Below are 70,979 nucleotides of genomic sequence, written 5' to 3' on the forward strand. Positions count from 1 at the left end.
TGGCCCAAGGAAGTACTAGTGGAGGCGCAATCCATGGTTGATGTGAAACAAGCCACATAACACAATTTGGTAGATCGCTCTAGAACCAGAATATTCTAGAAGTGCTCCAAATTTTCACATATTATTTGTAGTTCGAAAGAAACACACATTTACACATTTAGGAGACAAATCCGATCGTATATCTAATCCGAACAATCAAACAGGCGCCGATATCTTATTGACATAGCACCTGCAAACGTATACAAGGTGGAAAAATAAGTGTATAAAAAAGACGATTCTTATTTGAACTACCGAGTCTTTAGGGTACCTAATGATTGAAACTGGAATTCGATCATCATAAAGGTAAAATGGAGGAAGCAATTTCAAACGGCATAATAAACATATTGAATGCTATGCTGATAATTATTGTAGGGGAATTTGAAGTTAGCGCCTGCTTGAGAGCCAAATTACTGTTGTGCTTCACCCACGTTGGATAAATTTCCTATGGTTTGGAAGATGTATTCACGTGATTTTGGCTGTGAGCAAGGAATTGTTATTGGCATGGAAATCTACCAAGGGTGGTGTTTGATTTGGGAGTGGTTTCCTTAAAGATTGGAATCTTGGTGAAGCTTGGAGACCAAGTCCAAGTCTAATTAGGAAAAGAGAATCAGAGAAATACCAAATTGGTTAGCCATGCAATATATTGGTTTCCTTCCATACGGCTGTTATGGTTTGCATGTATATATACCTTGGTTTGGTACGAGATATATGTAATGTGTGTGAGAGATACACAATTGGTGAGAGCAAGAGAGAAAGTATATTGTGAGAGTGAGGGAGAGATAAAAATATTAGTGAGCATGGGCTTGGGGATTACTATTTTTCTATCTCATTGTACTCGATTAATATAGTGAAATTTCTCTTTTGTTTGTGGAGTAGGTATTGAGACCGAACCACGGAAATCTTGTATTCTTTATTTTTTTTGTGCTTGTTTAATTTTGTGGCGTGCTTCCGTTGCAGCAAGGGACTAAAAATCTCAACAATTAACATAACAGATTTGAATTTTTTATGCTAACTTCTGTGGTATCTGATAAAGATAAAAAGAAAAAAAAAAGGAGCCGAATTTTGCCTTCTCAGATATAACTGATTCTCATTCCTCTTGGCATTTACAGAATGTGTACCTTAGTCTAGAAGAGCACGTTTAGTACCAGCAATTTCTTTACTTGTCCAATTACATTCGGGACCTTAATGTGAAGTTGTCGTTTGGGGAGATTTTAATGATAGTTTATCTCCGGAGGAAAAGCGGGGAGGTATGTAGCATAGTCGAGGAAGCTGTGGGCGTTTCCAAACTTTACTCAACGATTGTGGTTTGGTGGATTTGGGCTTTCGGGGCTATCCGTTTACCTGGCGTACTAACTGTAGTGGAACTGATTTCATTGAATCCCATTTGGACAGAGTATTTGTTTCTTCCTCCTGGAATACCCAACATCACCAGGCTGTGGTGGAACATCTAGAATGTGTGGGATCCGATCATATGGCTTTGCTTTTGTGCACTAAGCCTAACACCAGGCAATATGCTACCCCGTTCCGCTTCGTCACCCGGTAGTTTGAATAGGACGAATTAAGTTAAGCAAATTGTGAAGACTCGGTGGAGAGATGACATTGTGGGGTCTCGGCTGTTCTGTATTAGCCAAAAAATCAAGAAGTGCAGGTTGGCTTTGAATTCTTGGAGGTCATCCAAAAGTTTGAATTCTAGAAAGGAGATTGATGGCATTAAGGAGGAAGTTGATTGACTGGAAGCACGTGGGCGCGAATTTCACTTGAAGGAGATTGCAGGTTCGGAGGATGATTTGGCCAAAGCATGGGAAAAGGAAGAATTGTATTGGAAGCAAAAGCCGCATCAGAAGTGGCTTCAGTTTGGAGATCGTAACACTTCCTTTTTTCATGCAAGCACGGTTGGCAAGACGTAGGCGTATTCACATTTCGGGAATTGAAAATTCAGCAGGGGTTTGGACTGCTTTTTTATGCTAACTTCTCAGATATGACTGCTTTTTCTCCTTTTTGTTCTAAAGAGAACCTACTACTAGAGATTTTTACATGACTATAAAATCACCTTTTTGTATCTGATCGCGGGGGAAATTGACATGATGCCAATTTCCTGGCCTACCATGATCATCATCCCAATTGCTAGCTACAAGGAAAGAGTTTACATGTGATTCATACGACACTCTTTTAGTCAAAATCATTGTTCCTAGTTCACTTAAGTTCAAAAGCACGTTAAACTAGTAGATTCAACATGTGTAATTAATTAATTGTGTAACTGGTTCTCAGAGGATTCACACAGTTTTAATTTTGGGTACGATTGTTGAAAGCGTGGAAAATTTGATGTATTGAGCGAACCCTCTCCTGGGTTGCATGCGATTATGTCTAATATGAAGAAAGACCATCAACACTATCTTCAAAATGTAATACCAGATGAACTACGCTATAGGAGTTCCATTTCTAAAATACCAACTAGATTGCAAGAAAATAAATACTAAACCAATATAGTTGTAACCTGGCTAATTCGTTAACAATTGTGAGATGTAAGCTTTTAGGAGATCATACCTGAAAATGCTATCAATGTTTGTTACTTTCTTCTTGCCACTGTGTCAGTAACCATTCTCCTCAATCTTATCACCTTTTTAGGCATTTCTCTTTCAGCAAGTCTTACAAAGAATTTAGGTCTACCAATTAAGAACATCAGAGATCCCAGAAAGAGTCGAAGTGTCATTCCACACCCATAACCTATCACCACAACTTTTCAAAAAAATGCATCAATATCTGAATCATCTTCCTCCTGTTCTAACACCGCTGGCTATACTTTTGTTCGATTATTGTCTTCACATTCCTTCGACAATGGCAACCCACATAATCCTGAGTTCCCAACATATGAAACATTCTCAAATGCATTAAATTGTTTACCCCGGGGTATGGGTCCATGGAGAAGGTTCCACGAAAGATTCAAGAATGCAAGAAACGTCAAACTTGTTAATTGGCTTGGAATTCTTTCGGTGAGCTGGTTAGAGGAAATGTCTAATGATTCAAGGCTTTCCATATCTCCCAAAGACGATGGAATATGGCCAGTGAGGCTATTATGAGAAAAATTAAGCACTATGAGAGAATTAAGCTTTCCAATGACATTTGGAATCTCTCCACTGAAATTGTTTGATGAAAAATCAATTGTTGTGAAGATAGTCAAAATTCTCAGTAGTTCTCTCTCAAGCACCTTTATTGTCACTATGACAGAGTCGTGATAATAACTATTCACATCACTCTCGTAGCTTTTCCCCGGCATAGTTTTGTTCTGCATAGCTTGGAAATATTCGAAATATCTCACTGGCAAATCGCCAGTGAACTCATTGTAGGACAAGTCACAAATTCGAAGCTTAGGAAAAGGAAATTTACTCTTCGAAGCGTTTATGGGACCATGAAATCGGTTGGATCGTACGACAAGAACTTGCAGCTCAAGAAGAGTCTCCAACCAATATGGAAATGTGTCATTAATCTTGTTGTTTCCGACCTTTAGAACTTCCAAGCTTGTACAATCTGCCAATGATCTTGGCAGTGGTCCTTCAAGTTGATTTCCACTCAAATCAAGACTTCGTAATTGGTTTGGCTTTGAAAATGCCAAGGGAAGGGTTCCCGTAAATTCATTGGAGCGCAGATTCAACACCGAGAGTACACTACTAAAATTCTCCAAACATTGTGGAACCGCACCGCTCAATTTGTTGTGAGACAAATCAAGAATCCGAAGGGAACTCGCATTGCAAATTAAGGAAGGAATTTGTCCACTAAGATTGTTCTTTGAGATGAAAAAGATTTGTATGAAGGTGGGTGGAATGGGAAGTGGTCCTTGAAGTAAATTGGAACGAAGATCAAGTGTTTTTAGTCCCTCCCAGGGAAGTTGCTTTATGTTGGTGAGAAGTGAAAACTCTCATTTTTGGCAAAGGCGTGAATGCGTTGAGCGCGGGCGTGCCAAGACTTGTAACGCCTAACTTTTGATGAAGATTCCTGTGAATCTTGACTTCTAACGTGAGAGCGAATACGTGTGACCCAAAGGTTAAAGATACAATGAGGTTCGTGGTTTGCCACACAGTTGTGGACTTAAAATCTCCTAGTCGTATAGGAAATGGAACGTAAAATGTGAACTTTATTACTCCGGGATAATAAAGTTTGTACAAGAAAAGTAAAAGATCCAAACTACTTGATGAAGTAAGTTTGAATGGGGTTTGAGCACGAAGTACTCTATAGGCTACTTTGTTGAAGGTAGGAAAGTATGCTTCGATGGAAAGGCTTTGGTTGTAAGTGTTGAGCTTTGATTGGTGTTGGACCCCTTTTTCATCTTCTGAACTTGCATTTATAGGCACAGCAGTAAGCTGATTCAGGCCTGAATCCGAATTATGCTTTGCTCCATAAGCTGACATGTGTCCCATGATGCTCCACTTTTCATGCATATTTGATCATGGGCAGTTTTTATGGCAGTTTAAGGGTTCATGGGTGACATGGCAGTAACTTCCCACTACTCCCTCTTTGTAAGCATTTGACACATGGCTAATTGACATTGACTAAGTCAATTGGCCTTTTGAACTTTGGAAAATAACCGCCAGCAATAGCAACCGAATCCCTAAATCTGTGGGCTGCTCCATGCGGACCAAATCAACGTTCCTTTAGTGGGCCCAACCGTACGTTCCTTTAGTGGGCCCAACCGTGGGCTTGCTTCTTGGGTCAAACTGTGACCGTGGGCTGCGTGTTTTTTGGACCCAAATGACAAATCCTCATGGCCCAATATTTATTCCATGCTCAATTACTCAGCTTCGGCCCAAATTAATTAACGAATCCAATAAAAGCCCAATCACGACAAGCCCGACCCGCGGTGCCAAAAACAGGTATAAACATTGCCCCCCCTACGCCTTGATTCTGTTAAGATTAAGGCGTTTAGAGACGTCTAGTTTTTGGCATCCAAACAGATCTTGATGTAGGCAATATTTTATCAAGCCCAAACATGGCCTAATATTTTTCCTATGTAGAGACTTTAAACACAAAATTGAGCTAAAGTGCCATTCTGCATTAATAAGCACAACTAAATCAACCCGCGCTTAAGGATTTTCATATGGATCTTTTATCAAACACGTGGTGGGGTATAAAAAATGCACAAACACAGTTCAAATGGTACTCGAAAATGTAGCTTTCTATTTCGTTGTAAAAACCAGAGCAAATTAAAATAGAAGAAGAAGAAAGCAACAGTACTTATGCAAACGCCTACGCTGGTGAATACTCTCAAATTCCTTTGATGTTTACGTAAACTCTCTCTTGGTGCAAAATCTGAAAGTACTACGATTCCTGAAGATGATATTCCCCTCCAACGATTTAGCCTCACATTGAATGGAGTCAATTAAACGCTACAAGATGGAATCAACTCGAAGAGAAAGAGACTTACCGTCACACTAGCAAGGACGTCGGAGTGAGTCGTCACCGGAATGAGGTCGTCGAACTAGAACAAGCAGGGGGGAGAGAGAGTTAGACGAGAGAACTTCGGTATTTGCAGAATTGCTTGACATGGAGAGGGAGAGAGATGGGTAATTGGTTAATTGATAGACTAGATTATTCAGTTTCAAACCAACCGTTTAAAATCATGGTGCATACGGTACACAACCTAATAACTGGTGAGTACCATAGGTCTCCCTATATGTTTTTTTTTTTTGGTCAAAACTTAAAGGTGCTTTCATTGATACGAAATCATACATCGATAATGGGTGGCTGCCCCAAGGAGGGAGGAAAGCAACCATAAAGGATGTCTAAACTCATAAACGAACATTCAAGACCTCACACAAGACTCGGCTCCGACCTACCATCAAAACGACGTAGAAAACCCACCACAAAAATGCCCATAACGAATAAGAGAAAGTCCCACATGGGAGAAGAAAACCAACAAAAACAGCAAACAAAAACTAAAGGAAAACTTGTAAGAAAACAATAGATCCATGTGCCTAAGTCCAACCACCCAAAAACGAAGATCAAGTCGACCCTCACTGATGCTGCCACCACTACCACAAGGGCGGCCGAGATATAGCAAATACCACGGATCACCACAGCCCACCGTACAACACCATTCTACCTCCGTCCCTTTATGTTGATGAGGTCTCATTTTCTTGATTTATAGAAAGACAAGTTGATATTGAGAGGAAAATTTAGAGTTGTCTATCTACTTCAATAAGACTAGGCTTTCTAAAGTCTCAACACGCTTTTAGGTAGACATCTTCATACATTTCAAATGCACTTTCACATATTCCACAATATCCACACACTTCAACAAATACAACCCAAAGAAAATGTTTGAAACCAAATCATTACTAGATGAAAATGAAGCAAAAAAAAAACCACAAACAACATCAGACGAGAAGGGTGTACCACAATCAAAGCAAAATAACGATTAACAAACAGTAACATGAAATGCAGCCCAAACTCGTCATTTTCTTGCCCATATATATATCTTCCCATCCTATATTCCAACGATATGTCATGTAGCAACAAAGCTTCCTTCCTAGCTTGTACCTGCAATGGGAATTTACGAGGGTGAAAAAAACACATAAGCACGAATGCCGGTTAACCTTGATGACACGTACATGACGAGCCTATTTGATTGGGCCGGCTTATGATGAGGGTAATTACTGATACCACTTGTCCTAGTTTTGTAAACACAAATTTTGTGGGTTTGGGTTTGATTCCTCTACCAATTGCAGCAATCCAAGTCACGGTCGAAGGAAATTTTAACCAAAGCAATCAAACATGATCTAACGTCTTATTGACATAATACCTACCAGGTGAAAATAAGTTGACAAGTACGGTTTATTCGTTGTATGCTGCTGTAAGTCTTGTTTTTCACTAGCAAGCAATAATAAATGGACTTGAATCAATATGAAGATGAAATGGATGAACCAAATTCAATCCACATATTGGAATGGGATAGCAACAGATTTCCTAATTGAGAAGTCATGAAATGAAAGAGCGTTAACATGCAGCTCATACCTGACAATGCGATCGATGTTTGCTAGTTTCTTCCCGCCACTGTGTCTGCAACCGTTCTCCTCAATCTTATCACCTTCTTAGGCAACTTTCTTTCAGCAAGTTTGACAAAGAATCTAGGTCTACCAATTAAGAACATGAGAGATCCTATAAAGAGTCCCAGTGTCATTCCACACCCATACCCTATCACCACAATTTTCCAAGTAAATCCATCAAAATTTGAATCATCTTCCTCATGTTGTAACACCGGTGGCTGTACTTTTTTTTGATTAACTCCACATTCCTTCGACAATGGAAACCCACATAATCCAAAGTTCCCAGCATATGAATCATTCTCAAATGTATTAAACTGTCGACCATTGGGTATGGCTCCATGGAGACGGTTGCACGAAAGGTTCAAGACCGCAAGAAATGTCAAACTTGTTAATTGGCTTGGAATTATGCCGGTGAGGTGGTTAGAAGAGATGTCTAATGATTCAAGGCTCATCAAGTCTCCCAAAGATTCAGGAATATGGCCTGTAAGACGGTTATGAGAAAAATTAAGCACTTTGAGGGTATAGAGCTTTCCAACGGCATTTGGAATTTCTCCACTGAAATTGTTGGATGAAAGGTCGATTGTTGTGAAGATAGTCAAAATTCTCACCAGTTCGATCTCAAGGCCCTTCATTGTTATTATCAGAGAATCGTGATAACTGCCAGTCGCACCACTCATGTATTTTTCGTTCGGCATGGTACTGTTCTTCATTGCTTGGAAATGTTCGAAATACCCCGCAGGCAAATAGCCGGTGAACGCGTTGTAGGAGAGGTCAACAATTCGAAGCTTAGGAAAGGAAAAATTACTCTTGGAAGTGTTCATAGGACCATGAAATTGATTGGATCGAATAACAAGAATCTGCAACTCAGGAAGAGTTCCCAACCAATATGGAAATGTGTCATCAATCTTGTTGTTTCCAACGTTTAGAACTTCCAAGCTTGTACAATTCACTAAAGATCTTGGCAGTTGTCCTTCAAATTGATTTCCACTCAAATCAAGACTTCGTAATTTGTTGGGCTTCGCAAACTCCAAAGGAAAGGTTCCCTTAAATCCATTGGAGCGCAGATTTAACACCGTGAGAATACTACTAGAATTACCCAAACATTGTGGAACCGCACCGCTCAAATTGTTGTGAGACAAATCAAGAATCTGAAGGAAACTCGCATTGCAAAGCAATGAAGGAATCTCTCCGGTAAGACTATTGTTTGACATCAAAAAGTACTGTATGAAGGGGGGTGGAATGGGAAGTGGTCCTTGAAGCAAATTGGAACGAAGATCAAGAATCTCTAGTTGCTCCCAGGAAAATTGCTTTACGTCTGTGAGAAAGTTGTGAGAAAGATTCAAATACCTCAGAGAAGCCTTCCCGATGAACTCAACCCAGTTCAGAATCTGCCCGTGAATTCTATTGGTAGAAAGATCTAGGACTTCAAGATTCTCTGAGGATCTTAAGAAATCAGGGAACACCTCAATGTTGCAAGACGACATATAGACATTGCTAAGGTTGGGAAGGGTATTGTTGACATTGCTTCCAATGACCACCGAAAGATTAGTGTTGGAAATATCAAGGTACTCAACATTTTTTAGTATATGCAGATCCACAACACCACTCAGATCATTTGATGCAAGAGATAGCCAGGTTAGATTTACAAGAGTTGAAATTGACTGTGGAATGGGGCCACGAAGTTTATTGTCACTCAAGGAAATGGATCTCAATGGTAAATGATGCTGGAACTCAGGGATTTCGCCAGTTAAATTATTGGAACTCAAGTCTAAATCAATCAATGACGGAAGAGTAAACAACGATGGAGGTATTACCCCACTAAAAGAGTTATAAGATGAGTAGAGCGCTCGCAGGTTTTGAAAACCACTTAAATTGAAAGGGATGGGACCTGTGAGTTGATTGTAAGATATATATAGAAGACTAAGTTGTTTCAAGTTCGCAAGCCAGAGTGGAAATCCACCAATCAAATTGTTATCCCCTAGATATAAAGTCTCCAGCTTTGTGAACTCGGCAAAAAGAGGAATTCTGCCTTCGAGGTTGATGGAGGAAAGTCCTAACAGAGTGAGTTGCTTGAGATTTGAGAGAGTAGATAGGACTTCACCGTCAAAACCATTTCCCGACAAATCTAGTTCACGGATCTGCGTAAGGTTCTCCAGAGATTTAGGAATGGAACCCCGTAATTTGCACAAAGCAAGATTCAAGTAATTCAAAGACTTGAGAAAACCAATGGAATTAGGTAGTTTTCTAGATAAACTCGTCCGATGGAGATCCAAGGATTTCAAAGACTTGAGATTGCCAATTGAATTAGGTAGTTTTCCAGATAAACTCGTCTCATAGAGATGCAAGGATTTCAAAGACTTGAGATTGCCAATTGAATCAGGTAGTTCTCCGGACAAATTAGTATAAGAAAGATCCAACTCCTTTAGAGAACTACCACTACCCCAAGTTGATTTTGGTAAATTGACAATAAGATCTTCGTTGTTTTGTAACAAGAGCCTCTGCAAGTTTGGAAGGTGGAAAATGCTATCAGGGAAGTTCCCTAACAATTCGGTCCATGACAGGTCTAGAGCTGTTAAAGAAGACAAATTCGTCAAGGACTCGGGTAAACTAGAAGATATATTTACCTCAATTAGGATGAGTTCTTGTAACTGGGTTAGGTTTCTTACGAGAATTTTGAAATGGAGCGGTTCAAGTTTCAGCCAATAAGAAGAAAGATCAAGTGAAATCAGTTTGGACAGGAGGGAGAGTTCAGATGGGATTGAACCTGAAAAAGTAGACCAGGATAGGTTGAGGTGCGTCAAACTTGCAAAGCTGCCAAATGCATGTGAAATGCGAGAGAAATTGAAGTGATTGTTTGCCAGATTGAGCCGTTGGAGGTGAGAAAGCTGGAAAAGGCTGCTATTGGGTTGGATTGTACCATAGAGCTGGCTACAACTGAGATCAAGCCCAATCACGTGACCAGTCAACCCATTGCACGTGACCCCATCCCACTCACAACAATCATGAGCTGCGTTCTCATCCCAAGACAGGGTCTTTGGATATGAAGGAATACCAATATAATCACAATAGTAAGAAGCACTGCTATTTATAGTAAACATATGCTTAAATTGCAGCAGCGCAGACCTCTGATCATGACGACACAAGGGGTTGTTTGCAGAAGAAGCAAAAGACGGCCGGAGAGACAATGAGGAAAAAGCGACCTGATATTGCGAGAAACAGAGAAGGATTTGAAATAGCCAAGTTAATGCCCCCATCATTTGTTAAAATGAAAAGAAATACGCCTAACAGGTTGAGAAGAAAGAGAAAAGATGAGAAGGGGCTTTGGGTGATTATGGGAGTACTCACTAGCTTGCCCTTTATAACGGCCGGAGTACTGATTGCATAAGCAAATACTCACTCATTAAAATATTTTCTCTTAATTTTTGTTAGAATTGGGTAGAATATTTACATCACATTGTTCGCCTCGATGAAAACAATTAGAAAAGCATAAAAAGTATAACTAAAGTAGGAAAAAGTTCATTTAAGATGACGAAAATGACTAAAAAAAGACTGTGGCTTTATATGGATTTTTTTAGACTTCGGTGCATATTTTTATTCTTTTCAATTTCTCTCATTGAAACTAATGATGTAATGTAAAAATTGACCGAAACTGTTGACTAGGCTAAGGGACGGAGTTCTTTCTTTTTTGTCAATATTGTACATAACAGCGGGAGTTAGTGGGAGTGTTAGAAGTTAGTATTATGGGCCGGCCCAGGGGTGAGTCCAGTAAGCCCTTGGGCTTGGGCAACCCTGGGCTAGGGCAACAAAAATAGAAAAATTTGATGATATATAAGAAAAGAATTTGTATACCATAGATGCACTCGTGGATTATGGCATTGGTGGGATTATGGCATTGTCTCATACTTCCAAGTCAAGTCAATATGTTGATCAAAACTCTTGGCCACGGGAAAAGATATTTTCGTCAATTCCATCGGGGATCAGCTCCCCTCCGTACTCCATCTCTCCGTACTCCTCTAAACTTCCAATTTTTAACCATATCTCGAGCCCAAAACTATGATCTAAACTATTTATCTAGTAGAACACGCAAAAATATGAGTTTACAAAAAATATTAGTGTGGCTTGAGTTTTATAGACGCACAGACATATGGAAATATTGTCATGCAAAATGAACGGTAAATATTTTCCACAGTTTAACCTTACAATTAACAAGATGAATAGTTCGGATCATAATTTTGCTCTTAACATGTGGTACTCCACTTGTGTTGTACGTGATTGGTAAATACTGTATACCCATAACTTTTGAATTGATAAACTAGGAAACAAAATGGCATTGCTCCAAAAGCACTCAATAATCCCTATGCATTTTGGTTTTTTCGTTTTGTCCATGTAATGTAATTTTGGCAAAAAGATTTCAAATTGTGTCTACAAATTAAAGAACTCGTCAACTCTACTAATAGAAAGTTTCAACATTAGTCTGCGTTATTGTTTGTGAAACTTTACAGATTTCATGGATGTAACAATCATTTGTATTTTAAACATTTGTAACACCATCCATTTTTTCATGATTACAGTTTTCAATGATTCAGATTTCAATGATTACAGTTTTTTTTTTTTTGGGCTATCAATTAAACAGTTGATTACGTTGTGAAAAAAATGCAGCTTGACTCGCCAGATAAGGTTTTGCAATTGCAGACCACTTCTCATTTTAAAGTTTAGTTGAGAACCTATCCCAAAGCAAGCATAAGTGGTAATCCCCCTTTCATTATTGCTATTACTTCATAGTACAGATTATGACATTTACCATTTAAGACATGTCTTCTGCAGTATATTTACCTTTTCACTTGAATTTTGATTACATTCACCAACCAAATATTAATTGGTACTACTCTACTAGTTTTGTTCCATTTTGCTTGCTTACCCTTGTTCTTCATTTCAAACAAAAGAGCTGCAATTGAAGAAATAGAATGGAGAACACCAAATTTGTTAACGTCTCGCAAAATTTCAACTTCCAAATTCCAAATTTCCGCCCCCCCGCCCCCCGATTGTTTGGTCGGAGTATGCGTTTCAATTTGGGCCATTGTGGTGGTAGTTTACCTGCATTCTCTCTTTATATGTACTCTGTTTTTTTTTTTACTTTCCAATGGCATGTGCTCTGTTTTTTCCCCAATGAACTTCGGTTCTTTGTTTCTTTCAAGACCAAGTTTGCATTCAAAGGCAGATAGAAGAAAATGAAATAAATAGGCGAGTGAGATGTAAAGAAGACGCTTCTGGATTAACACACTAGAAGGAAACATAGGTAGTAGAAACAGAGTTCAGTAGCAATGAAGATTGAAGGCTAATACAATTGCAGGGTGTAATCTCTTTCCTTCAAAATTGGTTGGGGCTTTCGTACCAGAGGGATGGCGAGACACTGGCTGCGATGGTGTGACGGCGGCGATGGTTGTGTGTCGGACCGGCGGCGGTGAGGTGGGGGAGGGCGTCGATTTTGTGTGACACCCTGCTAATCCTCGTTAATGTATATACAATATTGGCAATTGGTCGAAGCTTGCACTGACCTGGGTTCGAAATGCAGCAAGAGCTAGAAACTAGGATTTTTTTCCCGTATGAAAATGTCTATTGTGACGAAAAAATTCGTCACCGATTCCTTATATTGGCAACATAAATTTTTTCAGTGATGGATCACCTTTGGCGATGAATTTTGTCGTGGCTAGAAGTATTAATTGGTGACAAAAAATTTCGTAGTCGAAAAGCATTAATAGGCGAGGGAAAAAATTTCGTCACCAATTATTCATTTTTTGCAATGAAATATTTCGTCATCAAAAGCCACTATTGGTGACGAAAAATAGATTTCGTCACTAGGTGGAAATCATTGACAACCTTTAGTCGATAAATAATTTTTCCTCACTCATATAATTTGTGACGAAAAAACAGGTTTCTTAATAATATTAATAAAATATTAATATTTTGCTCTTTATAACGAAGTGCTCTAGCATTACCACTCATTGACTCAGACTTCCAAGTCAAGTCAATATGTGGAAAATTCTTGGCCATGGAAAAAGATGTTTTCGTCACTTCCATCAAGGACCAGCTCCCCTCCACACTACATTGCTCCGTATTCCTCAAAACTCTCTATTTTTGACCTAATCTTGAGCCCAGAACTATGATCTGAACTATTCATCTAGTAGAATACACAAAAATATATGACTTTACCAAATATGAGTGTGATTTAATTTGATGTTTATAGACGCACAAACACATGGAAATTAAGTTGTCATGCAAAATGAACTGTAAATATATTCTAAAGTTTAACCTTACATTTTACAAGATTAACGGTTCGGATCATAATTTTGGTCTTGAAGCAATTACTAGTGATATGCCACATGTGTTGTGATTGATAATATATTGCATACCCATAACTATTATATTGATAAACTAGGAAACAAAATGACATCTAGTTTGTTATTATTAACGTGGAACATTGCTTCCAAAGCACTCAATATATAATCCCTCCACGTTTAGGGTCTTTCCCAACAGTACATCCAAAGTATGGTGGTTGTCCATGTCATGATTGGTTCTTTTCTGGAGGGGTACGTCTAATTGATTGTCTATGTCTATTACTGGCAAATTTATGACTAATAAATAATGTGCGTTGGCAAAAAAAGACTTCAAATTTTATCTACAAATTAAAAGAATTCGGTATTATCTACTAACGTGTGGAAAAAAGTTCCAATTTAGTTTCTTACCCAACTTAATGCATCACATAGCAATGCGTTTTGCGAAGCAGACAAGTATAAATTGTACCCCTTCTATCCAATTTTCTTGTTGGATAACTCTTCTTTTTATTGACAATTAGGTATTCCAATCAACTTTTTTGCCCACCAGGTGTTCGGAAAATATATTTTTTTAAGGAAACAAACAATTAAATACAATGAAATTATTCTCATAATATGCAATATTGTTGAAAATGTTACACTAGCTTTTTCATTGAGGAAAATGGATTGTGAAACTATATATTCTAAGAAAATTAAGGCCACAAATTAGTTTGACAAGAAAAAGGTATATTTTTTCCCCTCTTGCATGGAAAGAGAGAAATGCATACCGTGTTGTTTGGGATGGACTCAGTCTTACAATTGAACTTCTATATCATGCATTTATATTCTAAGATAAGAAAATAGAGACCACAAATTAGTATGACAAGAAAGAGATATTTTTTTCCCTCATGGAAGAGAGAAATGCATACCGTATCGTTTGGGGTGGACTTAGTCTTACAATTGAACTTCTATATCATGCATTTATATTCTAAGATAAGAAAATGGAGACCATAAATTAGTCCGACAAGAAAGAGATATTTTTCCCCTCCTGGAAAGAGAGAAATGCATACCGTGTAGTTTGGGGTGGGCTTAGTCTTACAATTGAACTTGTATATCACACATTTATATTCTAAGATAAGAAAATAGAGAACACAAATTAGTTTGACAAGAAAGAGATATTTTTTTCCCTCATGGAAAGAGAGAAATGCATACTATGCTGTTTGGGGTGGATTGTGGACCCTGTATGAATCCTTCACTTGTATACGTTTTTGGACGTCTCCGTTTTGTGATTTTGTGAATTTTTTTCCAGTAGCCTTTGGCTTTGTTGGAGATTGGATTCTAGAAGGCAGCTATGAACGACCAGAATCAACCCGAGAATCAAGCAATGAATTATTGAATTAGGTTTTTGTGAGTTGACGTGGGTCTTTTTTGAGCAGCGGTATAAATGGCCATATTTTGCATCTGAAAAAAGTGAGTCAAGTCGTTCATTTTGTTTGGTTTGTTGTGCAAGTGTGTAAAATCACACTGATTAGACATCGATATAGGCATGAATGACCATGCTTGTCTTGAGAATTTTTTAAAGACTATTATGCATTTGAGACAAAACTTCGATCAAGATAATCAATCATGTGTCGTTCGTGTCCCTACCCTATCTAGCTTGGATCAGAGTAATTTTTGACACAGCTACAGTAGGTCCCCTTGTTAGAATTTAAGTAGCTTGATTTTTTTTCAACTTTTCTATAGACACAGATAAAACATGCACAGATTGTGCACTGAACTCGATGTGGGGCCCACTACCGGTCTTACACAAACGATCCGATCCATCCATTAAATTTAAAATATTCTTTCAGGAGACCTTATGAAAAATCAGATCAATCCGATATCTATATATACTCGATTTAATCATCTAATTTTTCATTTTGTTTCGGAACTAAATGAAAAATTAGATTATTAAATCGAGTACTTTTTGATATCGAATTGAGCCAATTTTGTGTGGGGGCTCCTGAAAAAATATTTTAAATTTAATGTATGGATTGGATCATTTTTGTGGGACCTGTAATGGGCCCCACATTGAGATCAGTGCATGTTTACAGACTTTTTGAATTTTTTTGGACCCAAAAGTTGAACTACAATTGGGCCAGAGGACGACACCAAAAAAAAAAAAAAACAAATCACTAGAGTTGTCCCTAACCCAAGGAGAAAAGGCCTGAAACCTCTAAATATATTGGCACAACTGAATTGTCCTTGCAGGACCATAAAAAGAGATGACCTGTACGTGAAAGGTCATTAACTTTGATACCCAGTTCTCATGGCTTTGAAATTTCGAGAATATCTTGCGACCAAAATCCCAAGCATACTCATTGAAAGAGATGTCTGTGATTCGATGTTTAGGGAAGCAAACTTTAGTCATCCGAGGGCATATAGGGCGATGGAAAAGGTTGTAATGCAGAATAAGTGCATGTAGTTCTGGATAAGATTCCAGCCAAAAAATTGGGTAGTAATGCTATTAATGATCAAACTCATTATTTATAGATGTAGTATTGTAAATTGAACCGGTAATGAAGTAGTTTTAGGTTGAGTCGTAACGAGGTACTGGACTGTCTCGTAGACTTGTAAAGTTGTGTATTGCAATAAATAAGGCTTACCGATAAATGTACTATTCTCAATCCTGATAAATTCCATGAAATATTTCTTTTGGAGTATTATGTTTGTCAAGTGGTGCTAGAACAGTTATCGGTTGAGGAGATGATGGTGGTTTCAAGCACTACTGGCGAAAAAACCCCGCCTAAATAAGGATCACGACTAGTGAATTTTTTCTTACGTATGAAGGGTCCATCAAGTGGTTCTAGATTTAATGAACCTTACGTTTCAATAGCTTATGTGAATCTTTCGATTCTGAATTTCTCATGCTTTTTTTTTTTAGAAAAGAGTGAAATCAACCACTCTGTTAGATTTTTTTAAGGGATACATGGTTTGGTCTTTAATTTTTTTTTTGAAACCACAAGCAAAAGTATTTGCATTAAGACATGAATTTACATGCTAATTAGGACAAAGGATATGGGGTTCTTTCTTCTTCTTTTTCCCGATGATATACATTGGTGGGGGTTAATGGGGTGTTAGTATGTTAGTCAACGGGGGTTTAGAGGATATCCATAGCCCTGAAACCCCAAAGTTTACAGACACGAAGTGGGTACAAACACTAAGTAGGTTAGGATCAAAGAGAATACAAGACACATGATATATTAAGAAGACACTGGCTTTTATTAACTTGATTTTTACAGAAGTGAAGCTCTCCTTTTATAGATGGAGTAAGGAGACTTATACTGAGCTTTACATAATTGGTGCCCGTCATCTTTTCTTCTGCACCTAAGACTTTGTTCAGGGCATTTACTACAGGCATGACTTTACCTTACATGCATTTACTACTTTTACAGACTTTATTACCTACTACAAAGACTTAGACTTTCAACAGTAACTTACAGACTTATCTATAAAGTGCAAAGACAAGAAGTGCACTTGCCGTCCTTCACACCGGAAGTCCAAACACTTTCAGAAATGGAAGTTCAAATCTCCTGGCAAGTATTCAAAGTTTCCAAAATCTGGCAGGTTCTCACGCCGGAAGAAGTGGAAATTTTTCAAGAAGAAAAAATTCAGAGGGCAGCGAAAGTCTGATAGCTGCTACATATGCGGAAAGAAGGGGCACTATGCAAAATAGTGTCCAAATAAAGCAGCAAGAGACAAAATGGTGAACTCTTTGACTCTCATTGATGATGATCTTGAAGATGCTGATATCGAATCTCTGTTTTCCATTGACGATGAAGCAACAGATGAAGCAGTTCTTGCATTCACTTTTGATGACTCAAACGATTCAGCAGAATCAGATGACTCTTCTGATGATCCTGACTCATTCCCATATGAAGTCCAAACAATTGGGTTCCCCAACATCATGCTGGCTCAACCTTTAGCCAAGGTCAAAATCTTGCTTGGAAAATATGAGAAACCTATACCAGTCACGCTTTCTTTGATACTGGTGCAGAAGCTTCCATTCTCAACCCAACAATTCTCCCCAGGTCTTACTGGCAGTCTTGTTTCAAACCCTTTACAGCAGCCAATGGAGAAACATTTGTTATCACTCTGATAAGTAAGCCTGTTTCCATTCAACTTTTTCCTGGATACACCATAAAACACCAAGTCTATGGTTCTGATCTCCCAGGAAAAGATTTATTGTTAGGCTTTGATATTCTCCAAAATCTCAGCAAAGTTTCCTGGCTCAAAAAAGGTTTGAAATACAAAAACTACCTGTTACCCTGGACCACCCAACCAAATCTCTTTTCCATAGAAACTTTCTCCACCATTAAAGAAGCCATAATCCAAACTTCCTGTGTTGAATCCCATTCCCAGTTCCTCACCAAATGCTCTAACCCACTTTGGAAAAATCCAGATTTCTTCATTTCTCTTCCCTTTAAGAAAAATGAAGACATTAATCCCACCAAAGCTACCCATCATGGAATGAACCCAGAACACTACCAGCTTGCTTTTCAAGAACTCCAACAACTTCAATCAGAAGGATTGATTGAGCCCACAACCTCTCAGTGGGCATGTGAAGCTTTTTATGTCAACAAAAGAACAGAGCAGATAAGAGGAAAGCTTCGCCTGGTTATCAACTACCAGCCTCTTAATCATTTTTTGCAGGATAACAAATTCCCTCTTCCTCGAAGAAATGTTCTTTTGCAAACTTGCCTAAAGCTCAAATTTTCTCAAAGTTTGACCTAAAAGCAGGTTTTTGGCAGCTGGGCATCCATCCAGATGATCGCCCTAAAACTGGTTTCTGCATTCCAGATCACCACTTCCAGTGGTCCGTCATGCCATTTGGATTGAAAACAGCTCCATCCCTATTTCAAAACGCCATGATTCGGGTATTTGCTCCTATTCTATCCTCAGCCCTTGTCTATATAGATGATATCCTACTTTTTTCTCCAGATATTGAGTCTCATGTTGTCCTACTACAAATTTTTCATTCTCTAGTCCAAACCCATGGTATCATGCTTTCAGAGAAAAAGATGTTTTTTGCCCAACCAGAAATTGATTTTTTAGGGATGCATATCTCTAAAGGTCAATACACCCTCCAGCCTCATATAGCCTCTCAACTTGATCATTTTTCAGATGAAAATCTCACAGTCAAACAAGTCCAACAGTTCCTTGGAATTGTTAATTATATGGCTGATTTTATTCCCAACCTGGCCCAATACCGAACTCCTCTCTCAGCTCTACTAAAGAAAACCCCTCCTTCTTGGTCAACCCTTTGTACCAAAGCTGTAAAAGACCTCAAAGCCCTAACCAAAACTCTTCCTCCATTAACCATACCTTCAGATGGAAAGAGAGTCCTTCAGACAGATGCCTCTGATCTATATTGGGGAGCAATTCTTTTGGAAGAAAACACAGATCAAAAGCGCAGAATTTGTGGATACAACAGTGGTGCATTCTCTCCAGCAGAACTTCATTACCACTCTACTTACAAAGAAATTCTGGCAATCAAAAGGAGCATTGAGAAGTTTGAATTTTATCTAATCGGTCATCATTTTCTAATAGAGACTGATATGATGAGTTTCCCCAGTATGCTCAAGTTCAAACAGAAGCACCTTCCAAAGGCACAGTTACTCAGATGGGCAAATTGGTTTTCCAATTGGAGTTTTGATGTTGTTCATATAAAAGGAAAAACAAATGTCTTCCCTGATTTTTTATCAAGGCTCAAAAAAGAAATCAACCAGTTTTCAAAAACAAAACCACATTTCTTTGTTCCTGATTGTTTTCCCATGATTTCCTGTTTCCACCCAGTCAATCTCCCTGTCCACCTTCAGTGTCATCTTTTAGAGTTAACCATTCTTTCTAGGTGTGTTCAAATGTGTCAAAACCTTCAACATCTATGTATTTTCAAGTATGGTCTTGATGAAGGTCCCATAAAAGGTCTACCTTTTCTCACCCAGTTTGAAGTGTCTTACCATAATGTCTTTTATTTCAAAAAAGAAGCCTATCCCCTCTTATGGTATTTAGTCGATATGTATACTATAAGTGTCTGTTTTAATAAATCAGCAATCTTGGTCTATCTGGCTCATGCGGCGTTCAATCAAGTTCAACCACCAGAAGATTTCTTTCTGAAATTTCTCTTGCTCTTTGGCAACATACCCTACTGGCAACAGAAGATCAGACAAGTCACCACAGGTCCAGACGAAGATCTCCAATTTGCTTTTTGGACAACTCGCAACAACAGATGTGTTCCTAATCCTGATGGTTCGATCACTTGGAGAAAGGAGTATCACACTATATTCCTTTCAGCATATCAAGAGTCCGCGAGCATTGAGATCCACAATGGAAATTATTTGGTCATGACTCAAACAATGTGTTCACTCAATGGATTGACACCTGCAGAAGTTCCCTCATCTCTCCTCCATTATGAGTCTGCAAACTGGAAATTCAATGATGCTTATCCGGAAGAATGGCACCAAAATATTCGCTATCTTCTGACTCAGTATCACTTGGCTGACAGAGATGAAGAAAGTAGTTCAGATGATCCAGAGTGACAAGGGTGAAAATTATTGGTGTTTACTGTTTATTATTGTATCATATTATTGGTGTGTACTGTAATATATAGTGTGGTAGTATTGTCCTCTTTCCAGAGAGGGTGAAATTATTGTAAGTTACTGTTGAAAGTCTAAGTCTTTGTAGTAGGTAATAAAGTTTGTAAAAGTAGTAAATGCATGTAAGGTAAAGTCATGCCTGTAGTAAATGCCCTGAACAAAGTCTTAGGTGCAGAAAAGTCATGCCTGTAGTAAATGCCCTGAACAAAGTCTTAGGTGCAGAAGAAAAGATGACGGGCACCAATTATGTAAAGCTCAGTATAAGCCTCCTTACTCCATCTATAAAAGGAGAGCTTCACTTCTGTAAAAATCAAGTTAATAAAAGCCAGTGTCTTCTTAATATATCATGTGTCTTGTATTCTCTTTGATCCTAACCTACTTAGTGTTTGTACCCACTTCGTGTCTGTAAACTTGGTATCAGAGCCATGTCTTTCATTCTAGCTTAAACCCTATTCTGGGAACTTCTTTTCCAAAACTACTTCAAATCTTTTCTAAAATAAAAAAACTTGAAGCGTATGCTCTGTGGTTGCCTTCACAGGATCCTCCACATCAGAAACTTCATCAACTATTTTGGTTAAAAGAATTTTGTATCAGTGGGTTAAAGTACCTTGAGACTTTTGGCTATTGAGCAGTGTGTCTCGGTTTATCTACCCTAGTATACAGAATTTTATTAATCAGAATTGGTTGAAGATCTATACGTTGAAAAAGGAAAAAGGTTTGTTGTACTGAGGAAAAGGAGAACTCAGAATTCTACTCTTAAAAATGAATCATCTGTTTACCACCCACTCCTCTGCTACGTCATCCTTAGTCCCTTCATGTTCCTCTACCAGTAGAAATTCCTCATCTTCTTCTTCTAATCTTGAATATTTGTATGAGTTTGAATACCTACCTGATGATAGTAAGGTCCCTCTTACTGATCTCCCGTTCCTAAACCCCTATAATGCTTTTGTCCGGCCACAAACTTCTGTAAAAAAGACCGTCACCCAACTTTTCTCCACAAAATGCCCAACGTCCGTAAAAGAATATGTTCAAGCCTCTAAATTTGACCAGTGCTTCATAGCAGCTACAGAAGCTGAACAACTTTTACCTTTGGAAATCCCGGTTGATTTGCCTCGCCTTTGGCAACAACAAGGATTTACCCATATACAGTTTGGTGCAATCCGACTTGCTGTTACTTTTCATGGCAGAAAAGGTTTGCCTGTTACTTCCAGACTTGCTCTGGTCGATACCAGGTTTTTACAGTATCAGCACGCATGTATCGCTACAGTCCAAACCACTCTAAATGCTGGAACTGTGATTTTTACCTTCTACCCCAATTTCAACATGCCATTAGCAGATCCTTATCTACTATCCGCCTTGAAGGTCCAAGTTCAAATTGGTGGTGCCTCCCAAATCTCCTCCACATATGCAGCCACCCTTCACTACCAAATGGCCTACCGTCTCCAAAACCATGCTTTTGACATGTCCTTACCATCCTCCACAGATGAAGCCCTTTTTCTAACCATAAACGCACCTCACCAAGCTTCTTGTGTCCATGTACCTCGACAAATTTCCCGTCCTGAGCTTCTCAAGCTTCTCCCAGAATCTTGGGTTACAGCTTATGAGAAAAATCAGAACAAGCCCATACCTGTCCAATCCTCAAATCCAACTTTCATTTCAAAACCTGATGGTACAGTAGAGATTTCTTTCCCAAAAGAAACCTCTGCCTCAGCCTCCACCCATCCTGTTATTTTTCCCTCAAGAATTAACATGTTTATGGATGGTTCTAGACCTGGCCCTCTAATTAAATATTTTGATCCCAGTGGCCTTCCAGTCTTCTATTTCAAAAATTCAGAAACAGGTCATTGTTATTTTGATGCCTGTAACTGCGATGAATGTCTAGAAGACAGTCTCCTAGAAGATGACGAGGACTTTGAAGATCCATGTCCATGCTCCATATGTCCTTCTTCACCTCCCACTCCTTGTAAATCTCCACCTCCTCCTCAACCCCCATCTAATGATGGTTCGTCGAGTCAACCGAGTGGATGTTTTATGTTCACCTCACCTCCTTCCTGGACTGAAGCAGATTTTCCTCCTTTGGAATTCCATAATTCCCAAGAAAGGACGACCCATCGGCAGAAAATTCCAGACTCTACTACCATTCTCCCTGATGGTAGTACCAAAGCCGTTTCAGCAGCAGAAGCAGCAATAAATTGGCAGTCAGCAAATTCTCTGGCTCAGAACAAAATTCTTCAGAGAATTGCTAACTCCCAGCAAAATTTGAAAAATGTTGTCCATAAGAAGTTATCAACTTTGGAACTTCTTATCAGAGATCTGCAGCAGAAAATTCAAAATGTTCACCAGGAACTTCTCCAGATGGCATATGCCAACCAAGCATTTTCAGCAGCTTTTTCTCAAAAGGATGCTGAAATGAAGCACCTAAAAAACCAGCTTCACTCACTTCACGCTCAGCAGTATTCTCAGCAAAAAAGCCCATTTGACATGTTCCCTTCTTACTCTCAAGAAAGTTTGTTTGGGTATCCTCAAATGTCTCAACCCTTACCTATAAATCCTACTTCAAGATTTGGAGAGTCCAATATCTTTGGGAGCTCATCAGCTTTTCTTCCTCCACCAAAAAAACCATCTCCACCAAAACTTCCTTTCCCAAAGCCCCAGATAAAACCTGTCCAGCCTCCACAAAGTCCGTTTCCACCATCTACATCTACATCTACTCCAACTACCTCCACTCCCTCCAAACCATCTGACCCAAACTCAAAGTCACCCTAGTTAATGGTCCAACCAACGTCTAGCCCTGCTAAAAATCCAATCTCCACCCTCCCGCATACCTTAGCCACTATACCTGAACCTGAACCAACCATTGAGTTTGATTCAGATACTGAATCTACAAACTCTATGCCAATTCCTCATGTTTTTATGATGAACCCTGAGAACCCAGAGGAAAATGTTGAAGATCCCATCATTGAAGAAGGTCCTGAGTTTGATACACCCCCTGAAATTCCAACCTTTGATTCCTTCTCACATTCCAGTATGCATACCCAAGGTTTCTCTTTTGACACCATTCCCCCATCAAAATGGTTGGATAAACTTTATGAGATTCATGCTTGGTGCACAACTGCTATGCTCTCTCCTAATGTTACACTCAGTGATGTCATTACTAAGTGTACAGCAAAATTTCTTGGCCGCCTATGTCAATGGTACTTAGCTCTTGGTGAATACCGATAGCTAGAGCTTAAACAATTGCCAACCCTTGATCAATTCATATCAGTCCTGCATACTGAGTTTCTTGGTGACCACAACAATACAAAAGAGCTTGTTCGAAAAGAATATCTTAGCATGAAGTGATGTTCATTCAAAAGGAAAGATCTCGAGACTCACTATGACCGTATGTCTCAGAGATTTTATCTTCTCAACGGCATGGATGATGTCAATCTCAAGCAAGCCTTTCTCAATTCCCTTCCAGAACCATTGGGAAATGAGACAACAAGATTACTTCAGACAAAAGGATTGACGCTGAATGCAACATCTCTTGGTGGTATTTACCAGCACTCTTTGATTGCCTTGGAAAAATTGTGCAATCACCAGAAATTCCTCAGAACTCTTGAAGAACAGGGAAAACTTCTTGGCAAAGCATGTGACCGACAACCTACTCCCTGCGTGACTCAAACTTTGGTCACCATTGGGAATTAAGAGACGAGAACAAATTAACCATCTATACTAGCTTGGTGTTCTAGGATATTGGGTTCAGGGATATGATATTTGGTTCTTGGTATTATTTTTACTCATACCCTGGTTTTTTTCTTCCAATGTACGTGAAAGATTATATGGATTGACTGACCTGGATGTCTCAACCACTAGCCAAGTTAATGGATGATATATACCTCAGTGTACGAATGAAGACCTGGCTATTTAGGGCTGTTTTCGATAGTGAATAAGTTGTTGAGAAATGTTAAATTATTTATGGTAGTTAAACATTTTTCTCATTTTGTCTGTTTTCTATGGTTGCAAGCTCAAAAGTCTGAGTCGTGATCTAGCTTTGCTTTCGATCTTTTTCCCCTACTCTCAATGTTTTGAGCTTTCAAATTTTTACTTTTTGGCAATCGTCTTCAACACGAACATCAAATGAAAAAAAAAGGCGGAATAAGGTTAATTAGTGATATCTAAGATTAAGGTCACACCCTCCCTCTGCTCATGGGATACACTTAGGTTGTGTCTCATGGGTGAGATTAGGGGAGCAGGGCCTGAAAAATCTGAAGAACTAGTATTGCATGTGTTGGTATGTACACGAATTATGGAGCGTGTTTCATTCGTGTCTCAGTCCTATGTCTGATCAGTGTGATTTCTTGAATTGCACGGCTATTATGAATTTGAGATGGAGCTCATTCGTGCATCAAAGCAGGGCTTGCAATATCCTACCCATAGCAGGTCCTCAGTTGGAATTTAAGTAGCATGATTTTTTTTCACACGTAATAATAAAAGCTTATGAAGCAAAAGGCCAGAAAATTAATGTGTTTCATACTGCATTCCAGCATGGTTTGTTCAGATAACGAACGACCTTGGACGAATTTTCAACGACCCAAAAAGAAGTCGAGCTCGAGTAGTCTTTATTTATTCTAGGAAGATGGTTGTTTATTCTGCAGATTACACATTCCCTTTGCCTCGGTAAAGCATAAAATCAAGTTTCATGATAGTGGAAACTGGACCCTAGCCTGTAGCTCACAGTATAAGCCGTTCATCTCTATGATCAATGATCCTGATTTGGACGGTTCAGAAGGCGCTTTACTCCCCTGTATTGTAATAAGGTCCCTAGATCCCATGATATGTACAAGTAAATGAGAAAGTATTTTTCCCAGAAACCTGAGTGGTAAAAAACAAATGAAAAAGGATTTTCGGGTTATATCGACATAAAGGAGAACCCATTTCATTAGGTGTATGAGTGCATGTGCATCTATGGCTTATTCAGAGTGATAACGAATAAGGAGGAGCTTCTTAGTGTTGTGTTAATAAGGAAGGCTGAATCTCAACAGTGGGAATTCCAATTTAGAAGAAGACTTTATGATTGGAAGAGTTACTGGATGGTTGTGGGATGGTAAGAAATGAAAACACTCCGGACACACTAGAAGAACGGAAGCTGAAACCAAAGCAAAAGATAATTCGCTAGTTGTTTCAAAAGAAGTAAGCAATTAGCTCTGGTACAATTTATTTTTCTCTTCTCGACGAAGCCTTTTCCAATGTTGAACTTTATATTTTGAACGGATGACTAAACACATCAAAGCTCATACAATGAACGGTTTGAATCATGAAATAACTGATTGTAGGTTGCGGACTCCACGCGGTAGAGAGATAGTGTGTGAGTGAAATTTTGTTCACTCTTATGTAACTAGAATCATTGTGTTCTCCACGACCACCCCTGCCCTCCTCGCCTCTCCTCTCTCTCTTCGTCGTGTTATCCATGACCACCAGGTTTCGGGCGGCAGTTCGTTAGGGACGACGAGGGTTCCTCAAGCCGGCTCCGCCTACGGATGGTGGCTCCTCTGGCTCGTTCCTCTTCCATCGTCTCCAGATCTGTTGCTCCTGGTCCAGCGATGAGCGTAATAAGGTGTACGGTTGGTGCAAAGGTTTTTTTTTCATTTTTCTTCTAATTTTTTTTTCCCGTTTTTTCTTTTCTACCGGCGGGTTTCCCCCATCCGGTTCTGTACCAGTCGGGACGTTCCAGATCTTGTGGGTGTTGGTGGTGGGCAAATAACCCGGCACCTATTGAGGATTGGTCCGGTGTTGGTGGTTTTTGTGTCTCTGGATGTCTGTTTTAGGGCTGGTGGGTTCAGTGGTGTTGTTGGGTTTGGTGGTGGTCCGGTGGTGTTTGTTTGGGCGGTGCAGCAGTTTCGACTAGAAGAAATATGGTTTTCGGTCACCGTGGTCCGGTGGTGTTTGATTCTCATCCTGTTCTGGCTAGTGACCCAAGTGGTTTTGTCCATGAGACCCGTTAGCTTTTAGTTGATTTGCTTTTGTTTTGCCTTCAGATTTCAGCGAGGCTTAATTGTTTAGGGTTTGAGCTGCATGTGGATCTCTTCAGATCCTCTATTACCTAGACCGAGATTGGTTCTTACGTACCGGCATTATCGCGGGGCCTATTTCGACAGTAAGTGCCTGAAATCGACGTTTAGTTTGCTTTGGTTCTTTCCTGTATCTGTTCTGAAATCTATTTGCCCGATGGGCTTGTGATGAACAAATTGACGATTCAAAAAAAAAAAGTATCGTTCTGGGACCTAATCTAATGATGAGAGCTGTTCATTTCGTCCGGATCAGCATGGCTAGATGTTGGTAAGCGCTTGATCTACCAATTACTCCCTCCGTCTCTTATTTTGTGTCCAGTATCCCATTTTGGGTTGTCCCTTAATAAGTGTCCATTTTGTAAAGTTATGGGGTAAAAGTTGGTGCATTGTCTATTTTGTCCTTAAAAGTATATTCATTTTGAAAATTTAGTGAGTAAAAGTGTAATGATGATGGGTAAGTAGAGAAAGTGGAGGAAAAAGTTGATGTGAAAGGTGTAATGATGATGTATTTTTAATAAGTTGGAGTTACAAAGCAGGACAATTAAAAATGGATGGAAGGAGTAACTTTTTGTTTCCTTCCAAAAAAATAAATTTCTTTAGCTAAAAATTGGAGTTTTAAATCAAGCACTTAATCTCGGTAGAATGAGGTATTTTTGGCATGAAGTTGTTCTTGATCTTTGATTCGCTCTACAGCTGCATCATTCAATTTTACCTTGCGCATCTCTTTTGGAAATTAGGAAAGAAATATCTGTTTTGGAAATTGGAATGTATAAATATGCTTTATTCGAATATTCTGCTAGTAGAGATTTGAATGTATAAGTTGTATGTCACAATTTTCAAGAATTTGAACAGCAGTTATAAAATGGGTACTAACGGAAGAGAGGAAGTATTAGTTTCTAAACAAGGGTCCTCCAATACCTCACTAGTCACAACCTGTTTGATAGAAAGCCACAGCAGAAATAAGTAATTCATTGAACCCTTTAGAATCATCCATAGAAGAAGCAAATGCAATCACTCCTCGTTTACTCTCCTCTTTCAGTTCTCAGTCTCCGTTGTTCGTATTGCCATTAGTAGGGAAAAACGAGTTTAGAAACCGCTTGGGTTGGCGTGGTAGTCAATGCACGGGGACTTAAGGAATGCTTCCTACTAAGGTCATAGGTTTGAAATCTCCCAGGTTCTATCAACTCTTATGAGGCCAGTTCATACAAGATTTGTCCAACAGATTACTCTCGAGGTGTGCGTAGACGGACCAGAACACCCTGAGTTATATATTAGGAAAAACGAAAACGAGTTTTAACAATGTTCAGGTCGACATAGAGTTGACAATACTGAGGTAGGCTTTCGTACTTCATTTAACCTTCATTCCGTTCAGTTTCTTTTTGGGTATGCTTGACTTCAAGTTTAGTTAGGCATTAATTACAGAGTTGTACTTCTTGTAATTCATTTGTAGTGGCTGATTTCTGAGAAGTAGATTGTTATGAAGAAGGTTTAGAGTATTTCAAGTCCATTTCACTTCCATGCCCATTCCTTACGGCCTTGAAATTCTGAGAATATCTTGGAGGCGGGCAAAAGCCTAGTGAACTCATTGTGAGAGAGGTCTATAATTCGATGTTTAGGTAAACAGGGCATATAGGACAATGGTATAAGTGATCTAACTCATAGTAGTTTGTAACTTGAACTGGTAATAAAGTTGTTTTAGTTTCGGGTTGAGTTAACGAGTTCTGATAGACTTTTAAAGAGTTGTACTATTGCAGTAAACAAGGCTTACCAAAAAATGTACTATTCCGATTAATGGTTAAATTCCATGAAATGTTTTTGTTTGAGTTAAACATCGGTTTAGCTTCAGGCTTATTGGAGTATTATGTTTGTCAAGTGGTGCTAGAACAGTAATCGGTTGAGAAGATGGTGGTGGTTTCTAGCACTAAAAGGAAAAAAATTCTGCCTAAATGAAAAGCACGACTAGTGCATTTTCTTTTCCTAACCTTTGAAGAGTTCATCAAGTGATCCTAAAGTTATTTTTTCGGTATCTTACTGAATTTCTTAAGCAATTTTGTCCTGGTAAGAGCGAAATCAGCCGCTCTGTTATATTTTCCGTGGTGCAATACTGAATATAAGGAATACCTGTTTTTGGTCTTTATTTTTCTTTTTGAAACCACAAGCAAACCTGTTTGCATTAAGACAACAATTCAAATGCTATTTGGGACAAGAGTATGGGGCTCAACGAACTGATATTTTGCATCGTAATATTTGTCAAAAACATTAGCTGACGATGAATTAAATGGACAAATCTCTCTTCATCTGTAGCTACGAAAAGATAAGTGACAGATAGGCCTTACTGTTCCGAGATGTTATTTGAAGACTATGAAACATTTATTCTACATGGGAAGATATTATTGTAGTACTCGTTCTAGCCACTGCAGTTATTATTTCCTCCTGCAAAATTCCAGAAAAAGAAAACATTAAACACCATCAGAGAATCACTTTCAACTCTCTTTGTCGATTGTTTATTAAACTTGATTTGGTCTGGAAAGTTTGGTCACATATCTCAATGCTACAAAAACATATGCTAAACAAATCCATACCCTTAATTAGAAGAACTTCCAAGTTCCAACATTTTAAGCATCAAGTCATCCAATCATCTAGCAAGAAAAAGAAAAAGATGGTCTCACAAGCTACTAGGGAAGAGAGTGTGGATACATGACCCAATCTGAGGGTTGAGGGATAAAGGAGACCTCATGTGTGAAGGTCGTCATAGCCAAAGGACAGCCTCAAGGACTTCTCTAAAGGACGACCACTCCTGAGGGCGGAAGCTTACAATGGAGTTGAGGCAGGGATCAGGTGACTTGGGAACCGAAGGTGGAATGTGGCATGGAGGTTTGAATCCAAGGGATCGTCTGAAGGCTTGAGCTAGCTAATCTTCAGACCGGTCTTAGAAGGAGAGAGATACGCTGACCAAGAGCTCAGCTTTATCAGAATCCATATCATACCAACCCCCTGAATCCCAAGACTATAGGACCAGACATCTCCTACCACCTGACATTCATGCGACTCCTGAGGTTGCATGATACAAAACCCCACATATCACTGACCTCTGGATGGGTAGCCATTTAAAGGCTTCTACGCGTCCCTCAGTCGTACCACCCTCAGAGAAAAATCTCCCTCTATAAATAAGACAACCAAACCTCTTACCATTGATACCTATCCCACACTTATACAGTTATACTATTGCGCCCCCCCCCCCCCCCCCCCCCCCCCCCCCTCTCTCTCTCTCGCTAGGATTGCCTTGGGTTCTCTCCTCCTCCACCTTCGGTTACCTCGAGTCATAGAGAACTTGCTGATCTCCCCGAAACCCCTTCATCGAATAGTCCATCTACCTTTCACACAGAGAGTATACCATATATTTTTGAACAATGAAGATATGTTTGGTTTCAACCAATAAAGAATTGTGGTGTTGGTTTGAATTGTAGTAAGTGAAGTATTCACTTTTAGCATTACTCATTGTTCGGATTTTAGGTATGATAGTCATAATTCTGATTGCATAAAAACAAAAACTCATTCGTTTGCTGTGAACCTGTTATGCCGTAAATTATTTGAATCATGAACCCAACTAAAATGTTGAAATAAGAATAACTCAGCAATGAGATTTTTTTTCTGGAAAGTAACTCAGCGATGAGATTATGGATGAACATTCATTTGAACAAGAATTTCTACGTTGTACTCGAGTAAAACAATCATCAAAATATCAAACCACTTACCCGGAAAATTGCATCTAACTTCGATGACTTCTTCTCCAACCAATCTGGTTTACTCGTACCACCTTCCTGCGTTGTTCTCCTCTAACTATTCTCGTATACCATTGCGGTCTTCCAATCAAGAACATGACAAATCCCATAGTCGCTGCTATTACAAATCCGCATCCATACCCCATCATAACTATCCTCCAAGTAAATCCACTAGCAAAATCATCTTCATCATCTTGGGATATCGGTTGTGGTGGCTGTGGTCGTGCCTCAATATCTTCACATTTCTTTGACAATGGTAATCCACACAATCCCGAATTCCCAACATAAGAGTTATTCTCAAATGTATTAAACTGTTTTCCATGAGGTATGGGACCAACTAGATGGTTTTCCGAAAGGTTTAACACCTCATGAAATGTTAGACTTGTGAGTTCCTTGGAATCTCCCCGGTGAGCTGGTTTGATGAGAGGTCTAACGATTCCAGCATTGTAATATTTCCTAGCAGTGATGGAAGATGACCGGAAAGACTATTATGAGATAGATTCAGCAGCCGAAGTCCTTGTAGCTTTCCAATGTCATTTGGAATCTCACCATTGAAATTGTTGTACAAGAAGTCGATTGTTGTGAAGACGGTGAGGATATATGTAAGTTCAGTTGATACTCCCTTTAGGACCAGCTCTACAGAATATCGATAACGGACTCCATTTTTATCTGCCATGTATCCCAACGACATTTCCGATTTATCCACATTCATCATGGCTTTGAAATTCAGGAAACATCGTTCCGGTAGAAGCCCAGTGAAGTTATTTTGAGAAATGTCGAAAATTTGAAGCTTAGGGAAAGGAGCTTCAGTTCCAGAAGTGCCTATAAGACCATGAAATCTGTTTGATTTCAAGACAAAAACTTGCAACTTTGGAAGAGACTCCAACCAGTGAGGGAATGCACCAAATAGATCGTTGTTCCCAAGATTTAGAACTTCCATGCTTTTACAATTGGCCAAAGATCGCGGCACTGGTCCTTCCAAATGATTCCCCTTCAGATTGAGACTCCTCAACTTACTTCCATTTGCAAATGTTGTTGGGATAGCCCCATGGAAGCCATTCGTCCGTAGATCTAACACCTCGAGATCATTGCTGACATTTCCCAAACAGTTTGAAATAACACCACCGAAGTTGTTATTCGACAGAACAAGAATCTGTAGGAAACTCAAATTGCAAATTGGTGAAGGGATTTCTCCGGTTAGTTATAGGAAAGATCCAAAAATTTCAAGGAAGCCCCCCCTCTCCACTTCGGAATCTCTCCACAGATTTTTGTTGTTGGATAGATCTAGTGTTTCAAGATTCTCGATCTGCTGAGGTTTGTAAGAAATCTGGGAACTCGGTTATATTGCAAGAGGACAAATACACCGAATAAAGATTGGGCAAGGTAGCGTTGGCATTACTACCAATGCTCACAGCTGAGATATTATTTTTCGAAAGAAAAAGCACTTCAAGGTTTGAGAATTTTTGTAGCTCCAGGATACCACTCAGATTATTCGATGAAAGGGAGAGGTAACGCAAGTTCACAAGATCTGAGATTGACTGCGGAATGGGACCATGCAGTTTATTGTTGCTCAATTCAATGGACTCCAACTGTGAATCATCTCGGAAATCAGCAACTGGTCCAGTAGTCATCTGGTTATATCCAAGGTCTAAGTATTGCAATGAGGGAATAGCAAACAACCACGACGGTAGTGTTCCATTGAGGGAGCTATTGGATAAGATGAAAATTTGTAGGTGTCGAAATCCACTTATGTTGTAATTAGGAATAGGCCCTGTAAGTGGATTAGACGAAACGTCTAAATGAACAAGTCGTGTTAGGTTGGCCACCCAACGTAGAAATGGACCGTTGAAATTATTAGCATCAAGTCTTAAATACTCCAACTTAAGCTTAGAAAAGAACTCGGGAATTGTACCGTCGAGATTGTTAGCACTAACTTCAAAATAGGTGAGTTGCTCAAGATTTGAAAGAGTAGATGGGACCTGACCGTTCAAATTGTTTCCCGATAAACGTAGTTGAGTAATCCTCATGAGGTTTCCAAGCGTCTCGGGAAGAGGCCCAGAGAGTTCATTGTAAGAGAGATCCTGGAAATTTAAAAACCCAAGATAGCCAATTGAATTGGGTAGTTTTCCATTGAGTCTTGTGTCACTAAGGTCGAGAGTTGCGAAAGAAGATAAATTCAGCAAGGAATCGGGTAGACCCGAAGACATGTTTACTAGGGCAAGCTTCAAGTTTGCTAGTTGGGTCAGGTTGATGAGCAGGGTTTTGAAATTGTGCGGTTCAAGTATGTCACATCCTCGATTTTCAACATAAATATAAAGGGGTTTTCCACAATAAAATCTCACAGTTAACCGTACCATGCCCCAAAAAGGGATTGACGTTTTCATTCCCATAAATTACATTTCTTTGTCCAAATGCTTATAGAAAGTACATCATCGACTCAACGGCCCCCAAATATACAAAAGTATCAAATGGAGTTACAAATACATCTTCCAAAAATAGGTTTACAAAGATGGCTAAGTAACTCTTTAATGTTAGCTTTCAAAACCGTGTCCACATCCAAGCACTCCAAACATGTTGCTACTGCCCTATGTTAGTACCTGAAAATGATGGAGGGTTTGAGCTACACTAACCCAGTAGAAAGCTCTAATCTAACGATGTATGCATATGAAATGTAGGAATAGTCACAAGATGAACAATGGCAGCAAGATCAAACGGATGGACAATAGTAGCAATTTGAATCCAACACTCCATTTCAAAACCAATTGTGAGTCTTACCGAACAAACTTTAAAAAAAAAAAAAATACCATATGTCAAGACGTGTCTCGTACATGTGTCATGAGCCGAAGCTCTCACTGGGCCAATTAAAGGACCCCAATGTCCTCTGCCAAGCTCTTTACCCTTCCGGGATGTCCTGAAATATCAATTATGAGCTTATAACTCATACCAGGCCAATTAAAGGACCCTGATGTCCTCTGCCAGGCTCTTTACCCTTTCGGGATGTCCTGATATGTTCTCGTCGTGTCCGCAAGGTTTCAAAATCCATTTTCCATCACGTTTATACCGATCAACCCAATTTTGATTCATAAAACAATTTTCGTAAAATCATGTCCAAACGAACATTTGAGTCATGGGAACGTTCAATGAGGTCTATGAATACAAATGATCAAGTTAGGGATCGTTTGGGAGGTGTTTGAATGGGTTGGAAGTGATTAAAAATCAAAACGGTGAAGTTTGAAGCAAAACAGTAAAAGTTGGAGATAAGCCAAAGGTATCGATACCATGGAAAATGGTATCGATAAAATTTGGTCCAGAAGCATTCCAAACGCAAGGGTATCGATAACAATGGCTAAAGGTATCGATAACGATTGATTTTCTGAGTTTTGGAACACAAAAGTATCGATAACAAAGGCTATGGTATCGATAACAAAGGCTGTTCGAGCAGATTTTCTGCAAATTTTTATGGATTTCTCAACAACAACAACAATAACTACGATCAATTGCACAACTCAAGCAATAGAAACAAATCATAAGCATATATTGAAAGTTAGAACTCCCTACCTCAAAGATCGAAGAACGAATTCAAAGAATTTCCAAGCCCTAGCCTCAAATCTTGAAACCGGATGAAATACGCCTCTACCGAGCTCAAACCAATGCAATACGGGCTACAATGTGTGAAGGAATGGAAGATTGAAGGCTGCTTTGGTTGGGTTTTGAGTTGAGTATGAGAAATTTGGAGTGGGAGCAAAAGAGAGTGAGGGAGTCGAGAGATAGAGAGATGGACGGGAGTGAGGGGTGTTTCTCACACTCCTCCCTTATATACTCACAAAAATGCATATTATTCGTTCACCCAAATCTCTAAAACTCTTACACATTGAACCCCTCAAACAATTATCCAAATAATATTCGCAATTATCGTTTCGAAACAATTTAACTTTATTAAACGAAATTTCGGGTCTCTACAAAGTATTAGCATACCAGCATAGGAAGAAGTGAGATCGAGTGAAACGAGTTTGGATAGGTGGGTGACTTCCGATGGGATTGAGCCTGAGAGAAAGGAAGAGGATAGGTTGAGATGGGATAAGCTCGTGAAGCGGCTAAAAGAGGGTGGAAAGGGGGAGAAGTTGAAGTGATTGAAGGCGAGATTGAGTTGCTGGAGGTGTGAGAGTTGGAAAAGAGTGGTATTCGGATGGATGGTGCCATAGAGTTTGCTACAACTGAGGTCGAGCCCGGTCACGTGACCAGTGGACACATCGCACATGACCTCATCCCATGAGCAACAATCGGTATCAGTAGTCTCGTTCCAAGAAAGTGTCTTCGGGTATGAAGGAGAACCAAGTTCCTCACACTGCCAGGAAGAAGCAGAACTGTCTATGGCAAACATTTGCTTAAATTGTAGCAGTGAAGATTTCTCATTGGGAGAACACGAATGATTCAACGAAGGAGATGAAGAGAGAGGGGATGAAGAAGCAGATTGATACTGGAAGAAAGGCAAGAGAAAATGGAAGAGCCATATCAACCTCTCCATTTGGTTTTTGGATTGAGAGTGGAATAGTGATGAATGCCTTTGGTTACGGAATTATTAGATTGAAGTCATCGATTCCTTTATATAAAGTGGAAAAGTGAGTCAGTGTACTTCTGAATAACAATAAAAACAATAAAAAATATTACCTTGAAATTGGTTTTTCAAAGTTGACTTGACTTAAAAAACTTGAAATTACTCAACTTAGAGTTCAAAAATCGGAAAATGGAGCTAGCATTTCGATTTCATGGGAGCTCCTGGGAAGACAAATTCTCGTCCGGAAAAAAAAAAAAAATCTATCTATATGGATATATTGTCTACGTTCTACCATAATGACGTATATGTAATATTAAAGGTTCAAGATGACGTTTGAAATATATCTAAATGTTAACGTATATGTTATATATTACTCCCTCCGTCCCCTTTTTTGTGTCCAGTATTCCATTTTGGGCTGTCCCTTAATAAGTGTCCATTTTGTAAAGTTAGGGGGGTAAAAGTTGGTGTATTGTCTATTTTGTCCCTAATAGTAGATTTTATTTTAAAAAGTTAGTGAGTAAAAGTGCAATGATGATGGGTAAGTAAGGAAAGTGGAAGAAAAAGTTGATGTGAAAGGTGTAATGATGATGTCTTTTTAATAAGTTAGAGTTACGAAGCAGGACATTTAAAAAGGGACGGAGGGAGTAGATATTTTAAATATATACTGAAAAATGTGTGTAGTGCAGTTGGTTGAAGCTTGCACTGACTTAGGTTTGAAACATAGGACGAGCGAGAAAGTGGAATTTTTTTCCCATATGAAAACATCTTTTGTGACCAAAAAATTCATCATCAATTTCTTATACTGGCAACGAAAAATTTCATCACTGATGGGTCACCTTTGGCAATGAAATTTTTCGTCACCAAAAGGAATACTTGGTGACAAAGAATTTCTTCCTCAAAAAGCACAATAGGCGAGAAAAAAAAATGTCACCAATTATTGATTTTTGATAAAGAAATATTTCGTTATCAAAATACACTATAGGTGATGAAAAATAGATTTTTGTCACTCATACTATTTGTGAAAAAAAAACATGTAATCTGTGACCATTTTCATTCGTTTCCAAAAACTAAATTTCTTGTAGGCCACAATCACTGGCAATCGAGAGAAAAAGAATGGCGATCATCATAAACTAACTGGTGACAACCACAATGGCGATCGCCACTCCTCGTTATACCAGAACAAGAAGACAGATTTAGAAATTTGAAAACAGAGAATTTAAGAATTGACTGACTATGCAATAATTAACCCATTGGGGTTATCCCACCTTGTTGCCTCAAGCTCGCATGGTACGACATCGAAACGTGATTTTGTGACTTTTACGGGCAATATAAAAGCACAACGAATAGCTTGCTTGGTTGAGTGATTTGGTTGACGGAGAGTGGATAAATTACACCGGGTAATTCTGACTTTGGGATTAGAGAGATTGGCCTAGGGTTTTGTTGAATTGCGGAACCATGCTGCACAGCGCGTGCTGCGTGCCAAAAGGATGTCGTTTTGGCGTTGTGTTGTGCCAAGTGTTTCAGCTAATAAGGGCCCCGTTTGGATGCCCAGATTTCTGCCGTTAATGCTAAACAGAGTCCACTAGTCTTCTCCCATCATTTTCTCTCTCTTCCCTCTCTGTTCTCTCTCATTCCATTCCTCTATTTCAACCTTGAACTCGACCTACCCAAGGTTGAACCTAAGAAGAACTGCCCCGTAATAAATGCAATCGCCATCGTCGCCATCAAGGAAGATTTCGTTTGTGCGATTTCAGTAGAATACAATATACCGAATTCCATTTCATACTTTAGCCTTTCTTTTTGCAATACACGAACAGATTCCATCTTTTTGGGCTTAATCAAATAGATCTCATTGATTCTTGGTTCATGAATCATGAGCATCAATTAACTTGGTTCTTAAATCGAATAGACACACCTTTTGATTTAAACCTTTTCACCAATGATAACATGTAATTCATTAGATATTTTTGAAATGTTCCGACATGATATGAATATTTGTTGTTTGACATATGGATTTTTAAGACTCGTGTTATGAGACTTTTACGGTTAAAACAAAGTATACTTGTCTGAACTTTGGTGGCCCTCCATATCAATTTTGTACTCCAATTTCTGAATTTTGTAGTCCAATTCATAAATGTTTACGGTCCAACTAACAAATTCTGTGGTTCAAAAAAGGCACAAGTCAAAAAAGATTGGCGCAAAAGTTATCGAATTTTTTTGGTCTAACTTACGAGATTTTTATGGTGTTTGATTGTGATAAGTACACAATATTGTATATTCTTGTGCTTAATCTCTCACGTTTATCATATTATTATGTTTAATATCAATGCTTTTAGATGATATTGCGCGTAAGGTATTTCTTTCCTGGTTTCAGGTAATTTAGTCTAAAGTGAGCCCTTTTGACACACAATTTGGCTTGACCAAAATGCGAACTTGCAAAAAGGAAGAAAATGATACCGATGCCGTCATCATGAAGTCGAATTCAAATCAAGAATTTGAACTGTACTCGGGCCTCAATCGGATACCGTTTTGAAAATCCCCTAAAGCTTTGGTCTACTCCACTTTATACATCTTTTTGATATGCACTAGTATTGATCTTTCATATTCACGTAAATAATTAATTATGTTTGTAGTTGTTTTTAGCCTTTCCTTAGCGAGTTCTTCTTTAATGGAGGGGTAGTCATTATAGGTCCGGCCCTAGGGTGAATATCACTCTATGGCCTAGGTAATTCAATATTTCTCACACTCGAGTATCAAAGCGTGTTTGTCTATGATTCGAGTTCGTAGCTAAAGGATTATAAAAACTTGGGATTGTTATGTTTTTTATTATGTGTAGACAAAGAACCTTGGCACACATAATGCTTAGATCGATGTCACCTTGAGGGTTTAACAAACTTCCAATCGAATATGGATCATATCAAACGCCGCTATATGTATATGTGAGGTTGAAGTTCTTTTTTAGTCGATTCAAAACTCAAAAGTGTTAAGTCTTTGCTTATGCGTCAACAGTTCATTATGGCACGCATAATACTGGGTCGCTGTTCTTTTGAGGGTTCAACCAATTAACTCAATAGAAGAATTCAATCGCACCTAGTATAATCTTTCGGTCGGGCACACAAAATACCTATGGGACTCGATTGTGTATATTGTGAGAATATTGGATTATTTAGGTTATATGTGATGTAAACCTTGGCCTGAACCTTTTATTAAAAATATTTGCAATTCGTAGTTTTAGTTTAATCTAAAAATCACCAAAAATCAAGGGTTGGCTACCTACAGCTAAAAAACATCATTTAGACTGATCGATAAAGCTTTTCACTCCAATAAACCGTTCTCTATGGTTTGACCTTAGACTTATCAAGTTATTATACTCTTAACGACCTAGCCCTACGCTTGGAATATTTGACCTTATTTTGAAGGCACGGTCAACGGTGAAGCAGATTGCAAATTGTGTGGTGAAGGATTTGAAATAGGCAAGTTAATGCCCTATCATTTGTTAAAATTAAAAGAAATAATAGGTTTGAGAAAAGAAATGATGAACAATGGATTAGGGTGATTATGGCATTGATTACAGCTTGCCCTTGATTTGATGTTTATAGGCGCATAGACACGTGAAAAATTGTCATGCAAAATGAACGGTAAATATATTTTACAATTTAATCTTACAATCTACGAGATGTCATAGTTTTGCTCTTGAAGCAATCACATGTGGTACTCCATGTGCATGTATTGTGATTGGTAAATACTGCATACCCATAACTTTTGAATTGATAAACTAGCTAGGACACGAAATGGCATCTAGACAAGATAGAAGTATATTTTGTTTCCATGCACATGGAAGGAGAGAAATTAATGAGAAAATTTCTTTTATATCCCTTCGACTTTGACCAAAAATTCATTTTGGTCCTTCACCTTTCAATTTCGGCATAAAAATACTTCGACTTTCCAATTTTTTTCAATGGCATCCTTTAGGGATATATACATATATACACGAAAATAAAGTGTTTGGATCAAGCACCCTACACACGTCGGATGCCATTGATTCCCGCGTTGGCCCCCTCATTTTTTTTAATAGAATTTTTGGACGGCTCGGATCGGCCGTCCGGCGGCCGGAGACGGCTCGGCACGGCCGTCGGTCCCTATAGCAAGACTCAAAGAAAACGGATTGGATGACATTGAAAACAATTGGAAAGTTGAAGTATTTTTATGTCAAAATTGAAAGGTGAAGGACCAAAATAAATTTTTGGTCAAAGTCGAAGAGATATAAAAGAAATTTTCCCGAAATTAATGCATACTGTGTTGTTTGGGGTGGACTTAGACGTCCAATTTAACTTCTATATCACACATTTATATTCTCGAAAAATAAAGGCCACAAAAGCTAGACAAGATAGAACTTCTATATCATGCATATTTATGGCCCCTCATGAATTGAGAGAAATGCACATGTTTTTAAACATTTCTAGTTTCTCTTATTGAGACGAACTATGTAAAGTAAAGATTTACCCAAATCTAGTAAAAAATAAGAGATCACAACAAAAATATACCGTGCAAAAAATTCAAGAAAAAGTTAGGCCAGATATTTTCCTCTACTCGATATATACACTCAAACAATATACCACAACATTTCCTCTACTTTTGTTTGATGATTTCTATGCGCTGGGAAATTAATGCTTCAATACACCCCTTGTATGGGGTGTATGGTATCTTGGATTCTGTATATTTGATGGAAGTGGATAAAAATAAAGAAAATAAATGATCACTTGAAGGAACGACAGAAAATGCTTTCATTAAAATGATATTTGCATCAACCTAGCAACTGAATTTGGTGTGCACCGATTTAACAACAAAATTGCCACAATGATACAATAAAGCCCAGTCCCAATTAATTATTTGTCCAACTGTATCATACACGTACTGACGATAGGGATGGCAACGGTTTAGTTCGATTATTGAGACAACCGAAACATATACCTAAAACCAAAACACTAGCCAAAATCGGCGGCGGTTTTCATTTTATCTAAATCATAACAAAAACCACGGTTACCGGTTCAGTATGATTTTTTCCCGAAACCAATGTTCAAGGTTTTTTCTAGAGTTAAGGACGCAAAATTGTATATATCCTACAACAAAATATCCAAGGAAAAAAAAAAAAGCCAACAAACTGATGCACTATTTTTTGTACCAAAAAATGACCGTCCAATAAAATGTGCCACCATGCGGGTACTTGATAACAAAAAGGGGGCAGAGCATGAATATTTGCCTGCCAAGGTTGCAGTGAAATGAGTAAATTGCTTTCCATAATGTGAAAACGCTCGGCAATAATCTTATCTTACTTCCTTATAAAATAGTGTTTGTCTACTTTTTGATTCCGACAATACCCTTAATGAAGTGTTAATTTTGCACACTGACCACTGGTACCCTTTGACGGTTTTTGAAGCAAGAACAGGGGTTAGATGACGGTTCGGAAGGTTGGGAGTTCGCACCTATTACAAAGAGCGGGCCAACAGCACAACCAAACGACGCAGCCCAAATACCCTCCATTTCTCAAGCACCCCACCGTCTCGCTCTCAGACCCTCCGCCATCTTCTTCTCCGACCTTCAAATGCATTGTCGACTTTTACGAAGACCCTGCCCTGGCGACATTCATCAATGGGACCAGAACCCGGTATTTGTGTTCAGCCATCTTCATGTCTAGCCCGTCATCCAGTTCTCATTGATACAACGAACCTCCCGGGACTGCCAAAGATTTCGCTGTCAACAATATTTGCAAAGTAAGTTCAAACTTTTCCATCCTCTTTCCCCAATCTTCATCAAATACAATCTTACATTAGTAGAGACTTAGGCATCGTATATGTCTGCTCTTTAATGGATGCCAAGTGTCAACACCTACATCAGACTTATCCCTTAAAAGAATTTCAATTGTTGATGTTTTGCACACCAATTGTTCGATGAAATTACTCAATATTTCTGGGTGCTGAATTTTAGGGCTTTCGTTTCCCTTGGTGCGAAGTGACCACAAATTAGCCAGTTTAAGTTACGAGTTTTTTTGGGTACGTTTTGGCTTCATGTGGAGCAAGCCCGACTCCATTCCCTTAAACTCATAACCGGTACCCATTTGTTTATGTTAGGTTTACCTTCTAATTGACTGAATCTAGCATCTTTTTCCTGCACCAGTCCTGTCTTAGGAGTGGAGTTTTATATATATTTTTTGATCTGCGGAGTTTTATATTTGAAAAGTGAGTATTCAATGCTGGACAAAGCATGTTGGTATTCAAATCTTCTCCTCTATTTTCTAGAATGATGTATAACTTTGTTATGTGCAGTTGCCTTAACCCTACTTGTAACGTCCAAACCACAATGGGTTCACCTATGTTGGAGATTGATAAGACATGTTAGAGCCCTTGAATAGAAAAGAATAAGTTTGGTCTTTAATATATATTGCTTTAACCTACACCTTATAGGCTTAAGTTAAGTGGATATGAATGGCAAACATCGTAGAATAGGCCAAGGTGCAATTAAGAAATCATATTGGCACCATCTATCACTACATCCGAGTGTACATCTGCATAACATTGCCTAGGCTATACGTTGTTCTTATGCAACCTCAATGGACTTCCATATATTCTGATTGTCAACTGCTGCAAAACTCTTGGACTCGAAGTTGGATTTAACTAAGTATTGTCGGGCCCGTTTTCTTGTGATCTTACGTATATTTTATATTGGAGTTCCGCATGGAGCAGCCCCTACGTATAGTTTGGTTCTTACGATTTTGTCCATTTTGGCCCTGGAACATCACCTGGTTATGGAGACTATGCTTATTAATTGGAATAATCCTCGGTCAGCAGCAGAATCTTTAGCGTGTTAAGGGTGAAAATGACTTTCTAAGTAAGTGTTTTTTATACATAGAGTTATGTGTTTTATTATGGCAGGAATTTAGTCTTCAGGAATTTGCAGATCAATGGTTTGGAAACAAAGTTGATTATGGAAAAGGCAGGCAGATGACCGTTATGGGTCCACTAAACCCAATTATGTCAATGTTTCATCAGGTTGCATAAGGTATATAATGTTGTATATTTTGGAAATCGGCACAAAGGGTAATATTGAACTTCGTTTAGATGTAATAGAGAACCCCAGTCAAAATAGCTGGTTACTGTATTGCAATACACAACTATACACAACTTCCCCATGCTGTTGGAACTGCATATGCTATGAAGATGGATGGATGAGATGCATGCACAGTCACCTTTTTCGGGGAAGCTAGCACCAGTGAGATAAGTATGTAATTATGTAAGATAATCTGTTTCCCGTTTTGTTTGATTTATAATCATTTTATCATTAGATCAATAGGAGTCTCGGAATTTCCATTTAGATATCCCGTATTTCTTAGAAAAATCTTGTTTCCATTTGTTAAGCTTAGCATACTAGCTAGCCTTCTCTTGATATGACTTGGTCTAAAGAGACTTCGTTCGATTTGCAATTATCTTCGTTTTGACCCTCAAGTTTAATGGTTGTGTGTGTATGAATCAACATCTATCCTCTTTAGTCAGTAAGGTTGAGGAATAGAAGGTAATGGCTGATGCCATGTGTCTACCTCCATGAGTGCATGATATTGCAGAATTCAAGTATAGTCACGGGCCTCATGGCTTTAAATTCCTATTCATGCTTTTCTAGACTACAAAAAGTTAAGAAAATCTCGATTTGCAATTGTTTCATTCAAATGAACAGTTTTTTGGCCATTAGATGAAGTGATTTCATGGCTGTTATATGTCATATTAATAACAAAATCCAATCTAGGTGAATTCGTCATATTATCACCTAATTTTTAATATCGTCAATCTCATATTATCACCTAATTTTAATAGAAGATCCTGTTAGGGAGATTTTCAAATGGCTTTTATTTTTGTGGCGGTTATTGAGGCCCGAGTTATTTTCAGTAGCCAGAACAACGGTGGGCCATCAACACCCCTATCTCAGATTAATGTGAAAGTGTTTTACCTCTTTGCTTTCCCTCTTGACGTTCCCTTTTCCCAGGATACATTGTTGTTCTGGGTTTTTATTCATTGCTATGGTATTGCTGTTAGAGGACAGGCATATGGAGTTCGTACTTTTTGTGTCAATGGTAAAGATGCTCTTGTCATCTTTAGTGCAGTTGAAGCAACATGTAGGATAGCCGTAAATGAGCATAGGTCTATCTAGCTTGATGTAACCTAATGAATCAGTTTTTATCATTACTTGTAATGCGAAAAGGAGTTAGAGAAGATTTCGTTTAGAGTTTTTGAAGTTAGTTGCATCACACTTGCGAAGTTTTGATTCATTTTTCAATGGATAGACCAGGAAATCACTCCTCTTCAGGTGATTCCACCAAATATCATCCAGATGAAGTGATCAACTGATGGAGAGAGCAAGACCCTGTGTCCAGATTTTGAAAATGAATTGAAACTAATGGTTTGTTGAGTGATGAGGCCGAGTCCAAGCGTCGAACCTCTATCAAGAACGAGGTAACACTTCCTCCACTTTGAAGAAACTCAGTAGATGACTGATTTCAAAGTTTAAAATAGACTGTCAAATGTAGGCTGTAGTTTTTTTTTTTTTTGGTAAGTAAAGCCCATGTATGTTTTTGCTACAACGACTGTAGGCTGTAGTTGTGAAAAGAACTCTTAATTCATCTCCATATCTTTAAGTTCAGGAAATTTCACCTTTGTATGATACATAGACTATGATTGTAATGGTTTCAACAAGAGGTCATTAATGCTTGAAGGGCTTTGTAGGATACATCAAAGACATAAAAAAGGAGCAGCTCAAAATCACCCCGTGGAACGGTAATCGTCCAGTCCTACCCCTTACAATCTTTACTTATATATTCTTATGATGTAATATTTGTGACTTCTATGATTGGGACAACATTTTCGGGACCCATGTCCATACTTGCCTTGGTATGCATTCGCGTGTCTATTAATTAGTTCAACCCCCCCACCAAACTGAAGTACGCAAAACATGCCTAACACAAAGCTGGAAAATTCAAAACATATCAATTTGTCATCGTCAAGCAATTACATGGGCATGAAACGTTGTTAGATATTCAGCTTACAATGACTGTTAAGAGCTGATTATAGATAGATGGTCTAACGTAGGCAAGCTCATTAGGTCAACACGGACTCCTTGTGCATGATGTGATTTTTTTGGTCTGGAGACTGAAATTTATAAGAAATTTCTTTAATACTTTGATTGTTAATTTTACAGAGCCCACGTGCGTAAAGACTAGTGTTTCCCTATGATGCCATAATGCCAGCATGTAGAGTGGCTTTCTTTTAAAAAATGAGTATCATTTAAAATGATATGAGCTTGAATATGTTTCTTGGAAATGATGAATACTCCACATAATATATGATATTTGAGTTTGTTATAAATATAGGTAATTGAGAAATTCGCAAAGATTGATATGCTTCTCAAAGTCAAGGGGTAGATGAAGAGGAGAAGTTCGAAGTCCAAGTACACAAGAACAATGAAGGTATCATCGGTTTGAATCAGATGGAGCATTATAATTCTTGGACTCATTCAAAAGTAAGAATCATGCAGCCGCTTGACAAACTAATAACATTTGGTGTTATCACCCCTACTCTTTTTGGCCGTTAGAAGGGTCTTTGTATTCTTTTTTATGCTTTCAAGTAATTGAGGGGTCCAACAGGATGGCAGTGTTTATGTGCCACTTGGATCCTTGTGTCCGTTTGAAAATGCTGGAACTGCTTCCCAACTGTTGTATGCTAATATAGGTTTTTTGAACTAAGGAAATAAGCTTCTAAATTGTAACAACTACTGAATTTGGCATTTGAAATGCAGAAACTATTATTCTAAATGCTGACACCGGTTCCCAATTTGTTGAAACTGTATTTGAATTGCTGAAATTGGTTCAAACTATTGCTCTTTTCCTAATATAAAGCTGGCTTTCGAACTACTAAATTGCAGGAATGGCTGAAATTGGTCCTCTAAATTGCGGAGATAAGAATTGTGTAATACCTAAACTGGTTGCTTTTAGGCGAAGCATACAATATAATGACTACCTAAAAGATGAGGGAGGGAAAGGTTTCTTTTACCAATTGCTCACAGTTTGCTTAGTATATCCATTTTGACCTCTCGTTAAATTAAATGACAAGCAATTTTCTATGACTCATCAACTCTTAGGCTCAGATTCATATGATCTAATCAACAGGGAAAGCAAGTGCATTTTCTAATGGACGGAACTTGTATGGAACTTATATAGCATTGGGAGGATGAAACACAGGATGGAACACTCAAATAGGGGCTGGAATGCAGAATGTTCGAAAGTTTTAAATACACGTTAAATATCATGGATCCTCACCGGATTCCTCGTCAATTTCAATACTATTTCTTCTAGAGCTACAAAGTGAACGCTGGAGGGACAAAAGATATGAAATGTGTAAATAGAAAATGATTTCAAAGAAAAATAACAAAAAATTACCACGTGCGTTGTACGTGTAACTCCACTAGTTGGTTACAAATATGTTGCATGATTTCAAGCACTACGGAGGTTGTGCACCGTGGCCAACGTCTATAAGAGCAAGAAACAGAGAAGATAAAAAGGTTCAATCGACACACAACTTCAATCTCTTGCTTCAATTATCTTTCTTTTGGCTCCGGCCACACTGTGTTTATTTTCTACACATTTCAATTTCGGCAACTTCGTAGTTGCTTGTAAGATTTATTATTTTCGGTACTGGAGATCCTGAGCATTTCCATTTCAACGACGTTCTCTACGTTTGAGCACCGCTTTCATCTCTTTAATAATGGAAAACCCCGAGCGTTTTCCATTTCTATGGCGTTTACAAGGTTCGAGTACCGTGCCTGTTCTTCTCTCTACATCACTTAGAGAAAATGGTAAAGTCCTCTTCCACATAGGCAAAAAAGAACCAGAGGTGGATTTCATGTACCGCACGCTACTCGCCTGTTCAGAAGTCAGAATCAGACTCTCTAGCCTAATTCATGTTTGGATCACGTCACGGTCTTGACATATCACACGGCCAAGGCATTTGTTTCGCTTTTTTTCGAGGGAAACACTATTAGACCATAGGTTGAAAGACACCAAAACCATTGTCCAACAATAAAATGTCGAAAAAGAAATCCACCTTGTTCATAGAAAAGCATGGAATACGGTCTGAGGTTGCTTTCCTCTTCTGGAAAAAGACACTGTTTTTTTTAAGTTTTCACTTCTTTGGCCCCCTACATTTCGAAAAAGCTAATTCTCTGTCTCTGTTTTTTTTCAAATTTTTTGTATTTGTTCGTTCCTTATGGATAACCGAGGTTTTTTTTTTTAATCCGAGAGGTTGTTTTTTCAATTATTATTTTTAAGTGTGCACTTCCATGTCATATTTGATTACAGATACCTGGAAATTGGAAAATGCCAATTGAAGTACAACCAGTTTATTTGAAAGAAATATATGCATGATCTACAACAAAAAAACACATTTCAAAAGTCCAAATTTTGTTACCTATTTATTATTTTTGGTGACACAAGAAGAAGTGTCATTGTATCCATGACACTGAGTCAAGGATGGCAAAATTGTGTAGTTGTCACGGAATGTTGTCAACAGTGACAAAAATTTGGTGTCACTAAAGACAGATTTTCCATGACACAATTGTCACCGAAAGTAACAGTGACAACAATATGGTGTCACGAAAGAGAGATTTTCTGTGACACAGTTGATTATGTCAAGGAAAGTAACGATGATAGCACCATGTTGCCACAGAAGATAGATTTTTCTATGACAAAGGTTGTTACTGAAAGTATCTACCATGACAACCAATTGTGTGTCACCAATAATGTTACGGCCTAGTATTTTCGTTTATTTTAATTATTTATATTGCCATTATTAATTGGTGTTATGATTGGGTCCCAACTAATTATTTTGTGCGCGCTATGGATATTGTTGACACGATTGTAATATTTGGGGTATGAGATTGATTTTGGATAAAATAGTGGTAGCAGATGGTAATTTTATATAAATGATGTTACGTTCTATCTAATTAACTAATTAGCTATAATATAGGGAGGAGTGGGTAGTTTTACGAAGTTAGGAGATATTTTCACGGTATAGGGTTTTATTTGGGCAGAGCATCTGACGTTCAGAGAGAGAGAGAGAGAGAGAGCTGCAGTCGAGGTTTTGCGTGGTGGAAGATTGCTGAAGTGGTTTGTTTATTGTCCTTCTTGTTCTCTTTTCCTTCTCTTCCTTTTCCACGTTACAGTAGTTTAGGGGTTTTCAGCTAGAAAACAACTTGGTTTTTTTTTGGTGGTGTAAAGATCAGTGGAGTTAATGAAGGAAAAAAATGGGGTTTGGTTCGTTTTCTTTTTTATGCTAATGGACCATGGAGTTGGAGGTGGTTTGTGCGGTGTGCATGTGGGCTTGGGTGATTGGGGTAGTATAGGTGAATGGGACAAGTGTATGAGAATTTAGTTACGTTATTATTGAATGTGGGATTATGGGATTTGGATGTTTTGGTTCATGGAACAGAAGAGTTTTGGCGGTAGTGCCATGGGTTTGTGCACGTGGACCCTTAGACTTGGAATTACAATGATGGGTTCTTCTAATTGAGGTTGAGTTGGATTAGTCTTAGGTTAGAAGAGTATTTTTCTTAGGGAGTTTTCTTATTGCTACAGATTATATTATATTGATACAATTAGTGATAATAGTGCTACATGATTCTTGTTCAGGTTAGACTCGTTTCGCATCGTTGTTCATTTGCATTACATTTGGATCCAGGTGAGTAGTTAAGTATATATTACATATTTTCGAAAGTTCCCTGTGTCCCTTAAGTATTTCCTTCAGAAATTTATATGAATGTTATTTGGAGACTCAAAACTGTTTATAAGTTGTTCTATAAATTGGCATGTGATGAATTTTCTGAGATTAATTGTTAATATTCTTTTTGGTGAGAACTTGGTGGATATTAATGGGAACATAAGTCCAGGGAAATTATTTCTTCTCGTGTTGGTGACCCTAGCCATTGGGGAAAAAACCGTGTTAGGCCGGTGACCCTAATACTCAACGACTTTCTTTCGCCGGATCGTCTTAGGGAAAAGTACCACGGGTTGCCAACCCTGGTGACTCTAAGTTCGATATTGGATCCAAATTTGATGAGATTTATTTTGGCCATGGTACTATTTGATTGTGGTTCCCCATTGTTGATGGAGTTAGTGTTGTGATCACCACCAAGAATATTTATTGGTTAAATGCTTCATTGATTAATTTATTATTCTGTTGGACACCTCGTATGCCAATTTATGTTTAATGGTAAATTATTTTCATCCCCGCTTTCAACTTTATTTAATAGACATACTTGCTATTTACTGAGCTCGACAGCTAACGGATTTTTATCCAACTTATTTTCCAGGCAAGTTGAGGAGTTAGATAAGGACTCTGGCGATATCTCGGGGATTTCTTTTTATTGACCTCCATATGCATTTACTATAAAGATTTTAATCATCGCTTCCACACTTTGTATATCTTTTGAGTAAAATGGGATTACTATATTGTTGGTGGTAAATTTTTATTGGCTGGTTCATGGGGGGTTTGGCCCCATGTTTATGATTGAGATTTATTTGGCTTTGGATTTATTTAATAAAAAAAATTATTATTGTTCGACAACTTATTTTATTCTAGGCTACGTGTTACACATGGCCTTGTGGTACCCAGCCGGTCACTACTCATTTTTGGGGTGTGACAAATAACCTATCATAGTAGTACACACACAACAGTGACAATCTACTTTGTCACAAAAAATAGGACTTTAGCACCAATACACGCTTTATTTCATATATTGTTTTCACCTGCTTACGAAGTTTCTGATTTTTTTTTATATCTTATGATTCAACTTAGCAAAACTTAAATTGCGAAGAAGCAAAATATCATTCAAATCAAATATCCAATAAGTCAACATTCATCATCCAACTTCAAAACATTCATCCTCCAATAATAACCACTTCAAACTTAACAGCATTACTGAAACTACAAAACATCCATATCCATGGTGTGTCCAATGACAAAAAGAACTCAAAACAAGTGTTTCATTTAACTACCAAAAAGTCTTCAACTCCATCTTGGTTAACTACCAAAAAGCAACTTCATCTCCTTACTTACTTATACAAAATTGCAGCAGAAAAAAAGAGATGCAATTACACCTGAAAGAAATTTCATGTACTCTATTGGTTAACTACCAAAATATGCTTCATGTACTCTCTTTGTGACTCGAACAAATTTCACCTGCACAAGCAGTAAACGGATACAAAAAATTGCAGTCTTTTGAAAGAAACATCAAAGTACTCAATAGTTATGAGAACTAATATAACCAAATACAAACTTACTGCATAGGCCATCTTGTCAATCATCTCCTTCACAATTTGATACATAGTGGGCCTAGCCTAAAAAGGGAAAAAAGAAAATTCATGTCTTGTAGCGTAATCATGTAGAAGAGGAAAAATAGTTTCCCAATTGACCCTTACAATGTGGACATTGCGTAGGGAGTTCACATAGCTCGCTATTTTTCACTTGCATAGGGAGTTCTATTTCAAATTCATATAATTCTACAAAAACCAAAGCTGTATCCCTGAATAACTGAAGCACATGCACAACTCAGAGCAGAGAAATGAATGTGAAACAATAACAACAACAAAAAATTCATAAGGACATTTCATTAGATAGTGACCGAAAGACAATGGAATAATACCTCATCGTTGTACGGCCGGGGAATCGAATCCATTGGCCATGGGAGAATGCGAAGCAGGACTTGAATGGGCGAAACAGTAAGGGAATCGACGGTCAGTGTTGAGATGACCTTTTTGATCTGGCGAATTGTAGATCTCGAGCCCTTCATCGCCATCATCGTCGTGGACATCGAGCATGATTTTGTGGAGGTTTTCTTTCCAATTCGCGATTGAAATCCACATCATCAAATCCCCCAACAAACCCCTCGACAGATACAATACCAAAAAAACAATCAGAATTATAAAACCCCTATTTGGCAAAAAAATGCCGAAAACCCCTTATATGTTTGTTGTTGCTTTTTCATGGTCCATTTTATGTGACAAATAAAAAACATGTCTCTTCTCTCTTTCTCACAACTCAAATGGCGTGAAAACCCTAAAACAAAAAACACAAACGGAGAACCGTACCTCATCCTGGTCGTCAGACTCTTCGGCGCACTTGATCTCCGACTCGATGACTTTGAGGAGCGACTCGTCAAAACTCGGTCGCGAAGAGTAGTGATTCACCAACGGGAACAAACTCCTAGACAGCTGTCGAGAGACGCCGCCGCTGTCACCAACGTGATAGGAGGCGGCTATGTCACCAGTGAGAGGAGATGGAAACAAGGGGAGGCCAAATTGAATACAACCATACACTATATCACTGTTGAAACAGCCACCGTTCGACTGAGAGAGAGAGAGAGACGTACCACTATTAGATTAAGGGGATCAATTGAGAGAGAAAGGGGATTGAGTCAGTGAGCTGTGAAACGAATCGATTTTTCTTGTAAATGCGGGGAAAAATATCCACGAAATCGGAAGATTGGAGAGTGGAGGAATACCAGAAATCACAAAGCGAGCTTTTCCGTCGTCCATGGTGGTTGTGGTGCCGCCGAGTTCGGCAAGGAAGGGGGCCAAGTTTGAGTCTTCAGTGTGAATGGAGGGTGCAGCGTAAGTGGAGAGAGGCAGCCTATGAGTAGAGCAAAAATAGGGCTTATTTTTTGTGACAAGCAAAGACACATGAAACGACGTCGTTTCACATGGCATAACTTTTCATTTAACGCGCCAAAATGAATAGCAACCGGGAGTGCGAAAATTCAGATCTTTTAGTGACAACTCTATGCTTGTCACCGAAACATGTCTTCAGAGACAAATTTTTTGTCACCGAATCTCCTCTTTATTTGGCACACTAGCTGCTGGTTACCTAAGGGTTTTTGGTGACAAGCACTGAAATTTTTAATCACCATTGAATATATTTCGTGTCAACACCAATTTTTTGTCACCAAAGTGTGTCATCAAATGTGTTTTTGGTTGTATGTTGTATTTAATATGCCTAATTGTTTGCAGAATATTGATAATCATTCCAGATACCAAGTCTATGGCCATGGGTGGAGCCGAACCATTCTATGGGCATCATCCGTGTGAAACCGAGAGTGAGCCCTGCATGCCGGTCGGTGCCTATAGCATTTTCCAGGTGGAGCCGAAAGATGGCAAGCAAGATCACCTGAACCACTGACTCAATTTTTTCTGTAGGCTAGGATTACTAAAAATTCTATTGGCGTTATTTCATTTATCACTCTCCAAAGTTGAAGTTTATCAAATTTGTTCAGATACTACATTACATGTACTATTACATGTACTATTTATTTGGGCCAGAACAGGGTAAAAAAACAACCTCACTATAATTTACATGCAACTTGGGACAAGGATGTGGGGCTCAGGACCTGATATATATTTTGCATCAAAACATCTGTCATCAATAAAAGGAGATGACAAAGAATTAAAATGCACAAAACTCTCTTGATATGTGGCTGCATTCTTTGCCAAAAGATCAGTGACCGGCGCCTGATTGGCCTCATTGTTGCGAGAAGTTATTTGAAGACTATGAAACATGTGTTATATGGGGCGAGAGACATTATTGCAGTACTCGTTGTAGCCATCCCACTTATTGTTCCTGCAAAATTTTAGAAAAAGAAAAACACTGAACACCATTAGAGAATCAGATTCAACTCTGTCGGTCCATTGTTGATTTGGACAGGACCGTTCGGTCACATATCTCAATTCTACCAAAAATAAGTGAAACAAATCCCTTAACGCAAAGAACTTCCAACTTATTAAGCGTTGAGTCATTCAATAATCTAGCAAGAAACAGAAAAAGATGGTCTCATAAACGGCTAGGAAAAAGAGTACCACCAACCAACTTTTGTCAAAGTAAATATGTTTGGTTTCCTATCAACGTAAAATATGTTGCTTTTTGCATTACTCATTGTTCGGATTTCCGTGGGAAAAATGTTCGGATTTGAGATGAGATAGTCATAGTTTTTGATTAACGAAAACTCACTTGTTTGCCATGAATCTATAATTTATCCTTCAACTAGCAAGTGTTAACGATTTGAACCCAACTAATATATTGAAATAACAATAACTTAGCGACGAGATTACAGACAAAAATTTGAAAAGCAATATATCTACGTTTATAGTCTAGTAAAACAATCATAAAAACATCGGGTTATTGGCATTTTTGGTCCCCAAAGTATTAGTCGCGTGCCGTTTTGGTCCCCAAACATACCAATTGTAATAATTTCGTCCCCAACGTTTCAATTTTGTGTTTAAAGGGTCCCCGCAGGTGACGCCGTCGCCTCTCTCCGTTAAATTGGTTAGATAAACTACAAATATCACCCTTAAGGTTTATATTTGCATTACAATAAAGCCCCTACTTAATTTCTACAAGGCTTATATTTGGATTTCTTTGATTTCTGTCAACTTTTTTTTGGGATTATTGATTCATTTTGATGAGAGGAATCCAAAAGATGAAAAATCACTATCAATTATTGATTCATCTCAATGAGAGAAATTCAAGAGGTGAAAAATCAGTATCTGATAAGCCCTCAATAGTGTAAATAAATGGGCTTATCGATCCCTATTTTGTCACTCTCACGTGCGTAACTTGCTTTATTTAGATGATATTGCACGGAGGTTGTGTTTTTGTGAGTTATAGGTAAAATGTGGAAATAAGACGTTTTGAACGCCAAGGAAATCAACCCGGGAGCATCCAAAGACCCAAGGCCACATGGCATCCCGCCACCGAGTCCCAAGGAGCATGTAAAGAAGGGTCGAAGGCTATTCGGGTCATCAAAGGGGCCGTTGGAAAGAAGAAAACAATTCGGAAGCTTTCTGCCAGCGATGTACCTGTACCGATAAAAGCTGTACCTGTACATCGCGGACAGATTTGGTTCAAAATGCTGTGAAACAAGCGATGTACCGGTATTAGGTTTTCACGATACCGGTACATGCTGGAAAAAAATCTACTTTTTGTGCCCGACTTTTGTAACTTTTTAGGGGCATTTAGGACCTTTGTAACTCGTTTTTAAGGGGCTATAAATACCCCCAGACCTGATTGGAGTAGGTGATCTTCATCTTTTGCACTTTCTCTCTCTACCTCCATTAATAGAGCTCTCACCTCTCTCCTCATTTATGCTTTGAGAAGGATTTTAAGCACGATCCGTTTACTTCCGAAGCATTTGGTCTTCATTAAAGTTGTAAGGAATCTCGTTCTCTTCGAGGATCTTGTCTTTATTTCGAATTTAATCAATGTTTAATTTTCTCCTAATCTTTACCCTTGCTCATTTCATGTCTTCTTTCGATATGTGTGAGTAGTGTAGTAAGGTTAGGTTGTGGGATGGTTAACATCCCGTAACCAAGGATGTAGCTTGTTCTTCTTTTGTAAAATTCCATTTTCTAGCTTAAACATGGCTTAGGACTAATTTTATGTACCAAAACTTAGAGGTGTTAATCTTTTTGATCAAGTGTAGGCAAGGGTTATGCTATTTGCCACATTTGATGCTTGGAGCTATGTCCCTCTTTGTGTTTGTTAAAATGAATCAAAACAGCCCTAGTCATGTTTAACACCGTTGTTAAGAAAAGAAGAATCGAGTTTATCCTTACGTTATGGGTGTTAATTATCCCCAAACCTAGCCTTTAGTTTAATCTCCAATTAAAAAGCCGTAGTTAGGTTAAGTAGCCACTTTCTAAATCGCTTAGTTGGCCGTCTCAACGCCGAATTTTGGTTGGCGGTCCTAACGCCAAAATTCTCTACGCAAGCTAATCTCCTAACCAAGTTATGGATGCGCTCCCTGTGGATTCGACCCCGGACTTCCGGGTTTTATTATGCTTTCAACCGACCTAGCCCTACGCTTGGGGTATTCTTATTGCAACACACTTTAAGGTCGCAAGCGTTTTTTGGCGCCGTTGCCGGGGAGCGCTTTCTTTTATAGCTTATTTTGGAGGTTCGTCAATCCATTGTAAGTATCTCGTTAATTTTAACTTTGCGTGATTTATACTTAATCTAGCGGATACCTCTAACTTGAGTTTCTCAAACGTGAGGTTTAACGAAGCTAGAGTAAGTACAAATCACCTTTTCTTTTATTGTCTTTTCTTATCGAGGCGGCGGCATAGCCCCTCGTAGCTGTTGTTAGGAGGTGGCGGCATAGCCCCTCTTGTCTGTTTGCTTTATCCTTGTTGGCCATTAATTCTCGAGAAGGGTTTTTAAAGTGTATGCGTGGTGGTCATCGTGGAGCCTTTCGGAGCCCAACTTCTAAAAGGCTTCATAGATCTTTTTCTCCTCCTCGACCCAAAACTCCTCGTCGGGTTCGAGCAAGGACGCCACCACCCCAAAGAACTCCTTTTTCTGTAAGAACCCCTCCTCGAGAAAGAATGGCCGGAAACGGTGAAGGCGAGATGCCGCCGGTTGTGCCCGAAAGGACTATGAGCGACTATTTGAATCCGGCCCGTACTACTCCGCGGCCTACTATAGTCCTTCCGGCCGCAACCGAGGCGAATAATTTCACCGTTAAAATGCATCACATTAACATGATGCCATCTTTTTATGGCAAAGATAAGGAATGCCCGTACACTCATATGCGGGCATTCGAGGAGTTGGTATCCACAATAGTGTCTACGCCCGCTCAGCTTGAGTCCGCAAAGTTAAAACTCTTCCCATTTTCCGTGAAAGACAAAGCCAAGATTTGGTTGAATAACATGAGGGCCCAATCCTTGGCAAATTGGGCGGATTTATCAAAGGCTTTCTTCATGAAATTTTTTCCCCCACATCTCACAAAGGAACTCATGAATCAAATTCAAACTTTCAAACAAAGAGAGGGGGAATCTTTTTATCAATATTGGGAAAGGTACAAGGATTTGCTTAACTCCATCCCACATCATGGCTTACCGATTTTTCAAAGAGTCGAGTATTTATTAAAGGGATGCTTTCCAAGCACTCGACTTCTTATGGATAGCATGTGTGTGGGTGGAGTCATGGCTAAAACCCCTGATGCGGCGTGGGACTATTTTGAGGAGTTATCTGAAAAAACTCAAAACTGGGATTGCTCGGACCCTTCTGACAAGAGCGTGGTTAATCCGGTTCCGAGCAATTCCGGTAAATTTCAATTGAATGAGCAAAATGAGTTAGCTCATAAGGTCGCCCAGCTTTCCCGCCAAATTGAAACTTTACAACTCAACAAAGTTGCTGGGATGGCCTCTGTGGCCAAGGCGGAGGAAATTTGTGTGTTGTGTGAAATTGCAGGTCATGCTACGGGAGATTACCAAATGCTCCCTACCGTTAAGGATATTCTTCAAGGAACCGGGCAAGCGGAGGTCAATGCCGTTAATCAACGGTTTGACCCTTATTCTCAAACTTTCAATCTGGGGTGGAAGATGCATCCTAATTTCCGGTGGAGTGATTCTCAACCTCCCGGACCTCCACAAGTTCCACCACCTCAACAACACCAAGCTTTTCGGCCTCCTCAATCTCAAGGAGCGCCGAGATTCTCTCAACATCAACAACCTCCGGGGTTTGCACCTCCCGGACCTCCTCAAGGGCCAAATCAATTTCAACCTCAAAAGCGATCAATGGAGGATATTATGTCATCTTTCATGCAAAGCCAAACGTCCCTCCACGAGCAAACCACTCAAACGCTCGGGGAGATCAAGAATCAAATGGCAAAGTTGACTAATACGGTGGGGATGCTTCAACAAGAAAAGGGGAAACTTCCAACTCAACCCCAAGTGAATCCGCAAGGAAGCAATTATGTGGCGAGCTCTTCGGTGCTTAGTCCCGAGCACGCCAAGTCTATTACAACATTGCGGAGTGGCAAGGAGATTGATAAGGCCATTCCTCCAAAGCCTATCAAGCCAAGGGTTACACCCATTGTATCGCAAGCTCCGGACCCTCTTATTGACTCACCAACCTCGGAGCCCTCTCCCGTTGGTGAGCAATTGGCAAAATCTCCCGAGGAAGAGCCGAAGGCACCCGTCACCAACATTCCGGCTCCTTTTCCCCAACGTTTGAAAGCTCCGGCCCATGCCAATACCAACTCCGAGATCTACGAGCTTTTCAAGCAAATGAGAATCAATATCCCGTTGGTGGATGCCGTCAAGCAAATTCCCACATATGCCAAGTTTCTCAAAGACTTATGCACTCAAAAGCGTAAGTTAAATGTTCAAAAGAAAGTTTTCTTGACGGAACAAGTGAGTTCTATTATTCAAACCAACGTGGTTCCCAAGTATAAAGATCCGGGTTGTCCAACCATCTCAATCACTATTGGGGACAAGAAGATTGAAAAAGCCCTCCTCGATTTGGGGGCTAGTGTGAACTTGCTTCCGTATTCTGTTTATGAACAACTTGGATTGGGGGAGATGAGACCTACGCCGGTGACACTTCAATTGACCGATAGGAGCATTCGAGTCCCGAGAGGGATGGTGGAAGATGTACTTGTGCAAGTGGACAATTTTATCTATCCCGTGGATTTCGTCGTCTTGGATACTTGCCCCGTACCCACCTCACAAGTCTCAACGTCAACTCCGGTCATTCTTGGGCGTCCATTCCTAGCCACGGCCGATGCCGTTATCCATTGCCGAAGTGGTTTGCTCAATCTTACTTTTGGCAACATGAAGATGGAAGTGAACGTGTTCAACATTGGGAGCCAAATGGGGGATGATGAGTGTATTCATGAAGTCAATCTTATCGATTCTTTGGTCCAAGAACATGTGGATACTTTCTTGTGTAAGGATCCGTTGGAGGTGTGTTTTACCGCCGAAGAAGAAAATTTTCTTGACTCACCGGAGGTGGAGTATTTGTGTTCTTTGCTTGACATTGAAGATGTTTGTGGGACGGATGTATGGTCTCCGAAATTTGAAGAGTTGCCTCCTCTCGAGAGTAAGACCCTTCCCTCGAGTATTCAATCACCAAAACTTGAGTTGAAGGTCCTCCCGGAAACATTGAAATATGCCTTTTTAGGTGAACATGAAACCTACCCGGTGGTGATCTCCTCATCTCTCAACGGCTCGCAAGAATCCCAACTCCTTGAAATTTTAAAGCGGCATACCAAAGCCATTGGTTGGTCTATCGCGGATATTAAGGGGATCGATGCTTCAATTTGTTCCCACCACATTGCCCTCGAAGACGATGTCAAACCCTCTCGCCAACCACAACGCCGGTTGAATCCCATAATGAAAGATGTGGTGAAGGCGGAGGTTTTGAAACTCTTAGATGTGGGAATTATCTATCCGATCGCTGACAGTAAATGGGTTAGTCCTATCCAAGTGGTCCCCAAGAAATCCGGTGTCACGGTGGTTCCCAACGCCAACAATGAGTTAGTCCCTACTCGAGTCACCACTAGATGGCGTGTGTGTATTGATTACCGGAAGCTTAATGCTAGCACCCGGAAGGACCATTTCCCGCTTCCTTTCATTGATCAAATTTTGGAGCGGGTGGCGGGACATGCTTATTATTGCTTTCTAGACGGATATTCGGGGTACAACCAAATAGAGGTCGCCTTACCCGATCAAGAGAAAACGACGTTCACTTGTCCATTTGGAACGTTTGCTTATCGACGCATGCCATTCGGCTTGTGTAATGCACCCGGAACATTCTCACGGTGTATGATGGGCATATTTAGCGATATGATTGAGAAGATCGTCGAGGTGTTTATGGATGATTTCTCAGTGTTCGGCGACTCATTTGAATCCTGCTTGGAAAATTTGGAGAAGGTGTTGGCGAGGTGCGAGGAGAAAAATTTGGTGCTCAATTGGGAAAAATGCCATTTCATGGTGACTCATGGTATCGTTTTGGGTCATATTGTATCGTCGAAGGGTATCGAAGTCGACAAGGCCAAGATTGATCTTATTGCCACCCTCCCGACCCCTAAATGTGTAAAGGACATCCGCTCTTTCCTGGGGCATGCCGGTTTCTACCGGCGTTTTATCAAAGATTTTAGTGCAATATCTCGGCCGTTGTGCCACCTCCTTTCAAAGGATACTCCATTTGAGTGGACTCCGGCGTGTGAGGAAGCATTCAATAAGTTGAAATCAAGTCTCACTTCTCCTCCCATTGTACAAACACCGGATTGGAATTTGCCATTTGAACTCATGTGCGATGCTAGTGATTATGCGGTTGGGGCGGTTCTCGGGCAAAGAAAGGACAAAAATCCTTATGTTATCTATTATGCGAGCAAGACTCTAAACGAAGCTCAAATGAACTATTCCACCACGGAAAAAGAGTTGCTTGCCGTCGTCTTTGCCTTAGACAAATTCCGGTCATATTTGGTGGGGTCCCCTATTATTGTCTACACCGATCATGCCGCTTTAAAGTACCTTTTCACGAAGCAAGACGCAAAAGCACGACTCATTCGGTGGATCTTATTGCTTCAAGAGTTCAATATCACGATTAAGGATAAGAAGGGGGTGGAAAATGTGGTGGCGGATCACTTATCTCGCCTTGAATTCGAGGACTCTTCCTCCAAGCTCCCAATTGTTGATACATTTCCGGATGAACAACTTTTTGCCGTTTCGAGTTGCCCTTGGTATGCCGACATAATTAACTATCTTGTCACCGGGCGCATTCCCGATCACTGGGCCCCGCAAGACCGAAGGCTTTTTCTTAATGAGGTGAAAAGATTTTTCTTTGATGATCCTTATCTTTTCAAATATTGTTTGGACCAAATTATCCGGCGGTGTGTGCCCGATGACGATCAACAGGGGATTCTCTCATTTTGTCACACCGAGGCGTGTGGTGGCCATTTCTCTCATAAAAAGACCACCGCCAAAATTCTCCAATGTGGATTCTATTGGCCAAATCTTCATAAGGATGCTTATGCATTTTGCCGGGCTTGTGAGCAATGCCAAAAACTAGGTGCGGTGACTCGGAGGAACATGATGCCCCTCACCAATATCCTAGTCGTGGAAGTGTTTGATTGTTGGGGAGTTGACTTTATGGGCCCATTTCCAAATTCTTACGGGTTCCTTTATATTCTCTTGGCGGTGGACTACGTGTCCAAATGGGTTGAAGCCGTGGCTACACGCACCAACGATCACGCAGTGGTGCTTGATTTTCTCAAAGAGCATATTTTGTCACGGTTCGGAACGCCCCGGGCCATTATAAGCGATCAAGGCTCACACTTCTGCAATCGGCCTTTTGCGGCCCTCATGAAGAAGTATGGCATTACCCACAAGGTATCCACCGCTTATCATCCACAAACCAATGGCCAAGCCGAGCTCGCCAATCGTGAGGTAAAGCACATTTTGGAAAAAACCGTTAATCCGAACCGGAAGGATTGGTCACTTCGTCTGACCGATGCCTTGTGGGCATACCGAACCGTGTACAAGACCGTGTTGGGCGCTTCACCCTATCGGCTTGTCTACGGTAAGGCTTGTCACCTCCCCGTTGAGTTGGAACATAAGGCATATTGGGCCATAAAATCTTTAAACTTTCGGTTTCCCGATGCCGGCGCTCATCGTAAACTCCAACTCAATGAACTCGAGGAAATCCGGCGGGATGCGTATGATAATACCAACATTTATAAGTCAAAAGTCAAAGAATTTCATGATAAGAATATCCAAAGAAAGAATTTTGAAGTTGGGCAAAAAGTGTTGTTGTACAATTCTAAACTCCATGTTTTTCCCGGAAAATTGCGATCTCGTTGGGAGGGGCCCTATGTTGTGCACCAAGTTTTTCCACACGGTGCCATTGAAGTTGTGAATCCCGCAAATGGTCATATTTTTAAAGTGAATGGTCAACGTTTAAAACCGTTTTTGGAAAATTTTGCGATGGGGGACACGGTGGAGGAGTTAGTCGATCCGGTTTATCCGGATGATCCGTTGACTTGAAAATCTTTGAAAAAATGTTTTCACGGGGAGCTTCTGCGTACTTCTGGACTTAATTGTTTGGAAGGCCCGGCCTCTTCGGGGGTACCCATCATTGACTTGGGTTATAGCTTCGCACGCCGCTATTCAAATAAGGTTCGTGTACCCAGCTCCGGTTAGTAAGGGCAAATTTTTTGTGGTCCGGTATAGCCACCCGTGCTTCGCTTAAGATGTTGCTAACTTGTTTCGCGACACCTTAAATGAAACATGGGGAGAAAAGTAGTACCCGTTTAATCACGTGACGATTCGGTGGTTTAAATACTTGTTAATAATAATTTTTGGGGGTCGGGCTAACGCGAGCCGGCGGTACTCATGTCATTTGTCTCCTCTTGGGAAGTTGGTTTTTAACTTTTTTGCAAGGTGGTGCCCTTCGAAGCATTTCCGTTGACGAACGGTGGCGATGACGCAAAATCCTCCAACTTGGTCGAGGTATCGGGTGGTTGACATTCCACCCCGTCGGTACATTTTTGTTGTCCCTCTCTTATTTACCGTCTTTTTGCATCGAGGGCGCTGCATATTTCAAGTTGGGGGGGATGGTTTATGCTCTTAGTTTATTTTCTCGGTTTTGCATAGAAATTTTAATTTTTTGTGCAATTTTCCCTTGTAATTGGTGATTTCGCATGCTAGATACCTTGTTTATGCTCAATTTTCCCTAATAATGGCAAGAGTCGTGCACCCCGTCAAATTTAATCATGTGTTGAATCCACGTGCATGCATATATGTGAACTTTGTTGAACAAATTGAGCTCCAAGTTGTGTCGAGTAGTATGCATCGCCTAGAGTTGAAGTTCGTTTTGAAGCATCCCATGCTTGTTTGTCTCTTTTTCCGCACTTGCGTAAATAATATCTGTTTGTTCATACTTAAGTAGTTTAGATATCTTTTATGCATCATATGGGAGTTGATTGGCATACGTAGGAAATGATACAAGGCAATTTTTGCGTGATAAAACCACAAATGTGTCCCCTCGTTCCAAATTGTTGAACCGTAGTCCGAGTCTCCGTTTTTGTTCAAACTTAGGTAACCGGATGTTTGGAGGGTTGCGTGAAATTGTGTTTCAATGATCTAAGGTGGTTTGGGGTGGTGTGAATGTGACAGAAGTGGTTGGGATGCAAAAGGACGAAGAATTGATATGTAATTCCCTATCTCTCCTCTCCCACTACAAAAGTTAAAGCCCCAAATTTTCATCTTCCTCTCCAAAACTCTTGAAATTGGCCCCTTAATCTCCCTCGCTACAAAGCTCACCTCAAATAACCTTATTCTTCAAAGAAAAATCAAAGAAATGCTATAAAAGAGCAAACTCTAATTCAAAATAGGGGTGACTATTATGATGAGAGGATTGATTAGACCTCCAAGCTAGCATATATTTTGGATGAGAAAGAGTCCAATGAGGAGGGGGAGCTCGAGGCTCAATACTGTGAGGAGCCGGATGAGGAGGATGACTAAGTGTGGTGGAGTCGGTGATAGTAGTTTTGGTATGATTAATCTAGTAATTTTCTTTATTTCTGCTTTGTAATTTTGTTTGGTGTTTGGCCGGCATGTGGCAGTGGTTGGGTAGTTTAGGGGATGGTAATGGCCAAGGGTAGTTGAATCCAAGCTAAAATTTTTATGGCCACTACCCTTTTTGTTTCCCTTTTTCTTGGCACCAAGGTCATTATAAGCTACTAAAGTCCTTAGTTGATCCTAATGTACGCTCTTCTAACTCCGTTTGATGCATGATCGATATTGAATGCTAATCTAGTATGAAATTTCCGTTAGCTTAGTTTGTTTGTGAATAATTACTTAACTCTTATTGCTCGGCGCTCTTTTGATTAGCATGCATAGCTTTTTGTTTCCTGCTATTGCGATTCTGGCTAGCGCTTATCATGGGATGTTCTAGTTTATTCCTTTGTGCAAGTTCCTATTCGAGTACGTTCTTTTGAGTCTTGGAATTGAAATTCAAGGCGGATGTGTGTTGCTTGGCCGTTGGCATGATTTGTTCACCTTAGTTCATTGTATGCACGTACGTGGGTTGCATGTGATTGAGTTCGAAGGGGTGTTAATTGTGGACTCTTGCCGTATCCTAAGTTGAGCATAGTTGTCGTATCTTATTTCGGGGGAAGATTGCATAGCATTAGTTACATACTTTTTGTTTAAGTTTGCTAGGGACTAGCAAAGTCCAAGTTGGGGGGTGTGATAAGCCCTCAATAGTGTAAATAAATGGGCTTATCGATCCCTATTTTGTCACTCTCACGTGCGTAACTTGCTTTATTTAGATGATATTGCACGGAGGTTGTGTTTTTGTGAGTTATAGGTAAAATGTGGAAATAAGACGTTTTGAACGCCAAGGAAATCAACCCGGGAGCATCCAAAGACCCAAGGCCACATGGCATCCCGCCACCGAGTCCCAAGGAGCATGTAAAGAAGGGTCGAAGGCTATTCGGGTCATCAAAGGGGCCGTTGGAAAGAAGAAAACAATTCGGAAGCTTTCTGCCAGCGATGTACCTGTACCGATAAAAGCTGTACCTGTACATCGCGGACAGATTTGGTTCAAAATGCTGTGAAACAAGCGATGTACCGGTATTAGGTTTTCACGATACCGGTACATGCTGGAAAAAAATCTACTTTTTGTGCCCGACTTTTGTAACTTTTTAGGGGCATTTAGGACCTTTGTAACTCGTTTTTAAGGGGCTATAAATACCCCCAGACCTGATTGGAGTAGGTGATCTTCATCTTTTGCACTTTCTCTCTCTACCTCCATTAATAGAGCTCTCACCTCTCTCCTCATTTATGCTTTGAGAAGGATTTTAAGCACGATCCGTTTACTTCCGAAGCATTTGGTCTTCATTAAAGTTGTAAGGAATCTCGTTCTCTTCGAGGATCTTGTCTTTATTTCGAATTTAATCAATGTTTAATTTTCTCCTAATCTTTACCCTTGCTCATTTCATGTCTTCTTTCGATATGTGTGAGTAGTGTAGTAAGGTTAGGTTGTGGGATGGTTAACATCCCGTAACCAAGGATGTAGCTTGTTCTTCTTTTGTAAAATTCCATTTTCTAGCTTAAACATGGCTTAGGACTAATTTTATGTACCAAAACTTAGAGGTGTTAATCTTTTTGATCAAGTGTAGGCAAGGGTTATGCTATTTGCCACATTTGATGCTTGGAGCTATGTCCCTCTTTGTGTTTGTTAAAATGAATCAAAACAGCCCTAGTCATGTTTAACACCGTTGTTAAGAAAAGAAGAATCGAGTTTATCCTTACGTTATGGGTGTTAATTATCCCCAAACCTAGCCTTTAGTTTAATCTCCAATTAAAAAGCCGTAGTTAGGTTAAGTAGCCACTTTCTAAATCGTTTAGTTGGCCGTCTCAACGCCGAATTTTGGTTGGCGGTCCTAACGCCAAAATTCTCTACGCAAGCTAATCTCCTAACCAAGTTATGGATGCGCTCCCTGTGGATTCGACCCCGGACTTCCGGGTTTTATTATGCTTTCAACCGACCTAGCCCTACGCTTGGGGTATTCTTATTGCAACACACTTTAAGGTCGCAAGCAGTATCGAAATTTAGTTTTTTGAATAAATTACAAATATCACCTAGAAAAACACGAACGCCAGGTAAAACCACCTCCAGTTTTTTTCCTTTGAACATTATCAACCTACAAGCACTTGTTGTTTTCCTATTGAGATGATGTTTCATGACGCCACTATTTTTTTTTGAAATTAATAAATAATGCGGATCACTTGTGTGGAACCCGAAAGTTGGCCTCATGGTCCGATGGTCAATACCTGTAGACGAGTTTGTCCCAAATTCTATTTGGACTAGAAGCGGAGGAATTGAATTGATATGATTATGATTAATACGAAGACCTACATGACAAAATCACCATTTTTCTTCACAATTTTTTTACTTCTTCGTAAAAAAATTGCATTTGCTTGTTTTGTGACAAAATTTTTTTGCATTCCTTTTACAATATATACAAGTGCGCGGGTGCACACACAAATAGACTAATAGAGGTGGAAGTCAAACGTGGAGTGTTACAGGTCTATGAGGTGGTGAGTTGAATGGGCGGCTATGGTGGCTTGAAGTGGCGGCGACGGTCAGCGATTGCAGAGGTAAGTTGTTTATCGGTGGTGGGTGATAACAGATAAATTTTTTGGAGTACTATTGTAATCTATTAAAAAAATGTCTTGGATAATAATTTTTTACTTTTTAGATTTGTCTCGTTTAGAAGAACCAATAATTTAAAAAAAGAAAAAATTACCTAGGCAAAAACAAACAAATATGAAAAAGATTTAGATACACCACATATAAAGAATAATTTAAAGCCTCATGAAAAATCAGCTCAATAGGAAAACAACAAGTGCTTGTAGGACGAGAATGTTCAAAGGGGAAAAAAAAAAACTAGAGGTGGTTTTGTCAGGCATTCATGTTTTGCCAGGTCATATTTGTAATTTTTCAAAAAAAGATTAGTTTCGATATTGATTTTTCACGTTTTGTATTCCTCTCTCCCAAAAAAAAAATGACAAAAATCAAAGAAATGCAAATATAAACCTTGTACAAAGTAAGTAGGGGCTTTACTATAATGCAAATATAAACCTTAAGGGTGATATTTGTAATTTATCCCACCAATTTAACGGAGAGAGACGACGGCATCATTCGCAGGGACCTTTTAAATGCAAAATTGAAACGTTGGGGACGAAATTGTTATAATTGGTATGTTGGGGACCAAAGCGGCACGCGAGTAATACTTTGGGGACCAAAAATGTCAATAAGCCTAAAAACATTAAAAGCATACTCTTTTTTTTTTCGGTAAGTGCAAAATATTATTATAAAGCTCAACCACTCGTAACAAGGGTCAGGGAAGACATCCCTTACAAAACAAAAGGAACTAACAATAGTTAAAAGTAGAACAGCTACAGTTACAGCTACAAGAAGCAAAATCCCTATCTATACATTTCCAAAGATCCTATTGGAAAGCCTCCAATCTGCACAAAGAATCTTATTTGGAGAAGAATTATGTTGGGGACCAAAGCGGCACGCGAGTAATACTTTGGGGACCAAAAATGTCAATAAGCCTAAAAAACATCAAAAGCACACTCTTTTTTTTTTCGGTAAGTGCAAGATATTATTATAAAGCTCAACCATTCATAACAAGGGTCAGGGAAGACATCCCTTACAAAACAAAAGGAACTAATAAGAGTTAAAAGCAGAACAGCTACAGCTACAAGAAGCAAAATGCCTATCTATACATTTCCAAATATCCTATTGGAAAGCCTCCAATCTGCACAAAGAATCTTATTTGGAGAAGAATTCTTCACATTCCTCCTAGAGCTGAGGAAGTTCCTAATACCCGACACAATTTCATCAGTCACTTGATCATTCCTCCTGGTTATTCCACCAAAGATGCGATTATTCCTCTCCTGCCACAGACCATAAACAGTAGCAGTCAAAGTACACTTAAGAGTAGTGCTTGCAAGCCCAATCCCAGTAACATTAGAGCAGTACCAATTAAGCGCCTCTCCCAAGTTATTAGACAGTCCTTGAACCCTGTTCTTAGCCACCAAAGACTGCCAAATAATTGTTGAAATGGGCAATAAAAAAAGAGGTGTTGGTGTGATTCATCCTCAGAATTACAGAGACTACGCACACCATCAATCTGCATAGCCCAGCTCTTCAATCTGTCTTTAGTACTTAGTCTTTGAAGAACAACTAGCCATAAAATGAATGACCATCTAGGTACATAACTCCCATTCCAAATTATCTTGTACCAAGGTTGAATTGGATACCTTTTCCTTATGGTATTCCACGCAAACTTGACTGTGAAAGAGCCACTAGGATGGGGCAGCCAAAGAACAGAATCCTCCACATCAGAATTAGGTTGAAGATTAGGAGTTTCAGCTATAATAGCTTGGATAGCGGGGTTTCGTAATCTAGGCCACCTCCAATCACCATGTGTAACGATAGAATCAACCCTGGCCCTTAGAGATCTGCCAATATTAGAAACCACCCGTTCACCAAATCTGACATACAATGGTCCTAAGGGGTGCCAATTATCTAACCAAAGAAAGATGCTTTCCCCATTGCCAACTTGATACCTTATAAGAGGTTGACCCAAGTGTCGAAGACCAAGGAGTTTCCTCATGGTCCAAGAAGCATCACGAGGAACCTCCATGGTCCATAGACACTGCTCTTTTATGATATATGAATGCACCCATTTAATCCAGAGAGTATCAGCTTTCTTACAGAGGGCCCATAAGTGTCTTAGCATGGCAGCCCTATTCCATTCTTTAATCCTTTTGAATCCCAAACCACCTTCCTCTTTAGGAGAACAGAGCTTATCCCACTTCACTTTTGCCCTTGAATGCTTGAGCTCAAATTCAGACCAAAGAAATGCCATGAAAGTGCTTTCAATGTCCTTAACCAAACCACTTGGGAGAATGAATATTGAACACCAATAGACTTGGATACGAAACAGAACAGATTGGATAAGAAGGGCCCTGCCACCATAGCTCAGAGCTTTATTAGACCAACTAGTAATTCTGTAGAGAATCCTTTCTTTCAGAACACTGCAGTCATCAGACCTTAATTTTGTAGAAATCAAAGGTACCCCCAAGTATTTGATAGGGAAACTACCCTCTAGAAAAGGAAGAAGCATATGCATTTGTCTTTTGATATCCTCATCAACCCCACCATAAAACACTGCACTCTTGCTATGGTTAGGTTTCAGCCCAGAAAAAGCATGAAAATCATTCAACAAATTATTGATGAGACTGAAGGACTCTTGATCTACTCCACTAAGAATGAACAAATCATCAGCAAAGGCAAGATGGCAAAGGTTCAGAGCTTGACACTTGGGGTGGAAAGTAAAACTACCATGAAGAACTCTGAATTTCAGAACCGCAGCAAAAGATTCCATCACCAACAGAAACAAATAAGGGGAGATGGGGTCACCCTGTCTTAGCCCCCTCTTGCCACAGAAGTAACCCTCCATACTACCATTAATCACCACAGAGTACTTGGCTGAAGTCACACATTCTTTAACCCAGTGCACAAATAAGCTAGGAAACTTCATACAGTGCATTATGTCAAATAAAAATCCCCAATCCACAGAGTCATAGGCTTTCATAAGATCTATTTTAATAGCACATCTAGGTTTACCATCAGGCCTATGATAACCTCGAACTAATTCTTGCATTAAGAGAGCGTTGTCAACGATGGATCTACCTTTAATGAAAGCAGATTGGGATTGGTCAATAAAAAAGGGTAGTACGTACCATTTGCATTCTATTAGCTAAGACTTTGGTGATGCACTTGTATGTAACGTTACATCATGAAATGGGTCTATAATCCCTAATTAATGAAGAAGCCCTGACCTTAGGAATTAGAGAGACTGCTGTAGCATTCCATTCCTTGAGAAGTACACCAGAAATTAAAAAAAAAAGGCAATAGCTTTAGTGAAATCTTTGCCTACAACATCCCAACACTTTTGGAAGAACATGGAATTGAAACCATTTGGCCCAGGGGATTTATCCCCATGAATGGACATAAGAGCAGCTTTGATTTCATGCTCTGTAACTGGAGCAATCAACTGATCGCTGAAGTGAACTAGAACTTTAGATTGAATGGCTAGATTAAGAGTAGGCATAGCATCCACTTTTCAATCGAAAGCAGTACCTAATAACCCAACATAGTAACCCAAAATCTCCTGCTTCACGGCCTCAGGATCATTAATCAAACCACCACTAGAATCAGTAAGACTTAGAATTGTATTTCCAGCTCTATGGGAACACATTTTCTGGTGAAAATACTTAGAGTTTTGGTCTCCTAAAGCCAACCATTTCACTCTAGATTTCTGTTTCAGAAAAGATTCTTCAGCCATGCTTAGCTCCACATATTTATTCAATATCTCTTTTTCAGTAGTAGACAAAACAAGATCAAAAGGGCTTTTGAAAAGCTGTTCCTGAATCACATCCAACTCCTTTTTGGCAGCACAAACCCTTTTACTAATGTTGGAATAACATTCCAAGTTTAGTTTTCTAAGGACACTTTTCAATCTCTTCAATTTTGTTGCTAACACAAACATAGGTCTACCAATAACAGGCTCAGCCCAAGACTAAGTAAGAGTATCCTTGAAGCTTGGGTTTTGTAACCAAAAATTAAAAAACTTGAATGATCTTCTCTTCTGAATACAAGGCAAAACAGTCATAATCATAGGGCAATGATCAAAAATTCCAGGAGGTAGGAAGGTAGCCTCACAAGTAGGGAAGGAAACCAACCAGTGATTGTTAGAGAGCACCCTATCAATCCTACTCTTATTATCACCCGAGCTTCCTCGCTTGTTAGACCATGTAAACCGAAAACCTTTAGCAGGTAGGTCACCATGGAGAATATCGGATAAACATTGGTTAAACTCAAAAGCAGCAGATGCATCAAATCCCACTAATCTTTCAGAGGCAGCCTTTACAGCATTAAAGTCCCCCATCTGAACCCAAGGCTTGGAACCCATAGTACCAGCAATTGAACGCATGTCCTAACATAAGAGCCTTCTATCCACAGATTTACTATGCCCATAGACAAAAGACAAAACAAAATTAAACCTCCCATCCACATAGGTAAATTCAGCCACAATGAATTGATCAGAGGAAAACAAAACTGAACATATAAACATAGAAGAATCCCAACCCAACAAAATCCTAGCAACAGGACCTCCAGAAATGTTATGAACACTCTGCCACTGAGCAGGAAAACAACACTTGATCGTAGAAGAGATGTTACTGAATCTAACTTTAGTTTCTACCACTCCCATTATAGACAACTTATGAGACAAGATAAGGGATTTAACCTCTTGCTGTTTAAGGGGATTATTAAGCCCCCTTATATTCCAAGCTCCGACTTTGAATGTTTAAGAGGAAGACGCCTTATCACCCATCCCCTTACCAGGAGGACCAATAGAACCTTTAACCACTGCTTGCACAAGTTTCTGAACACCCTTACTGCGACCCCTTCCTTTCTTTTTAGGGGGAGAAACCTGAAGGATCAGCTCTTGATTCAACCTATCAACAAACTCCTCATCAGTAGGCAAAGTAATTGGCTCAGCCCCTGAGTCAGGCTTATCCTCACCACTATCTAAATTCTGTAAAATAGAGAAACTATTCACAACTTTGGCACCAAACGAAGACACCAAAGAATCCAGCACCTTAAGAGAAGCAGCCCTATCAATCCCAGCCTTTTTTTTTATGTCCACAACTATAGGAATCCTTTCAACTGCCTCGTCAGCAACTACTGAAACAGAAATAGGAGAGGCCGACGCAGCAACACCAACCACATCATTCACTATAGGTGACAAAATTTCAGCAACAATAGTAGAAACATGAGTTGGTTTTACAACCCACACCTATGGTTTAGAGTTCATAGGAACAGCCTTAGACTGACAAGTCTTATGGACAAACACCTTACAGGACTCACATCGTAACGGTCTCCAAGGATACCACACTCTGATATTAAAAACAGCCTCAGAAGGTAATGTCAAGTCAAAACTATCAGGCAGAGCAGAAGATGTGTCTATTTCCACACAAATTTTAGCATAACTAATCCATTTGCATGACTCTGTAAAATGATCTGCATACAATGGTTTACCAATGGCACTAGCCACATGACTCAGGCCTTCCTCTGTCCATAGTTCTAAGGGCACATTATAAAAATGGGCCCACACCGGTAGCTTGACCAATTGCTCCTTAACCAGGTTCATTTGAGGTTGCCATTGTTGTAACACCATAAGTTTCCCCCCAAAATGGCAAAGCCCAGCTTTAACCACCTGTCTATACCTGCCAGCCTTGTCAACCTGGAAGAAGAAAAAACCATCCTCGTCTGAAAGCACTTTCAAGAGCCGCAATTTACCCCAAAGATTCTGAGCAATGGTACTAACAACTATAAAAGAGATCTTCCTATCAACAAAATATCCAACAATCCAATCCTTCCATCTATCTACCCCAGAAGCTGCAACCCCCTCAGGAATATTAACGCACAATTTATCATTCACAACAATAGGTGGATAGTAATGCAAATTCATATGCGAAATAACAGGGCTTTCAGCAATAACCATATCTTTCCAAGCTGTTGGAGAAGGAAGTTTACAAGTAGGAGAGATTGTAGTCCCAGCAATGGTTGTAGAAGAAGGAGCAACAGGACTAGGTTTCGAAGGAAAACCCTGCGCCATTAATTCTCTATGGAGCATGTTAACTTCGTACTTAATTCCTTAATCTGTGTCGCAGCAAGACCATCTGTATCCGTTATCAACAGGTGATCGTCATTCAGAACCCTCGACTTCTCCAAAATCTCAATCAAATTAACTCGACCATCACCCAGGCTTGGCAAAACCCTAACCCCACAAGAAGAACCAGACGCCAATAGAGAACCATTTAGGGCTGGAAAATGAGACTCGTAGCCCTCCGCCCCTGAATTCCCCATGAAAAAATCACGTAGAAACAGGACGAAGATGAAGGAAATTACGTACGGGAGAAGTCACCTCAAAATCACCGCTTGGTACTTTTCCTCAAAATCGCCTCTAATCTGTGCCGCTTAGCACTATTAACATCAAAAGCACTTACCAGAGAACTACATCTAATTTCTACGACTTCTTCTCCAACCAATCTCGCTTACTCTTACCACCTTCCGGCATGGTTCTCTTCCAACTATTCTTGTAAATCATCTAGGTCGATCTTCTAGTCAAGAATGTAACAAATCTCATAGTCACTCCAATTACCAATCTGCATCCATACCCCATCAGAACGATCCTCCAGGTAAATCCACTCGCAAAGTTGTTGTCTTCATTATCATCTTGGGGTATCGGGTGTGGTGGCTGTGGTTGTGCCTCACTATCTCCACATTTCTTTGACAACGGTAATCCGCATAATCCCAAATTTCCAACATAAGAATCATTCTGAAACGTATCAAACTGGTTTCCATGAGTTTGGAACCAACTAGAAGGTTCTTCGAAAGGTTAAACACTTCAAGAAATGTTAGACTCACTAGCACCCCTGGAATCTCCCAGTGAGTTGATTTGAAGAGGTCTAATGACTCCAACATTGTAAGGTTTCCTAACAATGATGGAAGGTGACCGGAAAGGTTATTATGAGATAGATTCAGCAACCGAAGTCCTTGTAGCTTTCCAATGTCATTTGGAATCTCTCCTCGGAAATTGTTGTACGACAAGTCTATTGTTGCGAAGACGGTGAGGATATACTTCATTTCTATTACATTATCCTTCAGAACCAACTCCACAGAATCTCTATAAATGGTATCTCCAATGTATTGCACCAACCGTTTTGATTTATCAACATTCATCAAAGCTTTGAAATTGAGGAAATATGGTTCCGGCAGAAGCCTAGTGAAATTATTGTGGGAAAGGTCAAGAATTCGAAGCTTAGGGCAAGGAGTTACAGTTCCTGAAGTGCCTATAGAACCATGAAATTTGTTTGATTTTAATACAAGAACTTGCAACTCTGGAAGTGAATTAAACCATTGAGGGAATGCACCAGTCAGATTGTTGTTCCCGAGATCAAAGACTTCCATTCTTTTGCAATTGAGCAAAGATCGTGGCACTGGTCCTTGCAAATGATTTCCATTTAAATTGAGACTTCTCAACTCA

General features: G+C 39.5%; 6 protein-coding genes, 1 long non-coding RNA gene and 1 other non-coding gene across 16 annotated transcripts; 2 read left to right on the forward strand and 6 right to left on the reverse strand.

Annotated features, from left to right (window-relative positions):
• Nucleotides 1-6,454: 6,454 nt before the first annotated feature.
• LOC131301156 (receptor-like protein 50) lies at nt 6,455-10,418 on the reverse strand. Its single transcript, XM_058327338.1, has 2 exons — nt 7,045-10,418; nt 6,455-6,570 (listed from the first exon to the last, which is right to left on the reverse strand). Exon 1 carries the CDS (start codon nt 10,331-10,333, stop codon nt 7,067-7,069), a length of 3,267 nt encoding a protein of 1,088 aa, XP_058183321.1. The 5' UTR covers nt 10,334-10,418; the 3' UTR covers nt 6,455-6,570; nt 7,045-7,066.
• Nucleotides 10,419-28,495: 18,077 nt separating this feature from the next.
• Nucleotides 28,496-30,794, reverse strand: LOC131327993 (receptor-like protein 9DC3). The gene is made up of 5 exons (XM_058361120.1): nt 30,237-30,794; nt 29,890-30,165; nt 29,387-29,442; nt 29,162-29,233; nt 28,496-28,505 (listed from the first exon to the last, which is right to left on the reverse strand). The coding sequence occupies exons 1-5, from the start codon at nt 30,792-30,794 to the stop codon at nt 28,496-28,498; spliced, it is 972 nt and encodes a 323-aa protein (XP_058217103.1).
• A 291-nt stretch (nt 30,795-31,085) lies between these two features.
• On the reverse strand, nt 31,086-34,422 carry LOC131301208 (receptor-like protein 9DC1). The gene is made up of 2 exons (XM_058327383.1): nt 33,830-34,422; nt 31,086-32,147 (listed from the first exon to the last, which is right to left on the reverse strand). Exons 1-2 carry the CDS (start codon nt 34,377-34,379, stop codon nt 31,147-31,149), a joined length of 1,551 nt encoding a protein of 516 aa, XP_058183366.1. The 5' UTR covers nt 34,380-34,422; the 3' UTR covers nt 31,086-31,146.
• A 5,367-nt stretch (nt 34,423-39,789) lies between these two features.
• LOC131301265 (uncharacterized) lies at nt 39,790-44,262 on the forward strand. 7 transcript variants are annotated; one of them, XR_009191227.1, is made up of 3 exons: nt 39,790-42,907; nt 43,178-43,228; nt 43,822-44,262. It is a non-coding gene; the product is annotated as an uncharacterized LOC131301265 (long non-coding RNA). The 7 variants fall into 7 exon arrangements; XR_009191235.1 differs by lacking the exon at nt 43,178-43,228 and having other exon boundaries at nt 39,790-42,595; nt 42,739-42,907; XR_009191233.1 differs by lacking the exon at nt 43,178-43,228 and having other exon boundaries at nt 39,790-42,395; nt 42,491-42,907.
• Nucleotides 44,263-48,309: 4,047 nt separating this feature from the next.
• LOC131301247 (uncharacterized) lies at nt 48,310-50,000 on the reverse strand. Of its 3 annotated transcripts, none has more exons than XR_009191220.1 (3): nt 48,922-49,038; nt 48,784-48,840; nt 48,310-48,682 (listed from the first exon to the last, which is right to left on the reverse strand). XR_009191220.1 is itself a non-coding variant. In XM_058327440.1 (3 exons), exons 1-3 carry the CDS (start codon nt 49,311-49,313, stop codon nt 48,629-48,631), a joined length of 279 nt encoding a protein of 92 aa, XP_058183423.1. In that variant the 5' UTR covers nt 49,314-50,000; the 3' UTR covers nt 48,310-48,628. The 3 variants fall into 3 exon arrangements, 2 of the variants coding, with proteins under 2 accessions (XP_058183423.1, XP_058183415.1); XM_058327440.1 differs by lacking the exon at nt 48,922-49,038 and adding an exon at nt 49,146-50,000; XM_058327432.1 differs by lacking the exon at nt 48,922-49,038 and adding an exon at nt 49,146-49,384 and having other exon boundaries at nt 48,643-48,840.
• Nucleotides 50,001-53,715: 3,715 nt separating this feature from the next.
• On the forward strand, nt 53,716-59,322 carry LOC131328002 (uncharacterized). Its single transcript, XM_058361129.1, has 3 exons — nt 53,716-54,188; nt 54,348-56,844; nt 57,310-59,322. The coding sequence occupies exons 1-3, from the start codon at nt 53,716-53,718 to the stop codon at nt 59,320-59,322; spliced, it is 4,983 nt and encodes a 1,660-aa protein (XP_058217112.1).
• Nucleotides 54,280-54,386, reverse strand: LOC131308987 (small nucleolar RNA R71). The gene has a single exon (XR_009194665.1). It is a non-coding gene; the product is annotated as a small nucleolar RNA R71 (small nucleolar RNA).
• A 10,792-nt stretch (nt 59,323-70,114) lies between the features above and the next one.
• Nucleotides 70,115-70,903, reverse strand: LOC131328022 (receptor-like protein 32). Its single transcript, XM_058361145.1, has one exon. It carries the CDS (start codon nt 70,901-70,903, stop codon nt 70,115-70,117), a length of 789 nt encoding a protein of 262 aa, XP_058217128.1.
• Between the last annotated feature and the right edge of the window lie 76 nt (nt 70,904-70,979).

This window comes from Rhododendron vialii, chromosome 1a (assembly GCF_030253575.1).
Source record: "Rhododendron vialii isolate Sample 1 chromosome 1a, ASM3025357v1".
Taxonomy (NCBI): Eukaryota; Viridiplantae; Streptophyta; class Magnoliopsida; order Ericales; family Ericaceae; genus Rhododendron; species Rhododendron vialii.

Coding starts and splice junctions, on each gene's coding strand:
- LOC131301156 (XM_058327338.1), bottom strand. CDS start 10,333: ATGATGGGGGCATTAACTTGGCTATTTCAAATCCTTCTCTGTTTCTCG.
- LOC131327993 (XM_058361120.1), bottom strand. CDS start 30,794: ATGGAAGTTCTAAATCTTGGGAACAACGATCTATTTGGTGCATTCCCT. Junction 30,166..30,236: donor AGATTCCAAGGAACTCACAA/GTCTAACATTTC, acceptor CATGGAAAACAG/TTTAATACATTTGAGAATAA. Junction 29,443..29,889: donor GAGGAGAACAACGCAGGAAG/GTGGTACGAGTA, acceptor TGTGAAAGGTAG/ATGGACTATTCGATGAAGGG.
- LOC131301208 (XM_058327383.1), bottom strand. CDS start 34,379: ATGGAGAGGTTGATATGGCTCTTCCATTTTCTCTTGCCTTTCTTCCAG. Junction 32,148..33,829: donor TCTCACTTCTTCCTATGCTG/GTATGCTAATAC, acceptor TTGAAAATCGAG/GATGTGACATACTTGAACCG.
- LOC131301247 (XM_058327432.1), bottom strand. CDS start 49,313: ATGTCCACGACGATGATGGCGATGAAGGGCTCGAGATCTACAATTCGC. Junction 48,841..49,145: donor CCCGGCCGTACAACGATGAG/GTATTATTCCAT, acceptor TTCCCTTTTTAG/GCTAGGCCCACTATGTATCA.
- LOC131328002 (XM_058361129.1), top strand. CDS start 53,716: ATGCGTGGTGGTCATCGTGGAGCCTTTCGGAGCCCAACTTCTAAAAGG. Junction 54,189..54,347: donor AAAGACAAAGCCAAGATTTG/GTTGAATAACAT, acceptor ATATTGGGAAAG/GTACAAGGATTTGCTTAACT. Junction 56,845..57,309: donor GAGTCACCACTAGATGGCGT/GTGTGTATTGAT, acceptor GTATCGTCGAAG/GGTATCGAAGTCGACAAGGC.
- LOC131328022 (XM_058361145.1), bottom strand. CDS start 70,903: ATGGAAGTCTTTGATCTCGGGAACAACAATCTGACTGGTGCATTCCCT.